Source organism: Diadema antillarum, unplaced genomic scaffold, assembly GCF_040938485.1.
Source record: "Diadema antillarum isolate AM-2024a unplaced genomic scaffold, OU_Dant_1.0 scf00000083, whole genome shotgun sequence".
NCBI lineage: Eukaryota > Metazoa > Echinodermata > Echinoidea > Diadematoida > Diadematidae > Diadema > Diadema antillarum.
This window is the reverse complement of record NW_027270972.1, coordinates 542,175-608,356: the sequence shown is the minus strand read 5'-3', so window position 1 is coordinate 608,356 and position 66,182 is coordinate 542,175. Positions and strand designations below refer to the sequence as shown.

At 38.7% G+C, this 66,182-nt stretch overlaps 3 protein-coding genes across 3 annotated transcripts; 1 reads left to right on the top strand and 2 right to left on the bottom strand.

The window, feature by feature from the left end:
• Window positions 1–12,094: 12,094 nt before the first annotated feature.
• LOC139717828 (DNA replication complex GINS protein SLD5-like) lies at window positions 12,095–19,717 on the bottom strand. The gene is made up of 7 exons (XM_071629324.1): window positions 19,590–19,717; window positions 17,319–17,465; window positions 16,542–16,595; window positions 15,568–15,665; window positions 14,277–14,365; window positions 12,927–13,020; window positions 12,095–12,263 (listed from the first exon to the last, which is right to left on the bottom strand). The coding sequence occupies exons 1-7, from the start codon at window positions 19,686–19,688 to the stop codon at window positions 12,167–12,169; spliced, it is 678 nt and encodes a 225-aa protein (XP_071485425.1). The 5' UTR covers window positions 19,689–19,717; the 3' UTR covers window positions 12,095–12,166.
• A 104-nt stretch (window positions 19,718–19,821) lies between these two features.
• Window positions 19,822–27,854, top strand: LOC139717809 (uncharacterized). The gene is made up of 5 exons (XM_071629307.1): window positions 19,822–19,876; window positions 23,123–23,453; window positions 24,192–24,326; window positions 26,788–26,853; window positions 27,508–27,854. Exons 1-5 carry the CDS (start codon window positions 19,822–19,824, stop codon window positions 27,710–27,712), a joined length of 792 nt encoding a protein of 263 aa, XP_071485408.1. The 3' UTR covers window positions 27,713–27,854.
• Window positions 27,855–32,679: 4,825 nt separating this feature from the next.
• LOC139717808 (somatostatin receptor type 2-like) lies at window positions 32,680–34,026 on the bottom strand. Its single transcript, XM_071629306.1, has 2 exons — window positions 33,561–34,026; window positions 32,680–33,077 (listed from the first exon to the last, which is right to left on the bottom strand). Exons 1-2 carry the CDS (start codon window positions 34,024–34,026, stop codon window positions 32,680–32,682), a joined length of 864 nt encoding a protein of 287 aa, XP_071485407.1.
• Between the last annotated feature and the right edge of the window lie 32,156 nt (window positions 34,027–66,182).

Sequence of the window (66,182 nt, the reverse complement as noted above, 5' to 3'; positions counted from 1 at the left end):
AAAATTTATTCAGTTGTTGACAGCATGCAGGCAGCAGAACCAGAGCAGAACCAGAGCCTTCCGTTGATTTGCGCCCTCTCTCGCTGCAATCAGATTATTATTTTCCCGCAAATTGCAGTCGTATTGGCATTGCCGAGATCGGATTCTGTAAAAGCGGCACACGTGAGCAATTCATGATCATCGACCTACAATACATGGATATTTTCTGCGGAAACTTATCGTAATGCAGAGGTAGCGTAAAAGGGGGAGGGAGGTCTCCACGCCAACATACACCCACATCTGGCTCTTTGAAGAAAAAATTAAAGATGAAAGAGAACCCATAACCTGTCGATACCAGTATACTACCAGGATAATAGTATGCCCATGCCTGTGCCAGCATGTATTCTGTAGTCAGTGTAGATCGACTCATTATGGACGGCCTTGGAGGCCGGGCGATCCACCGATCACGCGATTTTAGCATCAGTAGGCCTGCATTGTTGTTTGAGCAACACGCTTCGTTCATGAGTTTCAGCTGCAGCTACTACTACTTGCCATTAAAAAAAAAAAAAAAAAAAAATAGTGCGTTATTCGCGTTACGATTAGCCTCCAGAATATGTAATGTGGCAGAAACGCCGCATGTGCACTGTCCAATGGTCACTGGCACAGAAAGGGTTTAACAAAAGAGTAAAAACAATAATGTTAAGATATAACTCAGCAGTGTACACGCCAGAAATAATTACAAATTGTATATACGATCGCTGTTTGATTGCCCCCATCATAAAAAATTATTGTAGATCTTTATCAAGTAAGATAATTGTCAACCTCATTCATAATAATTCATTATGATCAGCAGCATCTAGCGAAAACAAGAAAATCATAATTATATAGACCTATTATAGAATAAATGTTTGTCACATGATTAAGTTCACTTTAAGTTTACAATCATCTCAACTGAAGGCCCTGTCATTTAACCATAAGAGCATTGCATCAAAATTTTACAAAAGTCCAAAATCTATTTATTATGCGTTCCTTATTCGTTATCTCGTTTCAAGTAATATACTGGTACACAATATCGCTTTTTCCCGTGATATCATTACATATTTGTTTACCTTGAACTTAATTGGATAGAATTGTTAGTTGTTAGAAATCTGTTCTGATGCCGGTATACATACTTCTCAACACGAACATTTTTCTCTGATGGCCCAAGACTAAAAAATTTTAATTTGAGATTGTGGTGGTCCACAATTAAAAGGAAATGTTCACCTTCATAATAACAACTTGATTTTGAATCTTACATGCCCCGATCGAGCCACAAACACAGAAAGAAAAAAAAACTTTTGGAAATTTGGTGGCTGGTCATCAATTTTAGTGGTCCCCGGGACACCGATATGTCGAGCCCTGTAATAGCACGGATTACCTTCTATCTTGGAAAAAAAAAACACCCACCAAACTATTCGGCAATTAAAGTTTGTTTCAGAGCATGCCGTGACTCATCAGTTACTGAATGGAAAAAGAAAATATCAGTCGAAATACAGCATTTGTCTTTTATGTTTCATAACATTGCATATTTTCCAAAAGGATAGAGTTTGATAAAGACAATACCGGACAAAGATCATAGAAAATTATTTCCTCCACACATATATCATAAAATCACAACATTGACTATGTGAATAATTTCAATATTAATAGGCCTATATGTAGAACAGTAATCTGGGGACACAAACACCTCAATGAGAGGTCAAATGCAGATCATAAGCATATTATTATTGCCAATTGCGCCTGCACTTGAGGGTCAGTCAGTGAATAAAGGATCGAACTTTATATGGCCGCATCAACATTTTGTCACATAGGGCCCCGAAACACGCAGGCCCAATATTGACCGGTCTTCGAAATCTTATCCATCGCATATACCTGGAATGTGCGTCAGCACTCTTTCAGCGTCCTGGCCACTGTAATACAAGTAGTATACAACCAGGGAGGTGGGGGGTATTCCACCTCCCTGGTACAATTACCCTGATATCACTGTCTACGTCAAGGGGTACTGTACCTCCTGACCAAGCAATACCACCATATTGATAATGACCAAGCCCGGCAATTAAGAAGTGTGCTTCCCTTATTGTCGTTTTCTCGTTTAAATCTACAGTATTTTGCAGCACAGACACAGGTAGAATACGATTTTGTCAAAAATGATTTTGCTATTCTCTGCTTGTCCATTATGCTTCGTTCAAATCTTAGCTAAACCGAACCAAATACCCCATGATCATAGTGTTTCGGGCGTGTATAACGTTTCCGGTGACATAAGAGGCCGCAGGCACCACAAATGGCTCTGTGTCACGTAATAGATAATATAAGCCTAATTTGTTTCACAAAAATGGTCTTCAAAATGGTACCTGCACATTCCTTACGTCGTATAATATATGTTACTAGTATAACAGATGTTCTATCCCCCCTCAAAAAAAAAAAGGGGGGGGGGGTCACTAATGCGATTGTCGTTGTTGTACGATATAGAATAAGAAATACTGCATGTTTGTAGATACAAGCATTATTGTGTATATAGGAATATGCCACGACACCAATGACTCTCAGCATGAAATTCGTTTCAAAAACCTATCAAATCCTTCTCAAGAAAATAATTCTGCTGCATATTATGATATGTATTTTGGAAGTCTTTATTTTACTCTGGCGCCCACCGTGCGTTCGTCGTACACCGTGCGAGAGAGTACAGCACGTGCGCTCTTTCTCACGTGCACGCAGTGTCACGTGCGACTCGATTCCAAAGCCAATATACCTTCAAATGCCAGAAGGGAAGGGCTTGTGTACATAGTCGGGCAAATAACGCTGGTAAGAGCTACGGGCAACATCCAAACTTATATAGGCCTCGGTATGTGAATGGACGTCTAGACGCCGAAGGACATCATCGTATATTGGTAATGGTCAAGCGATTTGTCCGTCGCGTGCTTCAAACGCCAATCTTTCTCACATATTATACGATAGTCATGTTTCTTGCTCTGTAATCATGAAATGTATAGTGCCTGCATGCCATATAAAATGTGGATGTAAAAATTCAGTTCGACTGCTGAATGAAAACACAATCAATCTGTCTAGCTCGCTTCTGGAACGTTCGTTGGCGGCATTTTTTTATTTTTATCTCACCATTTTATACTGTAGGCCTATATGTTTTGGTATAGGCCAATCCGCCGAACCGATGACAAAATCTAATAAATTTTGTAGCCGAAGATATAGAAATTTTGCGAAATAGACCGATTAGTTCTTTATCTTAAGGTCCAAAAGCTGTTTTGGTCTGTTTGTTACTTTGAACAGATCTGATGTAATCTTCGTGAGTTAGTAATCATCTTCGGGGGTTATGGGTTTTTCGACAGGGAAACAACGCAGTCGTTCTGAGTTAATTAGCTTGGAACGATTGATTCTAAAAAGAAAAAAAAATCTTAGTGATTATCATACTGTGACATTAATTTCATAATACATGTATGATAGACTCAAAGAGCTTGAAAATGAGGTTAATTATCTTTTTAATCAATCGACAATAATCTATTCATGAATTTATCAATTTATTCATCAACTGTTATGACAAATTTTCTAATCAAAATCTAACAATATTGGGATGCAACATACAATGAGGACCTGTTCAAGAGACACGGGACGGTATATTGCCTGCTTTGTATTATAGGCCAGTATAGAGGGAATTAATCAAGTATTTAATGATAAGAGGTTCTCACGTCAGGTCCGTCACGATATACGTGGAAAAGTGACAAGCCTCATATGCGGGAATAATTACTATATTCAACGATATAATGTTGTATATGAATCGCATAATATACAACATTATTGTTGCATATCATTTCCTATGTAATCTCGTAGCAGTCTCTCTGTGGTGCTATACTTATGACGATAACTCTGGAACGAACATTGACATACATTTTGGGGCTAGTGCAATAAGGAGTTATTCTTAATCGCATTTGATCCGTTCTTGCTATTCCACTCCGTCCCGCCCCCAACACACAGAAACTAAATGAAATGTATCACGCTTGATATTCATGAATAATGGGTGATTATGGGTGGTATAGATGCTTTATAGCTTGCCCTTATTCAAAGGTTAAAGAACATGCCCTTTAAGCAAACCGTGAAAAGTGTATAAAGTATAACCAGGATTAAAATGCCTTGATGTTTCTAGATACCGTCACCAAAATGTACATTATACAGATATCAGATACAAACGAAATAAAAAGATCCGTCATTCATCATTCTCAATGATATCCTTAATTGCAATAAAGAATAAATATCGTCAAGCCTTATTCTGTTATCAGTGCAAATATACAAACATAAAGAGATGTGCGTTACAATAGTTCAGCCCCCGAATCTTCAAAAGTTTCCCAATCGAAGCTGATTCGGTGGTCAATGCCAATATCATTAAAAAAATAGTCCTCAAAATAAACCTATTATGTTTGTTTGGATAGAAATCAAAGTAGAATACTGAGTACACAACTCTGCATAAAAAAAAACTGAAATAAAAACAAAAACTTGAATTGCCCTTAAAGGAAACCAAAACCAAAATATAAATTTAAAATGAGTGAAAGTAGAGTGATATTAGAAGAATAATATCATTTGAAGTTTGAGGAAAATCGGAGAGTTGATTCAAAAGTTATGAATTTTTAAAGTTTCATTGCAGTCACTGCTGGATAAGGATACTACTACACTTCACGACGTCATTGTGGACAACAATATCTATAAAGAAAATATATGGAGAATTCCACAACATTTCATTTTTCATGAAAAGTACACATTCCATCGACATGCTACAGTGACACAGTCATGTTATGGGTAACACTGTTCCCCCTGCTTTCTGAAATAGTTAAGCAAAGTGCTCTTTCATAACAAATGCTAGAATAGTGAAAATATGTGCTGAATATTCTTTATATTTTCTTTATATTATTATTGTCCATAATGACGTCATGAACTGTAGTAGTCTCTTTTTCCAGCGATGACGGCACAGAAACTTTAAAAACGCATAACTTTTGAATGGAATGTCTAATTTTCCTCATACTTTCACTGATTAGTTCAACTAATATTGCTGCTTTCACTCAATTCACATTTTTTTTTTTTGTATTTGGGTTTTGATTTCATTTAACGAAAATTTGATCAGCTTGCTTACATCATCATTTATATTTACTCATCTATTTATTTATTTTTTTTAAAATCTAATAATTGATCGATTCAATTGTTGATTTATTTGTATCATCAACTATTGCCGTTGTTGCCTATATTACAATGCATAAAAACTGTTTCGGACACGATACCATCTCAAGACCCAAAGAAGCCATTCCTCCTACACTAATTCATTTTTAATAGTGGGATTCCCACACTCATAGTATAGTATACAAGATAAGAGAGAAGGCTCCGTCACGAAGTTTGCTTTAAAATGTGACCAAGCAAAGGAAATCCACCACGTATCCATGAAGTAGAAATCGCTGACTGAATTAATTTAAGAATAAATTATAAAATAAATAGATGAATAAATCAATAAAGAATAAATAAATGAATACTCACACTCATAATATATAAATTGCGGCTATTCATTATTCAAAATTTTGCACATCTTTATACTTTAAATTCCGAATAATTTATATAGATTGCGGCAGTCGTTATGTTGGTATCTACGACGATGGCTCGATATTTACAATTATTCTAGATATCTTATAGGCATAATGCCATTTGCAGATGAAACAAAAACCCAGCTATAGTGCTTCAAAATAATTCTAAAATGTGAGTTAAGGATAGAAACAACGAATATAAAAATTTGAACGAGTAAAATCGATGTTAAGTATTGTTAAATCTACAAAATGTGAATAAAAGTTATAATAAAATGTTTCCAGACTAAACCGTGTACAGTTGTTCTTTAAATAAATGAGAAAAATAGCGATATCTCCTTATATTTTAGGCTTCATTGCAAAAAAGAAAAAAAAATTATATGGTGGGGTGTTTTGTGATACAACAGCATGCACTGACCTATATAATTATTCATGAAAAGTGATATCTTGAACATTTTTTAAATCACTGCTCCAAAAGGTAAACATGACTGTTAAAGTTAATCATAGAACCCTCAGCAATCATCCAATGATAAATGAAAACTGTTAATTTATTTGTTTCATCATCTCACTCGACCCCTCCCCCCCCCCAAAAAAAAAAACAACAACCAAACCCTATTTATACAAAAACAAAAGGCTCAAACAAACGCTGTAACAAGCATGTAACAGCCACGCTTGACACTCATGACTAATGCGTGATTATGCATGTTTAATTCAAAATGAGTTGTTGGTATTCAAAGGTTAAAAAACATGCCCTTACGAAACTAAGTGTAACCATGGCATGTTTCCCGTGTTCTGGAATTCACATTACAGAAATCGGAAATAAAAATTTCCTTCCCATATAGCATTGTCAATTATTTCCGTCTTACATTGAGTATAGTAGTGATCAGCCGACCATATGTGCATAGAGATAATAATACGTAAAAAAATTGAATAAAATAGATTGATCTGTATAACACACGCTATATTAGATGAAGCATATCTTATGTTAGGCTTCCAAGTATTAAATCTCGTTTGATATAATATGCACTTTAGCCTAGAAATTTGAAACATTTTTTTTCCTGCTCCAGCTGCCGTCAAATAGACATATTTTATCTTTACTATTGTTCATTCACATCTTTCTGTTTGTGCTTATTCCATCATTCGTTCATTTCAGTTCAAACTTATTTCGGGGTTTTTTTTCACAATGAAATAATATATAAACATAAATCTCACTTTCTTCAGTGACAAAAATGATGCATAAATTCATACAAAGAAAACAATTATTAAAAACTTACATTAAGAATAGATGGTAAAGTAATGAAATTGCATTGCGTGAAAAAAAAAAAACGCGGAGGGATCCACTAAAAACACAGAGCTTGTAGAATGTGGGCCCCTCTTAGATTAAAAGATTTGGTGCAAAGATTGATTGAAAACAGCAACTAAGCGGCACTGAAGGTTTAGGAGCCCATTGAGAGACAGACAGACAAACAGTTAGACACAAAACAACAGCAAGCAATCTAATTAACATGACACAAGACGGTGCCACTCATTCAGGACATGTGCCACTCAAGAAGAAAAAGAAAGTGTAGGCCTAGATATGTACATGTAATTTACATCAGTATTTTCCGTAAGAATTTGTCATTAGAATAAAAGAAGGTACATGTATATCGCAAAAAAAAAAAAAAAAAAAAAGCTACATGCAGTACGCCTACAATGTACAACGAATTCTACTGTGTACAATAATCCACCCAAGTCAAAATGCAACTGAAAGCAGCGAACAAAATGCTCAATAGATGGCGCTAGACTACTGTTATTCTCAGAGAACGTATCGGTTCGCGAAAAGGGGACACGCTCAGTGCACCCAGTGAAGAGATTTTGCTTTCTCTGGGATAATTATGCATTTGTACACACTACCTGTTGTCTTCCAGTACTTTTCTTTGAAAACCCTTCACTGTCACTGCATGTTTAAGAACTTGACTCAATTTATTCTTCACACATATTCACTTTCTCACTCCCTCTTTTTAGAGCAGTAGCAGCACCACAATGGCAAAACTTTTTACATTGTGTGTGTATGTGTGTGTGCGTGTATGTGTGTGTGTGTGGGGGGGGGGGAGTGTGTGCGTGTGTAATTAAGGCAACATTTGTACATACATGTACGTAAACACACTTTCTCTCATACTGTGTGTGAATATGAACACGTATTAACGCTTCTCTCACACCTCCATTTCCATTCATTTAGCCACACTAATACCTTTTTTAGTATGAAAGGCATTGCCTTTCAATTGATACTATGCACTTTTCCATTGTCTGTATTGTACAGAGTGTATTTTGTCTTTGTTTTCATGCATATTTTCATGAATGTCTGAATAAACAAAAAAATGACAATGAAAATTTCTAAGGCACTCACAAATACACACATGCGAATGAATTTTGATAATTTTCAAATACATGTATTTCTCTCTTCGAAGTACTGTAAAAGTGGATATTTTCGCGTGACTAATTTTTCGCGCTTGGCCAGGTCGGAAGAGTTTCGCGTGTTTTTAATTCCGCGCCCCGCGGAATCAAGACATCACGCACAGGCACATATGGCAAGCAAAAATGTTCGCGTGCTTCTATTTTCGCGCTAGTTTCTGGTTGCGCGAATTGCATGAAAATTTGAACACCGCGAAAATTTCCACTTTTACAGTAAGACATACAAAAACAGTGAGAATACTCTCTATTATGGCTCTTTATTTCTTTACAAAATATCACACTGCTCATACCTTTTAAGACATCAGGCACTACGCACTGTACATGTAAATACACAAGTGTTGTCTCTAATAAGAATACCTGCTTCACATGAAACTGAACACTGAGGAAAGATAACTGGATTTATCTACCACTTCATCCCTAAAAATCTAACAAGAAATGTGGTAACAGAATTGTAATTGTGTCTACTCGGGGAGGTGGGAACTCTTCCCACCTCCCTGATCTACTAGATTACCACACGCAACTCCTCGCCTTACGGCAAATTAATAACCACATGCTCTGTGTGGGTTGGGAGAACATACCTACAGAGTAGAGAAGTGCACAGTATGTTTTGTTCCAAAGATGAGCACAAAAAATATCTTGTGATTATGAAGTAAAGTACGGTCTGACCTCTCCTATCCGGCCTCCTTTAATCCAGATCTCTCTATTATCTGGATGCAATTTCTCTGTGATTCTTTTGTTTTAATATCTAATAATTACGGGGAAAATTGGCATTCCAAAATCAGACTAAATTCCTGCACAAACTCACATAAATCATATATTATTCCAAACATATTAAGATACATTCGCATCAAATTTTCATATGAATAACATGCATTCAGAGATTCGCTACCCCAAAATCAGGCGATCGTTCATGGAGCAAATTATCAGAAAATTCTGAACGCAGACCAGCTGACGAGCATGTGACACGTTCACGCAAAATTCATACATGTACATCACAGATTGAGTCTCCCATATCTGGCCAAATCCCTTACTGTAAAACGAGGAATGTTCACGTGCATTTTAATTTCGCGAATTTCGCGAGCGCCAACATTCGCGAAATTAAAATGCACGCGAAAGTTCTTGTCTACACTATATGCATTGAATGCCAGTGGCAGTTCGCGAAAATTTCATGCCGCAAAAAAGGCCGTCGGCTCCAATTCGTGAAAAATTCATGCCGCGAATATATCATGTTTTACAGTATCCGGATGAGCGTCACTCCTGACATGTCTGGATAGGAGAGGTCGGACTGTATGTGTTCTTTGAGAATCGCAACATGATAGAAAAGTGATGTTGGGGAAGACTTTCTGTAATAAATTTAGAAATTTAGAGGACTCATGTAATAATGCAATAGGAAACATGCACAGCCACGACATATCACCCCATCCAATTTGCACATACATGTATGTAATGTAAAAGTGATTATTTTTGCGCGTAATTTTTCGCACTCGACCAGGTACGATGAAGTTTGCATGTTTTTTGATTCCGCTCAATCAAGGCATTACACAGTGGTACATATAGCAAGCAAAAATATCTGAGCGTGCTTTCATTTTTGCACTAGTTTCTGGTTGCGTGAAATGCGCGAAAAAAAAATCCACACCAGAAAAAATTTCCACACCGGAAAAAATTTCCCAGTTTTAAAGTACATGTAATTGATACCGATATCACAGTTTTCTGTTAATGTGAAACAAATTTCCATAAGTTTCTTATTCATTGCTTCAATTTTGATGATCTTCCACCAATGTGTTACTTTGATATTACCCTATCTATTCCTCTATGCATTGTGCTGAACTTGCCAATCTTTTCATCAGCATTCAGTAACCCATCCAAACTTGACCAGGGGGTGTTTCATAAAGCCGTTCGTAAAGTTACAAACAACTTACGAGCGACTGGTGATCAGTTCTTGTGCTGAATTATGGAAATTCTGATAAGTATAGCACATCAGAACTGATCACCAGTTGCTCGTATAAAGCTGTTCGTAACTTTACGAACAGCTTTATGAAACAGGGCCCAGGCTGTGAAGTCAGCAAGCCCACTCAGGGGGGTGTTTCACAAAGCTGTTCTTAAAGTTAAAAGGACTTAAGTGCGACTGGTGATCAGTTCTTGTGTGCTATACTTGTCAGAATCTCGATAATTCAGCACAAGAACTGATCACCAGTCGCACTTAAAACCTTCTTAACTTTAAGAACAGTTTTGTGAAACACCCCCCTTGAGTATCAATGTGCTTTAGTCCAGCAGGAAGGCCATGGTGACACAATAGGGATTAGGGAGAGCAGGTAATCTTTTACTCATTGACAATTACTGTCTAGACATTAGTGCAAGAAGGCACTTCAATGTCCATGCCCATCGGTGATTACAGCATAAAGGGTTACAACTCTAGGTCACAATAGGCGTTTTCACATCAGCCCGATGTTTCGAAATAGCGCGCTATTTTCTGACTTGGGAAGTTAAAAAATATCTCGAGCTTGAATTTTTATCGGGCTGATGTGAAAACGCCTAATAAGTCTCGGTGTCTTAAGAGTAAAAACAGCAAGGAGGAGCTTTCTTTCAAAATCTCTACGAGTGAAAACTCAAGATGAATGCATTCCCTGCCCTCCATACACTTATTAGGTGATGCCTCACAACATTACATGGGCATTTGCACAAAATACCGAGGCAAAGAGTGTACAGTGCACTCCTGTTATAAAGAACACTGTTATAACGAAATTCAGGTTACAACAAAGTAAAAATTCAGGCCGCAACTGCAACATTATCCGTTCAATGTTTTTTCCTGTTTATTTGTTCGGTTGGAGTCAAAAGGGGCCTGAGCTTTTGATCCTAGCAGAATTTCCATCGGAGGCAAAATGACCATTTTAGACAGTTTGCATCTGACAAAGATTCTGCTAGGATCGAAAGCTCAGGCCCCCTTTGACTCCATTTTACTCCATAGGCTCGCCACTATTGGATAAGCAGTTTTCAGCAGCTTTTTTGCTACATGTAATTGTTTGCTAATAACAAAATTCCAATATAAAAAAACCCAAAAAACTGCTGGTCCAAAGGACTTCAGATTGTAACAGGAGTCCACTGTATTTCTCAGTCAGCCTGGTGCATCGTTTGCTCAAACGTAAGCTCATTGCCCACTGGCAACTCGTAAGTCTGTCATGCAGAAACGGTCCCACATACAATAGTTTGAGGGGACAGAGACGGAAGTGTGACTAGTCAGCCATGAAAGTATGAAATCTTCTCCCTACTGTCTTCGAGACCTGCAAACACATTTTAATGTACAAGTGATGATCATGGGGGGGGGGGGGGGGGGGGGAGAGAAATAGTCCCACGCTTCCATCACTGAACATGAATGACAGCTGCATCCTTTTGGCCTAGTCTCAAGTCACTTTCCTTGGCATGATAACCTGTATCCATATGCAGCACCACAAAGTTGTGTTTATTCTTCTCATAATAAAGTGTAACTGCCAACATTTGAATACAAGCAGCAAGAACGATTTTTGTGTGAAACCGATCACAGTACAGGTGTTGTTCACAGGGGTTTATACAAGCAGTAAGAACAATCTTTGCATGAAACAGATCACAGTACGGGTGTGGTTCACATGGGTACCTTCTAGTACCTCTGGTAAAGCATCTTGAAGGGACAGCATCTCAACCCCTTCACACCATCTTCCTCTGGATTTTAAAAGAATGATTTGAACAGGAAACATGCTGTTCGAATGATTTTGACAAATTTCTTCAACCACATGAAAAATATAATATATCCCATCTTGCATTTTATCCTACCACTGAAAAAAAAAAAGGAGGAGGAGAAAAAAGGCACATCACTGTGGGAAGGATGGGTCAGATCTACCAAGTATGTTCAGTGGGTCTTCTGGATAACTACTGTTGGTAGACAAAGCTGACTGCTCTGCTGTGTCGACCGCATCAACAAACATAGCATGAAGACATTTACCACATGTAATGTAACTCCCAGTTAGATGCGGTCAAGCTTGTTGCGAGTTGGGAAGACATTCTCAGTCACTTATCAGACGCTTTCTTCAAAGTCTATTCTTGTCCAGCAAGTCACGCTCTCGCCATCACTCATCATTTTCAGTTTCCATCCAGCAGCTTCATATGAGTGAGACGGCTCCGCTGGCAACAAGCGATCCTATTGGCCGATACCTCATGATGTACTGAGACCCTGCCTCCAAGTCTACAACATCAGCACTGTGAGAAGAAGAAGACGAGGGGAAAAAAGCCCCAAACAGTTAAACCTTACTGTGTGTTTATTTCATTGATCCACAACACAGCTCCAATGACAAAAGCACCCAAAACAGCAGCAAATTTCTACACAATGGCATGTAGCAGAATAAAACAAAGGTAAGTAGCCTCTTGCAAAGGATGAAGGTTGATCAACATCACATACAGGTTAAATAGTGATAACTTGTTGTAGTTTTTATTCATGGAATGCCCAGGGTACATACAGGCATAATCTAATTGGTAAAAGCAAGTACATGACTGAGCCTATCACAGATGTTAAGTATAAGTCTTGAAAATGCTAGGGCCTATACACTAATGGTAAAGATTTTAATACAAAGCCTACCAATAATATCACTAAAAGTTGGATATGTATTTTTTCCTTGATTTCAATTGATATAGGTATGATAACATTAACATAATAGAATCAGGGAGTTTCCAAGGAACAATATGGGAGAAACTATTATCATCATTAGCATAATCATCGTCATTATCATCACCATCATCATTGTTGTTCTTGTTTAGCTTGTACTATCATCATTATGATCATCATCATCACCATTACTATCTTTATCATTTCAACTATTCCTACCACTACTATGGTTACCTACAGATACATGATTTCAAACTTACTTCTGCTCATCTTCCAGCTCTGGCTCGATGAGAACATGTTCCTGTCTTTCATTGGCTCGCAGGAAGACATAGCTATCAAGGTTGGGCTTCGGAACTGTCAACAGGAAGGGTGAAACTTACACTCTCAGTAAAGGCTGACGTCATTTCCAAAAATCAAAATGCTGACAGGATGCTGTAATTGCCATATATTTCAGAGGAATAATATTTAACGACCCCCAAATTCCCAAGAGAATCACTGGCAAGCAGTACATGCAAATGTACCATATGTACCAAGTTCCATGAAGATACCTTGAACCATTTCCGAAGCATGGAGAAAAAGTGAAATTTTAGCATTTTCACTTGACCTTTGACCTCATGGCCCGAAACTGTCTCTAGAGAATCTTTGTCGGATAATACACGTATACACCAAGTTTCGAGAAAATACCTTAAAGGACAAGTTCACCTTCATAGACATGTGGGTTAAGTGAATGCAGCATTAATAGTAGAAGACAGCAGTGAGAGTGTGAGGAAAATCGGACAATCCGTTCAAAAGTTATGAATTTGTGAAGTTTCTGCTCAGTCACGGCTGGATGAAAAGACTACTTTAGCTTGTGATGTCACATGAGTACAACGATATAAAGAAAGAATTAAGAAAAATCAACATTTTTCCATTTTTCTCGCATAACAAAAGAGCACTCGACTTCTCTCTTTCAGAAGGCAGGGGGAATAATATTACCCTTAATTTACGTCAGTAACAAGTTGAAGAAGTGTGCACTTTAATAAAAAAGTAAAGTTTTGTGAAATTCTCTTTTTATTTTCCTTATATTGTTGTACGCATGTGACATCATACGCTGTAGTAGTCTTCTCATCCAGCAGTGACTGCACAGATACTTAAAAAATTCATAACTTTTGAACAGATTGTCTGATTTTCCTCAAACTTTTACTGATGTATTCTACTAATATTGCTGCATTCTCTCAATCCTTATGTGTATGAAGGTGGACTTGTCCTTTAAGGTATTGCATAGTTACAAGGGAAATAGTGAAATTTTGTGTTTGACCTTGACCTTTCACCTCGAGTATGTGAACCATAAAGTTGATAGACACAACTTTGTCCACTCTTACATAAATATGCCAAGCTTCATTAGGGTAACTCAAACGGTTCTTCAGGTAATACGCTGTCGACAAAATTGATTATGGACGCAAGGACAGATGGAAGGACGGAGGGATGGAGGGACGAAAGGACAGGACGGACGGACAACCCGAAAACATAAAGCCTCCCATGACACTTCATGGCGGAGGCATAAAAAGCAAGTTTTGCAATCATATAAGACATTACAAAGTCCATAAAATTCTGCACCCAGGCAGCCTTACCTAATTTTTGCTTGTCAAGATTCTGTAGGTTGGGTGGCATGTGACGAAGAATGACCTGCTGTGCATGAGATTCACTGCTTTCTGCAAACCTATTGGAACAATACAAGATCAAATAGACATCAAAGTGCAAAACTAACCACAGTTCAAAGTGGCTGAAATTAGTAGACTGAAATCAATTCATAGACAGAATGGTAGACATCTTTATCTCAAATGGATTCAAAATGGATCACAGACGCTTCAGTGAAAAAAAGTTTTGAAACATTGATATTGATTATAACAGAAATATTTGTATGCCATATACCTGGTAGAGAAAGCCACTACACTGACTTGTACACAATTTTTTTTTTTTTTTTGTTATTCTTATAAATCACACCAAATGAATAAATTATCTCCAGCATATCAAATTACTGTGCAGTTGTAATGACAGGGCTGCAAACTTCAACAGACTGAAAAGCATATAGTGAAAACATTCTGAATGTATAGAACACATTTTTGTTTAAAAACGGAGAAAGCAAAAATGCTAAGCAGTCTACATGAAATTTTATACAGCAGATAATTTGTGTTGAATTAAAAATGACGAACTCTACAACTATAAAAAGGTTACATGTTATCCAACAAAATACTTTCATTAAAACCTGTTGTACATAGACCAAATAATGAATGACAGTGTAACTAAAAAATGAACAAACAAATTAAAAAGAAATATATATGTTCTGATTATAGATATTTTCCAACACACTCAGTAAAAACACCCATAGCTTCAAAGACTATAATCAATGGCGTATTAAGAATACTTTGTATTTTCCTTGCCTTCATCAATGCAAGATATTTATTTTAATTATTTATTTATTCAAGATTTCATGCGTGTTCACAAAATAGGAGTGCATACAAAATGTATGCAAGTACATCTCATATAGCCAAGACAGAATATATACGATAATATATACGATAAGTATACATTGATAAGTAGCAGTTACAGAAATAGTATACAACTCTAAGAGAGCTACATTATTCAAGGTAACGAACACGCAAAGGAATTGTAACATAAGCTTAAAGCTTGAAAATCGTTGCAACCCTGTGCACACAATCTATATGCTTGCAAATAGTTCAAATGATGAGTTTGGGGGGGGGGGGTATTTACAAAGAGAGGAACATGAGGAGGGAAAGAAAAAATGCATGTGTGGTGCCTATTTGTCCTGTCGGAGTTTAAAGTGTCAAGTCATTATAAGCAAATTATACCGATTAAATTATGCAAAGGGATTGCAACAATAACGGTAGACATTCCACTCACTCTTTGGCAAATGCAAACTCTTCTGGCGACAGCATGTTTGGCTCATCAGGACCTCGTGTGGATTCCTTGTGGAGAATGTGGTGGACATACTTCTCAATCTATGCAAAAAAGAGGTAGTCTGAATTTGTAGCCTATCATGCTTAATGTGAAATGAATTGAAGAGATGTTTCATGCTTAGTGTGAAGTGCATTGAAGAGATACATTTGAAGAGATGTAAACATCTTACTCTACTGCACTTTATCCACAATTCATCGCATAATACTGTATCTCAAAGTTATCACGTGCTGTGTTAATTACAGAAACTGCCATCCATTCAAAACTGTTCACAAAATGTAATGAATAACCTGTTACCTGGGAATGATCATCCCCTACAAATTCAAAATATTTCACAAGTGGAATCTGACAAGAGCTTCCCGAAGGTGCACTCGTTCAATCTTGTTTTTGCATGTACATGTACCTGTTCATACTCTTAATGTGTGTGGCTCTTTATATTTTTCTTGAGGCCGACTGTGCAATTCACTTTCTCACTATGCTGTTAGCATATCGTGAGTTGGTTGGTGTACTACAAATTTCCACCATCACAACTATCATAAATCATAAATTAGAAAACAAGGACACCCTTATTAAGAGCAGTCTGTTCAGAAGTAAACACATCGTAAGATTAAACACATCATGATCTTCCAATATGATTGTATGATAAAGTTTTCTTTAAAATCAAATTTGAACCTTGTCAAAAAGTTCTCACTTCACTGGAAATGTATGAATACTTTCTTGTTGTTTTCACATCAAATGAGTAAGGTGACTCATGATTTCACAGGATTGGTGTTAATCCTTACTATTACAGACATACATGTATGTATATATTTTAGGCACATCACTTTCAACAACAGAAAAAATATCTTTGGATGAGCATCAGTCTATCAAATATATTAGATTAAACAAAATTATTACTAAAAATGTACTGTTTTACAAACCTTTTCCAGTCTTATTCTTAGGTAGCTGCTCAGGACGTACCTGATCCTATCAATCTGTGGTAGTGCACAAAACATATAAAGATACAAACATTACAGTCAATCTGTATATAGACCTGAAATCTCTTTTAAACATACAAGTACATTGTATAATACATATGAGCTCAATATTACTGCACCACTTGGTTGATAAAGTACATTGAGTAATGTGGGTAATTGCAATAGAATACTTTATGTAACATGGAAAGACTCCAGGTCAAGAATTCTTATTCATTTACTCAGACGACATCTATTAGAGTACAGTCATCAATTTCAGTCAAATTAACAGTATGCATTTGACCGTGATGGTGACCATCAACTCTGTGTAAATCAAAGCGTAGGGAAAATATCCCGCTCTAGCTTCTAACATGATAATCAATCACATAAATTTTCTCACGAAGAAAGACTGTGGCGAGAGATGAAATGCAGCTATAATGTTGTTGACCAACTGCACAAGCCCATCCCCCTTTTTTTAATGCCAAAAATAGGCTTCCCACAAAAAAAAAAGAAAAATAACAGGAAAGAAGGAAAGAATGAAAGACACTTGAGTTGTTAATAAGATGTCTTCTCGGGATACTTTCCTCTCTGCTGTGTTTTGAATATTTTCTTTGCACGAAATATAAAAGAATTTGGCCACATTTGTGTTATATCCCAAGAAATTGGTTTGCAAAGATCTGATCGATGAAATCACTGGCTTGGGTCACTGCCATTGCCTGGCACTAGGGAAGGGAATATTCTTACCTCCATTCGGTGAACGATGATCCTGAAGTCTCCCTTCTTGCACCTCTTCACGTTCTCCTCCATTTGTTCCATCTGCTCCAACATGCATTCTACAATCTCCACTTTGCTTTCCAACAGGTTGGGTGCAAACTTCTCATTCAACCATGCCTGAAAAGTTATTGCAGCAGACACAGAGAGAGATCGAGGGGGGGGGGGGGGGGGGGGGGGGAGTTGGTGGAGGGAGAGGGAGAGGGAGAGAGAAACAGATACACATAGAACATTTCATTTGGTTTAATATTCAGTAGGCCTACCGGTACTTTGCTTTGTTTTGTTTTGCAATTTATTTGAATGTGCCATACCGTTCCCTTCACCAACGTGAGATTTTGATTGCCACTTATTGGTCCAAGGCCAAGGGCAATTTCTTTAAATTTAGTTTCTTCAATTTTCTAGCATATTATATGGTTAGAATCTATATCTTACACAATGCAATTATTAAAATGATTCCATGCCAAGATATCATGATAGGGACTTGGAGTTGGAAAGTCATGGTCGACAATGTCAATAGAATATCATTATATCAGCGGACATTGCCAACTCCTGGCTACTGTTGGCGTAATACTACTGACATTACTGTATGACTAGTAGTGTACTAGAAGTAGAGTAAACAACCCTGTTTGCTGCGGGCTTTGTGTACAGCCAGGGTGCCTATTTGCGGCCTGATCCAACAGTCGGATCAGGCCGCTAGGTGCGGCAGTCTTGCATTGTGCGAACACGCTGGCGCCCGTGTTTTGATGGGCGCTCTGCATCGGTTGATTAAAACTCGATTTTTGAAAAAAAAAACAGACAGGATTTTTTTCTTCTTTTCCTCATGGATAGTGGACATGTGTGTATAACAAAAAATCACTGTGCAAAGTTGCGACAATTTATACGTCAGATGTGAGATGAATAAGAAGTGAATAACGTTTAGGGGGCCTCATGAGGCGTTCCCCCCAGGCCTCATGAGGCGTGGGGGCGGTCCTCATGAGGCGGGGCAGTCCTCGTACGCGGGAGCGGTCCTCATCAGTTCGGGAAACCCACTCACAAGGGGGGCCCCTCCTTATAAGTAACCCGTCCCCTTTATAAGTAACCCCGTCCCCCTTATAAGTAACCCCCGGGGCACCCCTTATAAGGAGTCTCCACGCTTTTTTGCAATGCAACGCGAAAATGACAGGACTGCGGCAATTCGCTTGATTATGTCCATAAAGCTTCACAAGTTTCCTAGTTACTCACGAAATTTGAGCAAAATCGGTTTGAGGCATCATATCTAAAATCATGGATTTAAATGCGATGTCAAACGACCCATGCGAATGCTGAAATGCGAGCGATTACTGGCGTGAGTGTCGCCAGGCGGGGCGGCGCGGCAATGCTTGAGTGCAGACGTGGCGACTGAGTACGGAGACTTTCGTACTCAGTCGCCACGTCTGCACTCAAGCATTGCCGCGCCGCCGCGCCTGGCGACACTCACGCCAGTAATCGCTCGCATTTCAGCATTCGCATGGGTCGTTTGACATCGCATTTAAATCCATGATTTTAGATATGATGCCTCGAACCGATTTTGCTCAAATTTCGTGAGTAACTAGGAAACTTGTGAAGCTTTATGGACATAATCAAGCGAATTGCCGCAGTCCTTTCATTTTCGCGTTGCATTGCAAAAAAGCGTGGAGACTCCTTATAAGGGGTGCCCCGGGGTTACTTATAAGGGGGACGGGGTTACTTATAAGGGGGACGGGTTACTTATAAGGAGGGGCCCCCCTTGTGAGTGGGTTTCCCGAACTGTCATGAGCGGGTTTCCCGGACTGGGAGGCCGGAGGAGGCGGCTAGATAGCACAGCACAGGACAGTCCTGTGTAAATACTCAATCGTGAGTGATACACGCCATTAATACCAAAACAACAACAATAGTCCCAGCCTAGCTAGCCCCGGTCTAACCGCAGCAGCGACCCCATACGGACAAATACGTACCGTAAAGGGTTACAGCGCCCCGCGACGGGGTTAGCCCCGGTCCAGCCAGCCCAGTACAGTGGAGGGTGTAACTATACACAGGGTCACAGCCCGAGTCGCTGTACAATGTCAAAAGTGTCGCGACGCCGTGCTTCGCAAGGCAGCGCGGCGTCTGGTCGGGTAGAGGTGGTCGTGCGTTGGCCGGCGGGCGACGGCAAGAAGCTGCAACTAAAGTGCACTAGTGATACTTCACAACCAAAACACATTGTAAACATGAAAAGAAACGCTTTAAATAATGCTACTATGTACTTACCTCTTCTAATTTTTGTAGCACATCTGCTGCAGTCATTTCGACCTCTTCTTCATCACTCGAGTATTCTCCTTCGACATTTTCGCTGAATTCTTCACTCATTTTGTAGCAGTCCGTTCTTCCTTCCCTCGTTTCAGTTTCGCGCGGTTTGTCACTTGCGCTTAATGTGAGATGTGGATGTACGTACGAATATGTGCTGTCTACCGAGCTCTGGCTCTGAGAGGGCGCTTTCAAAATGGCAGCTTCCAGAGTAGCAACAGTGTCTACCTTCGCTTGTGGTAGATGGAATGGTATTTACTAGATTTACTATCAGTTTTAACGTTACAGGATGTTTCGCCATTTGGTTGTTCTTACTCTGACCACGTCATTTATTTCAAGCATGTATGTGTATATGGCTCGTTGACTAACAAGCGAGCGCGAGCGCGAGCACCACGATGCAATGCACGAGGCCATTTGACTTGTACACATTTAATTCCCATTGACATGCATTGTAATCTAGTTGCTATAGAGTAGTGCTAAGCGCTAGTGGACCCAGTTTGCGGCAGGTTAAGGCCTTTTCAAGGGGATTTAGCAGTATTCTGGTAAAACGGGCAACAGAAATTAAATCCTAGGCTTAGGGCCTACTCATAATCATGAGTGATAATATTAATATATAAGCCTAGATAATCAATTTTATGCAGAAAAATTTGCGACCACCAGGAGGACCCGGTTTGCGGCAGGGGGTCCAGTTTGTAGCACCCCATACGAAAATGTCCCCTGATTTCTTCAAAACATTAAAATTTTGCAAAAACCAAATATTTTTTGATGGTCCAACTAGTTTTCAGCTTGTTAGAAGTTAGAACATGAACACCTTATTTGGATTCATTATCTCGATCCTTCACGATTTCAAAATCATAGTTTTTCAAGATCGCATGTAAACGTTAACCTAACAACGCTAGAGTTTAGACTGAAACCGTTATTTCACCAACTTCCACCCATTTTGACATGTAAAATAGCCATATGTGTGTTAATCCCATAGGGATGCCGCAAACCGGACCCATTCCCGACATTTTGGTCACTGTTGCAATCCTCAAAACTGACAAAGAAAATGTAACACAGTTACACCAGAAATCCTTACCATGCCAGGTCTCTTTTCATAATCATAGTAAGATTTTGTATAAAGATACAAACAAGGGATGATGGTGGTTGCCTAGCAACAGAACAACATCTTAACATTTTGTTAAAGAAAGTCATACTTTTTTTAAAATAGCGTGACACAGACGATTTGAATTAGAATTATGAAGGCCATCATCCGAGTTATTTCATGATTCTGGTATCAAAAGAAAGCTCTTCAGTTGCTCTTCAAATAAAACAATTTAGAAAAAAAATACCCTTCTGCTTTTGAAGATATGGTTAGATATTCCTAGGGGTGCCGCAAACTGGACCCCTGCAGCAAACTGGTGCCCCGACTCTAGTATAGGTCTAGCACTCGTCACATCGCATCACATTTAGCACGGCTGTGTAACGTTATACTATAGAGTCTTGACCAGAATCTTCTCATAATATGCTTATACATTAGTCGTGTCTATTATGTGTTTAGGCCTACATGTACAGGAGTAAATGCATGTCTGTCTGCACTGCTTGTCGTGTCTTGCCCTTGTGTGCGTTTGTGTTAATCTATAAAAGTCGGCTTCTTGCACTTTGCAGGGCAACCGAACTAGACCACTAGTCTTGTTAGATCTACTAATAACCCTGGGGCGCTCCTTGTACGCAGTTATACTGTCAGAACGCTTTGCGTTCGGCGTTCAGGCTGTGTTTCGCAGTTAGAGGTAGTGACATGTTAGACATTAGATCTACTGACTGATAAATCTGCCTCTTACGAGTCTTGTAAACTGGGTTTGTGTAGTGTACGGTAGCTGATACGGTCGACCCCTCACAACAGGCCAACCGTATCAACGACCATCGTCGTATACTTACAGTGAACAAGAGGCCGCCAAACGAGAGGCAGATTTATTGGTCTAGGCAACTATCTGGGAGAACGTAACATTGCCTGTCGTCAATGACTGTGGCTCTGGCTTGGCGCTTGGTGCTGTTTTGAGTCTATAGCTATAGACCATAGTCTGGAGCTGAATGCTGCTGACTCCAACATAATCGCAGCAGTGACCCCAACACGTACCGAGTGTTACTAGTTACAGCGCCCCGCGCCGGGGTCAACTTTAACAGTGCCAAGCACTGCAGTGCAGGGCAGTCAACAGGAGGCTAGGTACAAACGGGTGGTTGCAAGCATGGCATCTTGAGAAGCGAGTTGAGAAGGGATTTGCCTTTGTCTAATTACATTAGTTCGTTGTCTGTCCTGGCTGGCTCTTGACAGGTTCTGAGGTTGCTATGGACTAGTGTTGCACTAACCGCACCAGCGACCCCAACACCTTCGTGTCGGGTTACACATGTTTCATTTCACGTTTCAGTCCATTTATGGTCATTACAATCCAACTTTGGCTATAGATCAGGCCCCCACCTGCTATAGATAATGAAATTACCGTGTAGATATTGTGAAGTGCTTGTAAACAATAACAAATAGAGTCTATGAGCTACTGTACAAATAGAGTGAGTGATGATGCACTATCACCCCATCTTAATGTTAATACAAGTGTATGTGCTTGTAACAATTGTAACTTTTCCATGGCAAACCTTAGCTAGTATCCCATTATATCTGCAGTGTAAATAAATGTTTTATCAGATTTTCAGGAAACACGTACCCATCTATGGAGTGGTAGTGGTATACCTGACTTTTAAAAACTAGAATCGATTATCTAGTATTAGACATTTCTGTTGTATTGCTGCAACTTTGTGCAAGGGTGGTACTACTAGTATTCGCACTATTGTCACTGATAATATCATTGCAAACCAATGTTATTTTTCTTCAGTGTCCTTCATGTCCTGTTAGTGCTTTTGAATAATTAAATCCTGTGATTGTATTTATGTCAGCGTGTACAGTCTTAAAATTGTCTTTCTACCTGAAATTCAAATCATTTTCTATAGCTTAGGCTTTAATAGACCGTCCAGATGTCTAAAGAATATGTTAGCATCCTGATTGAGGGTGTTTTTTTTTCTCTCTGAATCTTTTTTTTTTTCTTTGTGTCTTTTTTTCTTTTCTTTTTCAATCAGAGTACCTTGATGCATGTGTCCTGAATAGTTCTCTGTGTACCACTTGGTTGTTTATAGAACTGCAGCAAAATCATAGCCTATCTCTGTCTGCGCTCACAAAATTCAAACACTTTTGCTGGTTGTTGGCCAAGAATCACATCAGGACAGTTGAATACCGATTGTTGTTTTTCACTATCTTCCCCAGATGTGAATTTGACTGCTACACATGTAGCACCACATGGAAATAAGCAACATAGGTGATGAGTCCTTTTGAGAGAAACAGTTTGCTCTCATTGAATTGCATTTAAGCATAACAACAATACATCTGCAATATTTTAAAGACAATGTGCACTCTTAAAAAGATTATGGTATAATACTCTTTTTTTTCTGAACAATTTGCATTTCACTTTCAGCCCAAAACATTCAGTCCATCCTGCTTTCATCATGGTGGTCATTAACGAGGGGAATACCAATACAGGCGAGTCAACGATGTCTACAAACCTCGGCTGCCAGCCAAAATGTCCCAGTAGCATCAGTGGGTGGATGCAGACTACGCAGTACATCAGGGCGGCCGGTTTGGACTTGTCAACCTCGTCACTCATCATTCCCAAAATCGGATGGTGCTCTGTCTGCAATATGCACCAGACTGAACTCCCTGAATCTTGAGAGCAGCCTGGGTTCTGCACGACCACTGACTAGCCTGGCATTGAGCAGACCTCTCACTGGCACACTGTATCCATTGAGGTGAGTGAATCAGTTAGAAAAACTCTGGGTTGTTGTTTTGTTTTGTTTTGATTTGACAGTAACTGTATCATCAAAGTTGAATTGCTCAGTAATGTTAAGATGAACCGAGTTTAGTTTGAACATATTTTGTTCGTGTGTTTTTGTTGTTTTTACATTGTTGAACAGGCATGATATTTCAGTAAGAATTGATTCAGAATAGGCATCATGTCAACCTGACATCCCACACTTTGCAGATTACAATTCACTCAAATATCCTACCTCTCCCTTTCTCTCAATATTTGTTCCTGGATCTGTTGATGATACTCATTCAGGAGTAGATATCTTTTCTTTAAAAAAATAAAAATAAAATAAATAGATTGAAAAAGCGTAATGATAATGATTATGATAGTAATCTGCACTCAGAGTGGATTGAAAGTACAGTGTATATTGTGTTATTTCTTTGATTTCTCATTATAATTTGGCCATGATATTCCAGATCACATGGTTCAGCAAAGCCATGACATCTGTGAACTTGGATGTATTAAGGGTACATCCTTTTGAGAGATGCTTTAATCTTACAGGGTAACTTTCACCATGCAGTTTAAACTTTTAAAGATATTTGCAAATTTATGTTCGGAGGACCTGTTATAATCATCTTAGGACTAATACATCTTGCCTCTCTTACCTATATCTAATTGATTTATGTGAGATACATATGTTCTAACTATTGTATACCCACTTTCGTGCATTGGCCTACAGCACAGCGCCGGCAGTTGTATCTACCAACCCAGTTCTCACCCAGCAACCTCACAGAACTGTGGTGCGGTTCAGCAGGGGGAAAGGGAAGAAGAAGACCACAAGAGCTGTGGTTGATCGATTCCTGAGACTGGCCAAGTATGTTAGGAACACAAGGGTGGAAAACATTCAATCAACTCAATGGAATAAAAAGGATAATGCATGTCATACTCATACATGTATCATGTAATGTCGTGGAAATGTGATCTTGATGATAATGACTTTTGTTTCATAATGGAAATTCATGAAAAACTCTCCTCCTGATCTGAAGAAGTTTAAGATGTGACCGAACAATGTGCTCAATAAGCAAAGCATGATGACATTGTTTTGTTTTAATGTTATAGCAGCAATATCTACACACACACACACACACACACGTTCAATTATATGACAAAGGCTTGTATAGATACCCCAGAATACTAGCAGCGCATATCAGATCTTGTCTTACAATAGTTGCATGCATTTTATGTTTGTGCATATGTGTGTATGTGAATATTAGATGTATCTATATGATTATCTATGTACATAGATTCTCTTCCAGTTGTCAGTAATGGCAAACTCCCAATCACCTGAGCCCTGTTTCATAAAGCTGTTCGTACAGTTACGCATGACTTTACGAACGGCTTAAAGAAGAAATCCGGGACTACATAAAGTCATGCTCAAATGAAAGACCAAAATATGAAACACTCAGATATGCTCTTAATTTCACAAATATTTGACGGAAAATATTTTTAATCATTTTGTTTAATATTTTCATTTTGCGAGACGCATTAAAAGTGAGGGAGACTGTTCTCTACCACAATGCAATTCCCAATGGCGTATGACCCGCACTTCCGTTTTCTACGATCGCTGCCTGCCCTTGCCACAGAAATTGTGTGTGTGTGCCACTTGTATAAAGTACTATGTGTGAGTGTGTGTGTATGTACATGTATTGTCGCAGCGTTCAGTGTTAAGCTCACGGCGTGCGTCGCGTCGGGTCCCACTACACCGTGAACCATATACATACGTACAGCATACAGTTCATACATCGCTTGTTCTTTCGTTTATAATTTTCTCTCCGCTCTAATTAGCGCCCATTTTGTTAATCTCCGTTTATTGCCGTACGTTCATTCTATGTAGTTTTACTGCAAGTGTCATGTCGGGTCCACCTGCATATGCTTTCCAACCAGAGTGGAATCAAGAAGATCTGACCGAGAGAGCTGCCACTGCTGGCAGCTGATACACATATCCCATCACACGCACACGAATGTCATCCTGGAACCAGTGCGACTCAAAATGGTCTTCGCATACGACTCGATTTGGATTACCATTCCCTTTCTATTTCTGGGTTGGGTATCTGAAAGAAGCTCTTTTTCTTGCCTTTCCCAGGCTTATTCGTACACCCGTATGCCTGACACATCGGCATCTTCACTCAATGTTATGATGCACGCACGATGTCGAACAGCATGCATATCATGCATGCAGCTCAGTGTATACAACGCAGTTGCGCAATGTACTATACGTGTATTGAGCTCCTCGTAAGCTCCTCCGCAAATAAACTTCGCTCGAGCAATGTGAGGGTGAAACGTCATCGGGTCACGTGATTGATTTCAATTCCGTACAGCAATTTGAGCTGTTTGGCTGAAAATATTCCCAAATGTAAAAATCTTGTTTGCTGCAACGGTTACGAAGTGAGGTATATCATTAAGCTCATCGGAATCCTGGATTTCTTAACTATATTATGAATAATCTTTGTATAGGTTGCGGATTTCTTCTTTAAATATGGCAAGCCTATTGGGTTTTGCAATCATTATTAATTTCAATAGCTAAACTTGAAATTTGCAGATAATAATAATTATTCTTACATTTTAACACATGTTTTTAGTTGAAAGTGTATTTCTGCCCCAATGTACACTGTAGATGAAACATTGACATTCAGTCGTACCTTGTTAAATGTAAGGAAAAAAATGGGCACACATATCTGCACTTCATATTCCAGTCATTCGTAAAGTCATGTGTAACTTTATGAACAGCTTTCTCAAACAGGGCCATGGTCAATCAATAAACTGGTGGGGGGAAAGTGGGTTTAAGTTGTGAAGTGACAACAGGGGACCGTTTCATGAAACTTTTTGTCGGTGATTTGCACTGACAACTGTTAAAAGCTACTGAAACCCTTGCGTCTGATTGGCTGATAGCAAATTTGTCGGTGAAAACCTCCGACGAACTCGTTGATGAAACGCCCCCCGGATCAGTCAACATAAAAATGTCCTCTGGTAGTCATATACTTTGAACATGGACAGTCTGTAATCTCTTTGCAAATGACACAAATCTTATACTTCTGGCTGTCTGAGATACAAATAGCAGAGTACTGATAAACATTGTGTCCACAGCAGTCTTTCCATGAGCTCAATTCATTTATTTTTGTCGGCCTGAAGCTGCAACGTAATTGAAAAATTCTAATGCTAGTCACTGTTGCTTTGTATATCACTAGGAGACTCATTGTCAGACATGGACACACCCCACCTCCCTCAAACTATTCCTTTATATCTGTTTTCCTTGATGTAATTAATTTCACAAACAGTGGCTTATGGGTGCGCACTCAGGCAGGGAGGGCCAAGAAACTGTGGAAGAAGTCAAGACGACGAAGGTATGTAGAGCGTTGTACTGACATAGTAGCATTCTTGATGTTTGTTTTAATAACCTACCCTAGTTCTTAACAATGCCTTGCATGTGCTCTCATAAAGACAATGGGTAATATATGTGTGTTTCAGTATCATTGTTTTTTTTTTAGTGGAGAATATTTTTAATCAAATAAAAAATTGTAGCATTCATGAAGAAATGAATCAGACCATTGAAATTCATAAACACGATTCATTCAGCAGTTTTATTTTGTATTGCTTATCCCAAGGTCAGTATGACTTGATTATTGGTAGACATAACACTAATGTCCAAAACATTTTTTTACAAAAGATCTAATGATAAATATTAGTGTGCATGCCAATATTAGAACTTGCACGGGTGAGAGCTTTGCTCAGTTAAGTAGCAATATTGCTTCCAGGAATCTTTGCATTCAGCTGATAAGATATCTAGGCTGAGGTGATAGGCCAAAGGGCCGGTGCTTCCAAGACCTAGTCTATCTACTTGTGGCAGAGGTATGTGGTTTTAGTCAGACTTTGTCATTTTAAAGCCCTATCAAACTTCTTCATGCCTGATTCTCCATATCAGGTTTAGCAAATGTTTGTACAGTGCAATTTGTCATACATATTTATATCTTGCGCATCTCAAAATGTTCATTCTCCAGGCAGCGTCTGAAGCAGCACGTCTTCTGCAACAAAACTCAATCCAAGATGCTGGATCGCATGGTGTGCGGCTACTGGAAGAAGAGGCGGTACTTTGTGGACGACCCCTACGAGAAGTACCAGGAGCGCAACTTTAATGGCTACAAGATGTACCTGCCTCAGGGCAAAACTAAGCCAGGACGACCACCTCCATCGGTGAAATTCTGAGGGCTTGTGAACCTATCTGATGGAGTTTTGAGGGAATATTTATCTGTCGCTGGGACTCTTTAACGATCAAGCAAATTAAATCATTGCTAATCCTGGAGAAGGAGAAAGCCTGAGAGAGAGAGAGAGAGAGAGAGAGAGAGAGAGAGAGAGAGAGTAAGGAAGAATGTGTGAATACTGTAAAACCAGAAAAGTTTGCAAATTGGAGATGACATCGTTTTTCACGGCATGAAACTTATGCAAATTCCACTGGCATTAAATGCATTATGTAAACAAAAACTAACATGCATTTTACTTTCGTTAGTCTTGGCTCTTTGTAAAATTGGTGAAAGTTTCATGCATGCAAAAATTTCTTGTTTAACAGTGACATGTTATAGTTAATGACTAATATTAAGGATTTCTGGATTGATTCCAGAACATGCAAAAGCTTATGTAGGGACAAACAGGTGCACATCTTTGTGACAGAAGCGTTAATGTTTTCTCTCAGATGAAACAAAATGGGATGGCTCATCCTTTGTAGAAGATGAAAGTGATGCATAGGTTATGCAGTGGCAGTTCTTCAAGCAGAAAAGGAATCAACTTGATTGTCACAGGTGCGGCTCATGCTTTGCAAACCAGTAGTGAACTTCCTAGTGGACCTCTTGGAGAGTGCTGAAAGCGATGTTTGCGAACAGTTTTATATACGGGAAGACACCAACAGTGGTTCTTTGTAATACATCCATACAAAAGTGTGTTTCCCACGACCAATGTTGGAGAGAAGAAAATACTTTGAGATTCATATGCTTGTTGATAAGTAGTTGATTAGGTCTAATCTATCTTGTGTTTTGGATGATGATTTTGTGTATTGATGCAAGCTTGCAATCTCATGCCCATTTATGTTTTCCCATCAAAGGTCCCATGAAAGGCATAAAATTTGTGTTTTCTGTCAAATCTGTATACAGTGACCCCTCGTGGGGAACCAGAAAGATGGCTTTTGTAAACAGGTTGCTGCTATTGAAGGATGGTGTTATTTGTTTTGTTTTGTTTTTTCATCACTTAACTGCCAGTCCCGAAGACTTGTGCAGAGTCTACCCTGCAGTATTGAAATTGTTGAGACAAGATAATAAGCTATTTCTTGGGCAATCAATATTGACTTACACGTTGCAATGAACACACACTTGGTTTGAGAAATTTGAGAAAACATTCTCTTTAAATTTGGTTTGAGAAATTTGACTCGAAGCAAAATTCAATTTTAGTGACTTTGACATATGCGGAGTTGACTGCATCTTTAATGTACAAGTACATCACATTCATGTAGAATGCAAATGGTTGTGATACATTATCCATTGTTATATCTCAAAAATAAATGAGTGCAAATACAGTGTATTGTTTTATTTGTTTTACTATCAGTTAACAGTTTGGTTGGCCCTGCAAATATGCCTGTTTTGTGAGATGCAGAAGCATTGGGAGAAAGATAATAATGAGTGTTGTCTGTGTGTATCAGTTCAAGTGTGTTATTTGCATCTGGATTGATGTGTGTGTGTGTGTGTGTGTGTGTGTTTCATAGTAAATTTGAGTACATTTGTATGGATATCAAAGATATCGTTGAAACTACATGTAATGCAACCTGGTATGTGTAAAGGTAATATTACAGCGTTGCATTTACATGTATTATGTGAAGGCGCATATGGCTGACAAATACAATAATCTACAGTTCAATATATGACATGAAAATATACTGTATTTTATGTATCTTATACATGAGGATTGCCCACCTCCGTTCTACTTTCCCTGATCTACATTCTCTTTAAGTCGGGGGAAAATGTCATGATTCAGTGAGTTCTAGGATGCAGTTTTGTCACAGTCCAATTAAGCTAGCACGAAGGTATGCTGTACTTGCATATCAGAACAACAGGGAGGAAATGTGTACAATAAATTACTCCCCTCCCCCCCCCCCAAAAAAAAAATAGCATGATACAACTATTGTCATCAAAAACTGAACGTAATGGATGTAAGAAGTTTTAGCTTCTATAAAGTGACATACACTTCAATTGCATGAGAGAAAATTTTGGAAAAGGCATGTATTGTGCAAGTAGTTTCTTTTTAAAGATACATATTTTTAAAAAGAAAATACTAGCACAATGCATACGTTTTCCCAAAAACATGAACCACTGATTAGAAATGTCTGCATCGAGGTCAGATATTAGGGTGCTATTCGTCATTCCGAAGGTTCGCTATTCCGAAGGTTCATTATTCCGAAGGGTCGTTAATCCGAAACACGCAAATTCCCTATACCTACAGGTTCGTTAATCCGAAAACGAAAAAGGGTTCGTTAATCCGAAAATTTGTGGCGTTATTCCGAAGGTTCGTTATTCCGAAGATTTGTTAATCCGGAAATGAAATTCGGAACAATGACCTTAGGAATAACGAATCTTAGGAATAAAGAGCCTTCGGAATAACGAACCTTCGGAATAACGAGCTGTAACCAGATATTAGATGGTATGGTATAATCCCATATAGTACATATAGGGCCTACCACGATGTTTTGCGTAAAGAGACTAAAATCGACGATATACAATACTGTACTGCCAGTAATATCATTTTTTGTTTAATTACAGCCGAGATAACAATTTCATGACGTAATCAACAAGATATTGACTTGAATACACAGTGTCCGGTTCGAAATGGATAACTTTCATCACAAGCCACACGAAACGTGGACACCAGCTCATCATAATCGTGCGCGCGCGTGCGCACAACACAAAACGGCACGAGCACACCACAGAGATTCACACACCCATTATATACACACACATACATTTGGGAGAGAGCAAAGATAGAGAGAGAGAGAGAGAGAGAGAGAGAGAGAGAGAGAGAGAGCTGCCACTTGCAATTCAAAGGTTTCGACTGTTCAATGAGAGACCAGTTACCAACATCAACCAATAATGTACGTGCCCATCACTTGTCTTCATATGTTTTTCTTCCCCTTCTTCTCTCTTTCCACTTTCGCTTTGTCCGATGGATGCACCCACACGCATCCTATTCATATATCCAAGTGTGCATTGCATGACGTTCAAATTTGTTTGATTTGTCCTCTTTTATTGATTTCCGAGGAACGTGTGGCATATTGTTAAATTGAAGTGAAAGGGACAGAACATGTCCAAGTTGAATAATGACATGAGAAAATCAATTTGTGACTCTTTTGCTCATAGTTATTTGCGTCACCCATCGATCTGGCATTTGAAAAAGTTTTAAAGAAGAACTTTGAAAAACATGAATCATGAGTCCATTCTAATTACAAAATTCTACAGATGCTGTTATATTTTGCAGTGAATGTCACGGAGATGGTAGAGCAAAATGATTTAATGTGAATACTGTGCGAACTAAAACGGTTACAGCTCGTTATTCCGAAGGTTCGTTATTCCGAAGGCTCTTTAGTCCGAAGATTCGTTATTCCGAAGGTTCGTTATTCCGAATTTCATTTTCTTATTAACGAATCTCCGGAATAACGAACCTTCGGAATAAAGCCACAAATGTTCGGATTAACGAACCCTTTTTCATTTTCGGATTAACGAACCTCTAGGTATAGGGAATTTGTGTGTTTCGGATTAACGAACCTTCGGAATAACGAACCTTCGGAATAGCGAATCTTCGGAATAACGAACAGCACCCACTAAAACACACATACAGACACACAGGTACAATGTAAACTCATTTATACTGTAGTGCCTCTGTGCTGAATAGTAGTACATGCGGTCTACATAATACATATAGGCACACATTCTTTGTACGTACTTGTGTATAGGTTTGTTCCCTTCAAGCGTTTAACCGCTGTAAATGAACGACGACCCACTTATCTTTCTTGTGTACATTTATTACGACTATGTTTGGGACTTATTTTACATGAAATACACATGACAATTTAATGGTCACATTGGTTTTTAGATGTTTAAAGGGATGGTATAGTATCGTTTGAGGTGAAGATTCAGCCTTTTTACCTTTTTGAAAGATAGGCCTACTTAGAAAGCACTTAATGAAAACACACCAATGTTAAAGCATATGATTTTAAGAGGAATTCAAAGTTCATTTGATGAAAATCGGTTTTGAAGTGGCTGAGATATCAAAAAACAAAGTAAAACAAAGCGATCCTAATAAAAGGTATATAAATAAAATGATATCTCAGCCATTTCAAAACCATTTTCATCAAATAAACTTTGAATTCCTCTTAGAATTATATGCTTTTTCATATTTCATAAAAAGTTTCTCGTTATCTCAAAAATTTATCATTAAAAAAATGTTGGAAACCTGAAATCCCATCCCAAACGAAACTGTACGACATCTTTAATAGTCATTAACAGAGTCCGTTCAAAATGCTCTTTGTTGAGGCACAGAGAACCGAGAGTTCGCAGGTCCGTGGACTCTAGCAGGCAGCAGCTAGGGCGGGTTCTGCTCGTTCGCAGCGTCTTTATGCTTATAAATACATAAAAACATAGAGGAAAGCGAGGAGCTGTACAAACACCATTGCCATCATTGGTGCCGCAATCGCTAGATGAGAAGTCTACTACAGTTATGTCATAGAATTTCGGAAGGCTATAAAGAAAATATCAAGACAATACAAGTTTTTGAGCATAATGAAAGAGTATATACCTGACTTGTCTCCTTCACCAACCAGGGTGAAAATCTTAGCCTTTGAACGATAGCGGCAACGAAACATGCATCTAAATCAAACCTATGAAACTCAAGGCTTTTGAAGTTATTGTCAGATTTCCTTAAACATTACTGATGTATTCTTACAATTGTACATTCACTGAATTCACAAACATAATGTTTAGGATAAATTTCCGGAAATTCTACCAATATCGGTCCGTAAACGACCCGAGAAGATGCTGTATGGTGTAGATAACTTGAACAGGCAAATACACACATAAAAAAAAAAACATGCTTGAGATAATTTAAGCAGCCATACTTCTCATGTGGATCATGTATTTTGTCTACTTCCAATTACATCGACATCGTAGCTCAATCAGAACCTCTTTCCGAAAGCTGGGATTCATCAAGACGTACACGAAAGGATTGATGGCGTTGCTGATGTAGATCGTCACCCCGAGAAAATACAAGAACAGATAGAGGGCTTTGTTGCGAGAGGCGATGAGGACGAGATTGCTCGCGGGTATGATGTAGACGACGATTGTCGGCAGCCACGTCAGAACGAAGACAGTGGTGATCACCAGCATCATGTTGGTCACTCGGCGTTCACAGGGCGAGATGGAATTCGAAGATTCCACTTTGGCGACAACGTCTTGGTTGGACATGCAGCAGCCATTCTCTCCGGTTGACAGTACACCTAGTTTCCTACTGATGGTAGACGGAGGACCAGATGAGGGTTTGACTGAAGTGGATGTGTGAAGTAAAAGATGCGGTGCGTCTATTGTTGCCAGGCTGGTTTGAGGGTTTTTCAAGGAGAACGATGTCACTTTCGCATCGTTATCGCCCGCTATTACGTGCCCACGCGGGGAAGGGACCGTCGATTGAGTATCTTTGCATTTCGCCTCATCGCTTTCTACAATTTCTGATACGGAACTAACGCGTGCAAGCGTTGATCTTTCGTGGTCGAATATCACAGCGTCAGACATCGGACTTGATGTCGTATGACATGTACCCAAAGTGCTTGTCGAAGCCTTTTCCGTGAACATGGACACTGAGCAACTCGAAGTGTTGTTTCTTGTCTTGCCTGTGTGTAGGATGGAGTCTCGAATTTGCCTTTGCCGACGTAGTGCACTGTAAACTCGCAGGTACAATACCGTAATTGACATAATGTTCAAGATCGTAATGGCGATTACCAAAAAATGAGCGTAATAAGCGACAGACCCACCTAGAATTTCGCAACGAAATACGCCGTGGTCAAAGGTCATCATTTTTGCAGCGGACATTGGTAACGAAAGGAGAATAGACGCTGCCAGACACGTGATGGACATCACGATCGCTCTCCTTCCCGTGATATACTTCGAGAAAGGACGACAGACCAGCAGGTAACGGTCCAAGGCAATCATCATCCCGATCAACAGCGACTGCATCAAGGAGACCGTAGATGATACGTTGAGGACGATGCAGAGGTTGTCGGTGTAGACTTTGCCGATGGCTGCAAAGATGAACCACGTTAGTGGCGCGATGATGCAGACAAACAGGTCCGTGATCGCTAGAACAAGCATGAAGATCTGCGTGCTCGTCTTGCGACGTCGTTTCGCGACCACGCGGATGGTGATGGCGTTACTTGGGATGCCAAGCAAGGCAAGAAGGGTGCAATAGACCAGCTGCAGGACAATACTTGACGACGTCATAATCATGTGCTTCCTTTTCTTTGTTACGAATTGAGATTCACGTCAGGCCGGGGTCCACAGAAAAATGCTGCTACATTTACCAAATTTCGAACCTATGACTGTCATTTGCCATATAACTCGTATTATATAGTGTTATGATGATGGCACTTGTTGACAAATTGCGAGGAGTGATAGTAATTTTTTTTAATGTCTTTGCATTCAGTGGCATATGGCACGATGTGACGAGAATGAAAATTTAAATCAAACCTGAAGGACACGCAACAAAATCACTGTGCATGGATAAGACAATTGATGCCGATGCCACTAGAGTTAGGGTCTATAATCGATACTTAAGTGAATGCTATAACGCAGCCTCTAGTTTGCAAAATCTCTCGCTCCTAAACGCTACATCCTCCGATAGCAAGAGTCATCGTCACAGTGACATTCTTCAAATATTGGCTGACGATCGAAACTGGTCTCCATGGCAATTTTCCCCATGATTTGCGATGTGCGACCTGCAGGAAATCAAGACGTCTTTCAATCGCAGAAATCGACAATTTGGCACGCTAAAGGAGGTGGCACAGGGTAACCAAACCCCAGGTCATGAAGTAAAGGACCTTGAATATAATGTATTCATAACATGGGGGGTACTAGCCAATCAGGCCCAAACTACTCATAGCGAGATGTTCTTATTAACATTATATTATCTATGTAAGAGGAAATCAGCAGCGCGAAACAGCTCGACGAATGTGTTATTTTCCGGACATCACAATCGTCTAATACACTCTGAATGGGCGTGTCAACACTATCAATAGAATATCCCTCCCAGCTCACATGATTACTAGCACCAAGAGGAAGAAACGGACGAATCTGACGGGTATTCAATTCGGCTTTCACGACACTACATCACGCATGTGTATTTTTTTTTTTTTTTTTAACCGGCGAAGAACTACTTGTCGTGTTAGCAGTTGAGCCTGTGACTCCCAAGTCGAAATCATAACAAATCGAACATGTTGTCGTAAACTTTTGATGTCCGACGAAAGTAGAATTTGGCCCTTGAAATTGATGTTGAATTCGTCCAAATGCGATCGTATCTATATACTGTTTATTTCGTACAGGTTCATGATAGTAGAAACTATTTTTGTAAGGGTTGTAGAATTAATAATGGGTGGCATGACTTTTTTATACATTTATGCATGCTATTATACTAAAAAACGATTGACACGAAGATACATCCCTCAGGCAGTATGTTTTATGCAAATTTAGTGTATCGATATGATTGGTGTTGATAAGTGTTTTATACAGGCGTATTCACGAAAAATTTCTTCTCTGTGTTTCCGTCAGTGAACCACAATCATGAGTCACACACACACACACACACACACACACACACATACACACACACACGCAGACATATAACACACCACATCGACGTTGAAATTTGAAGAGCGATGATTTGAACATCAACATAACGCAAGATGAAGTCTGTTTATACGAAAGCTATCTGAACAAAGCCAATGGGTGTGTCTGTAGAGTTAATGTATGAAAAGTGCATTAATATGGCTAAATCCCCAAAGTGTAGTTAAGGTCGTGCGAACAAAGGTACACTATTGTTCGCACGCTTCCAATTATCTCTCTATATCTCAGTAATATTTATTCTGTTCTGTCTCCTCTTTCCGATGGTAGTTATACTTAAAAAATACATTCGTCTTTGAATCAAACAAAGATAGAGAAAAATCCAATTACTGAAAACGTACTTCACTTTCCTTATCTAAAACAAAATATACAACCAAAACAATAATAACATGACTTCTTTCCGGTTTCTGATTAGCTATGCATGGGTTATTCCTTACCATCAATTTACGTAGTGTATTCATCAAGGAGAGAGAGAGAGAGAGAGAGAGAGAGAAAAGGGGGAATAATACAGCAGAGAAAACATCATAAAACTTTAAGCACACTAGTGCAGAAATCAACCGCTCCAAAATTATGCGAAATACTATTGCTTTCAATTACTTTCGCTAAACAGGTTAAGTGATTGGCTCTATACCCCGATAAGAATCAATAGTTTAATGTACTATTGATTCCGTTCCAAAAATGGAATCAATTCTCTTTCATTAATCATGCACTGTATATGAAGAGCTTGCTTCCAAAAGGCGCTAAATCATCATTGTCCATTGAAAAATGATGGATTTAGTGCCTTTTGGAAGCAAGCTCTTCATATGATGATAACCCATCGGCTGATGATGATGATGATGATGATGATAATGATGATAATAATGATAATAATAATGATAATAATAATATTGATATTATTATTATTATTATTATTATTATTATTTTTTTTTTATTATTATTATTATTATCATTATTATTATTACTCTCATTACTCTTCCTTAGTGTTGCCACTGCTCTACCACAGGGCCCTGCCATGCATTGCCAGGTAGGCCCTGACCCATTTAAACACCTGGGTCGAGATGGACATGGTATAGGTAAAGACATCTTGTCCAAGGACGCACGCACTGGGCGGGGTTTTTAATATGCCACAGCGCTCCAAGATTAATGATAATCATTAATCCTTAGGTTCGTCAATCCAAAAATGAAAAAAAAAGGTTCGTTACTCCGAAGTTCTTTATTCCGAAACGCACAAAGTCACTATAATGATAGATGCAGATGAGATATTCAGACCATTTCAGATAGGGAAGAATCAATCAGCAGAAATGTGTTACCCTAATTAAATTAACATGTATATCAAAAGATGTTTTAATAGATAGATATATTTACACTGTTTCCTTCGTGGTTCTTCCATTTAATTCAATGCATGATTGAATTGAGAGCATGCAGAGCCGGCAGAGTTGAGTGAGTGCAGGGGTGCATGTACACGGGGCACATATAGATAGAGTGCTCAGAGTCAGGAGGATTTAGATTTTGTGAGGGGTACATTAAAAAATATCAAGAATGGCTGACTACTGTACAGCGTACTTTATGAAATGGTGTAAACATGGATCCTAATAATGATTAGCCGTATATTTTGCGTGAATAGTCGTTTTATTTTTATTCTATCTTTTTTTCTTCTTCTTTTTTTGTCTAAAGACTCAACTCGACTTTTCACCGGTCGTCAACGTACTAATCATTGGGTAGCGAAAACAATCATGTTAACATTTTCATTATATAATTCTTGCTTTATGTCCGATCCGATCTCATAACATTTTGTGACAGTCTATAGTTATTCATGTGTATTCCTTGCAAAAAAGTAGGGATGTGTTAGAGAAGCAGTAACAACTCCTGCATGCTCTCCTTTGAAGTCATGCTCGGCATGCCGCCGAGACGTTATGCGCTTACACTATTCGTAGGCCTACATGGTGTTACCCATGCATGCTTTTTCAAAAGAAAGCATCAGTTAGTGCTCTCTCATCAGGAAAGACCCCCCCTGCTGCAGTTCGCTCCTCTCTTTCAATGTAGTGGCAACAATGAATTTGTGTGCCTCAAATTGACCGGTTATGTAATGTATTCAGATTTATGCACGCTTTGTTCGCAAATGTTGTCCTTGACAACCACAACGATTGCTGGAGGCTTGCCGTACCTAGCAACAACTAAGTGAATTCCTGCCTATGGAACTTAATGGGAGGGAGCAGGTGAATGAAATGCTACGTTTCTATAGGCTGTAGGAAAAAGAAGCAGCCATAAATTATAACATATTACAGAAACTTAATTGGAGCAGGGAGTGAAAATGCAGTGTAATTCTGGCAATTTTAACAGCAAACATTGAATTACCATTACCATACAGAACGGTCGCCAATAATAAGCTATAAGCTTGACCCTTTGGCAACCGATAATACAATACGTTAATGTAATAAAAGAAGGGGGTCCAACATGATGCTCGTGGGTTAGGGGGATAATAGGAGAGACAGAAAGAGCAGGAAAAAGAGGGTGATAGAAACCTTCCGATACCAGGCTTGCCAGATCAATCTCACAGTAAATACATACAGGTGTACATATATGATTATAGATTACAGTGATGTATTCACATTTCACGCACACATAGACATGATACAGTGTTGCTATTGTCGAATAAAAATTACATTGAATTAAGAATAGAAGAGCAGTAAAAACAACTACGAAGTATACACAGTTCAGCGCTCTACCAGGGCGTATAGAAGAGGATAACTTGCCCGATATAAAAAGAATAATAGATATCAGAGACAAAGACGTATATAATATGGGAGGAGTGCGGAATGGGCACAGGCAGGTGCGTCCCGTATGTGCAGAGTCTCAAGAACAAACTGTAAAAGCCAGGGATTAAGAAAGTCGAAAGTACGCTGGAATATAATTTATCGGAGTATAGACCTACATTACTTGAAAGATCAACACAATCCAGAGTAAAAAAAAAGAAAGAAAAAAAGACTAACATGAGCAAATGTGCGCATCGTGGTAAAATATTAGGTTTTTAAGATGACCTGCTTAGAAATATATGTTTATAACTGTGAATTTTTTCCTTAATTGTTCTAAACCAATTTGAGCATTATTGTCATTGAAAATATATCGGTGAGATATAGCTTGTAATTCAATGAAATGTGAAATGTGTTCATCATCTACAAACTTGCAGCTAGAGCGGTGTAGAGGGTGATTTTAAAGCGCAGAGGAATATTAAACATCCCATTGTAATGCTTTGAACTCAAACATGTTTTGGCATGAATCACGAAGAGTGCTCAATAAATACATGGACCTACTACACATGAACTAAGTTCACCTTCACAAACATAAGGATTGAGAGAATGTAGCAATATTAGTAGAACACATCATTGAAAGTTTGAGGAAAATCGGACGATCCGTTCAAAAGTTATGAATTTTTGAAGTTTTTGTGCAGTCACTGCTGGATGAGAAGACTACTGCAGTGTATGATGCCACATGCGTACAACAATAATTATAAGGAAAATATAAAGAGAATTTCACAAAATTTCATCTTTTGAAAAAAGTACACATTCCCTTGACTCGTTACTGACATAGTATGTTATGAGTAATATTATCCCTCCTGCCTTTAGAAAGAGGCAAGTCAAGTGCTCTTTTATTATGCAAAAATGTGAAAATATGTTGAATTTTCTTTATATTTTCTTCACACTGTTGTACGCATATGACATCACAAGATGTAGTAGTCTCCTCATCCAGCAGTTCCAACACAAACATTTTAAAAATCCATATAACATTTGCATTGATTGTCCAATTTTCCTCAAACTTTCAATGATGTGTTGTACTAATATTTCTGCACTCTCTCAATCCTTATGTTTATGAAGGTGTACTTGTTTCTGTCAAAAGCATCGCAAAACATTTTAAACATGCTTTCCTGCTTTGATCTCATCATGAACGCTGACAGCAAGTCTGGATAACAACAAGACGGCGCTTTGAGAAATCTAAAAAACTACATGCGCTTTTCAAGTTCAATTTCAATTTCGCACTTAGTGCACGCAAAAGTACAGATCGGTCATTCAGTTTTACATGTATAGATAGTGCATTAAAGAATATAAATACGTCATTTAGTTTTGTAGACAGAGCAGCCAAAATTGCCAATCGTCATTGAAATTCGTCATGGGCAGTTAGAGTCGCCATTCGGCATTCCATTTAGCTACCGGGCAACCAAACTCGCCAATAGGAGTACGAATTCACATATCGCTCTTGTCATGCACGCTTGCACCCGTTTCCGTCGAAAGCGTCGCAATAACATCAAACATAATTTCCTGCGTTGAACCTCCATGGTCGAACCAAGGAGGTTTAGGGGATGGAATTTCAGCTGGCTGTAAATGTTCAAAGAGTTGCCAGTTTTCTATTGATGTACAAAAGAATTCCACAGGTGCATTCTTGCCTCTGATGATCGGGTTTCTATGCCACCGTCTTGCCGAGCAATTTGAAGATTCATATTGAACACTAACATAATGTCGGCTACATTTTGCTTGTTTGTGTATTAAATAAAGTGAAATTTCACCTGATGATAAAACATATAAATGAGACAAAATTAAATCCCGTCCAGAGATATGTCCAAAAGTGTGAATATTAGTTACATGTTATGAAAGTGTTTGAAACTGTCCCCTCAATTCATTGTTTTTCCAGTCACTTCCGACAAATGAAACTGACAGACATTGTAATATAATCTTCATTACATGTATAGTTCTGCATTAAGAGAAATATCAGATTAGTGCCCGGGCATGCTTAGTCGAGTAAATTTCATTTTCATTTCATTGTTTTATACCTATTTCTATTCCCGCATCCCCGTGTGTTTAACAAGAATATCACCTATCTTTTATAGGTAGGGATTCATCGCAAAGAGCAGGGTGTTTCACCCGATCGTTTTAGTGAAGTATTATGCCCGAATTAAAACGTGCACGATGTCCTTTGTCGAAAAATTGATTTGAGGTTTACCATCGACTATACTATACTATGGCCATCTCCGTGCATGGTCGAAATCTCCTTGAAGGCTGTCGCAGTGGATGTTGTCTTGCAGATACTCACAAGGGTCACCGATGTCTTCTCCGTTGCCGATTAGCAAACCTGACTGTCATTGAGAAATTAAGATATCATGGATTCGACTCACAAGCATTGCATTGGTTCAGAGACTATTTCACTAACAGAGTTGTCACCGATGTCTTCTCCGTTGCCGATTAGCAAACCTGACTCTTGCTTCTGGAGTTGACAGCCTGGACTCTGAATTAGGCTGCCCCCCCCCCCCCCCCCTACTCATGTCTACTTGAAAGTGCCTTTGCCTTTCCAAGTAGTGTAGTATATGACAATCGTCATAATGCACTTGACCGCCGTATAATAGCAGTAACAAAATAGTTTGTCTTTATCATAGTTACCCATCGATCTTTGGGTTAGGGCAGTCGGCAGCGAGAAGACAGATTCACATGACTGGCGAAAAAAAAAAATTATGAAATGAATAAATGACATGTTTGAAAGTTTGGCATAACCGGAGGCATAAAAAGAAACATTAATATAATATGAACTGGCCTTGATCCAGATGAGGGGGATACGACATTTATTGCCCCAACTGGAATTGTATTGCCCCAATACCACCTACAATTGCCCGGAAAAACTATCTGATGCTTGTAGTTTGTTGCAAACTGACATTGATAATGGGGACGAAGAATGACAACCCATGGCAAATCATCGATATCGCGATCGCTCTCTTTCCCGTGATGTACTTCGAGTAAGGACGAAAGACCTACTGAAATTGACATGTGAAAGACATTAGAATATGTTTAAAATGCTGACATACTGAGTAAATTAATAAATTGATGAATTAATAAATAAATGAATAAATACCTAAATAAATGAATGAATAAATAAACGAATAAATACATGACAAATAAACAGAACATGCATACAGAAATAATATAGGAATACAGATATTAGGAGAGAATACGAAAGTTTGCTGATAACCAGATCGATTTGTGGAATTGATAATCGATATCTACAGCTGCAGCCAAAATATCATCGGTTTTCACTCAAGAGATTAAAGATGTCTTGATATGGGAGTGAGTTGAATTTCTTGCTCAACTGATGCTGTATTTCATGAATGAAGCATGTAATGAGAAAATGAATAATTTTTGATGGTTAAAATGACATCTATGGTTCAGGTACGTTTACAGCATGTGTAATGAGAATTTCTTGATTATAATGAAAAACATTTTGCACTGAATACGCACGGTAACATCTTGTCAGTGCGTCGTACTGTAATATCCTGTTACAGTCACTGGCAGTCCGAGAAACCAGGAAGAAACTGACCTTCGGTTCTGGAGAACAGTGAAGTGCTCTCATTCGGCACTGCTGGAGAATAGTGCCGTACGGCACTGCTGGAGAAATCCTTAGGGCGCCCTCAGTGTCTCACATGTAACTGTTTTCCTTTTGTTTGTGCCATTCACTGCAGGGACCGGGGATGATGATAAAACTCATTTGTAAAGAATGCGAATTAATAAATTTACCATGGCCGGCGGAACCGGGTGGGGGTCTCGCCCCCCCCCCCCCCCACTTTCTTTTTTGCACCATATAAAGGAATACATAAGGTGTCACCACTGAATTGGGCCCCCCACATTTTTTTCCCCCGGAAGTGCGTTAGGGACACTAGAAAGAAATAGATCGAAACCTTCAGTGTGAGCGCGGTATAGGCTTTGTTTTGCGGTGAAGACCTTTTTTTATTCTGTTTTGTTTTTGTTTGTCTTTTTTTTTTTTTTTTTGCTTGTCAGCTGAAGAAACCCGGACCGGAAGTGTAAAAGAAAGATGAGCTGAATGAGCTGAAGACCCCCCCCCCCCTTTTTTTTTTTTCTTCTTCTTTTTGCTATAAGTCAGCTGAAGAAACCCGGGAGTGGCACCAGAAGTTGCGCTGAAGGCCCCCCCCCCCCCCTTTTTTTTTTTTTAGCTTGTTAGCTCATGAAACCCGGAAGTGCCCCCAACGCGCACACTTTTGAAAACGTGGCGCCGGCGGTGTTTACGTGATTTGTATGACTGGCTATTCCTCTAATCTTTAACACTTGATGAGTAGAGTCATGATGATGAATATGATTTTGAAAGCAATAGAATAATAAAGCAGAGGGGTGAAGGTTGAGGTGTGATTTTTCTTCAAGTTGTTCTCCCTCTACAAATGAAATTAGTATGATCTCAACTCCTGATATGTGATTTAACAAACATGTCGGAAAAAGGAACCACGGGAAGCGAACCTGTCACATAATAGACGAGTCTTCCAGTCTTTAAATCAAGACTCAAATCACACTTTTCATTTAACTGTACATTATTGGCGAGCATACTTCGTATCATCAAAAGCTTTTGCACCGTATATTATAGCATGATCAGTAGACCTACATATAGGTTTTGCGCTTTATGATTTAGATTGATATCATCGTTATACCAGTTGCCAAGTAATATGACGGTGCTGACTGGTTGTGGATCTCATGATATGCCTTTGTTGTTTGTTGCTGTTTTGCACTTACTCGCTGACATTCATACAAGTTTCGCACAACTTCGCACAAACCAATAGCGGATCCATGGGGGGGGGGGAGGGGCTCCCGGGCGCCCCCCCCCTCGTATTTTCGCCGGGCTTTTTTTAAATTTTTTTACGTAGATATTTTCACAGGACTAATATTATGAAGGCCTAGCCAAGCGTTTTCCTTCTAAAAGTGCTCTCAAACTGTGACTTTCGAACATGATTTTTTGAAAAACCGCTCGGTCGCTTCGCTCCCTCGCCGCGCCCCCCCCCCCCATTTCAAAATCCTGGATCCGCCCATGAGCTGCACTTGACTAAACTGCGTGGTTAATAAACACGAGAATGTATCTACACGAGTTTCGCTTGAAGTTGAAAATAAGTGGATCGTATACTGTTTCTTTTTTTTGTTGTGGAAAATTATAGGACTATCTCACTTCGTGCGATCGTAAAATGATGTACTGCGTCGTCATGACAGCTCCGTTGACCTACATTTTGCTCAAAGGACGGTTGTGGTCCGGGGCTGATCCAGGAATTCCAGGAAGGGGGAAGACGCGCCCCATCCCCATTTTTCTCTTTTATTTTTCTTTTGTTTCAACAAAAAATAAAAATAAAGAGGTACGCGCCCGATGCGCCCTCCACCTCCTTGATCCGTCCGCCGTGGTGCATAGTGGTGTGTGTGTGTGTGTGTGTGGGGGGGGGGGGTGTACTGGTATGATTTTTATCCCACTTTTCCAGCCATCAATCTTCCTACCTCTAGTCGCTGAATCATATTATAGGGCCGACATACACACCAATCTTTGTCATCAGAAATTGAGGAAGAAATGCACGTGTAACTGACTTTACCTGTATAGGTGCCAGGGCAGTACTTACATCCGAAATCGCCTAGAATCACATTTCAGGAATGAAACAAAAGTACATGACGTAGTCAATTTCACCCCCCCCCCCCCCCCCCCAGCAGTCTGCTTGGCGCCTCAAGCCCTATGAGCACCCCTCCCTTCCCCCACCTCCATCCCCTAAACGGCGTTGTTGCAACTTCCTATTTTCTTTTGTGCGTTACCGAGGTTATGTACATTCTGTAGTCTGATTTGATAATAGGATTACGCACAAATTATTGATCATGTCTTTAGGGCCGGAGAATCATGCCCTGAGTGGTGATTGTATTTCCCGCTCCACGCTACCTTGCTCGCTTAAATTGCTCCTTTGTGACAAGCGTTTGAGGAAGGTTGATGCAGGGAGGTGGGTCACCTCCCTGGTTGATGCATTCGTGAATCTTTCCCCTCAACCCAAGCCCCGACGCAAAGAGAGCCTTTTATACCTGCTCTGGTAGGTGTGGGAGTGCCATGCCAGCGCGCCGCAGACAAACCTTCCCGAGCGAGCCACTCAACCGTGACAAGCAAAGCTCCCACGGACGTGACGGTGTTATTGTACACGTTACAATGGGAAGCGGAGCCTCTGATCTAATGAAGTCCGCAGAAAAGAAGCCCATCGAATCCTCCTTGGCAGAGGCACGCAGATAAAAGAGTCACTCGGCACTCTTCTTCTCGTGGAGTTTTTAAAATTCATCTTTTCTGGTCATCATATTGTAAGTTAGAAGGTTTGTTTGTTTGTTTTTCATTTGGCTGTTTGATTGGTGCGGAAAGGAATCGTTTGAACCGATGGACGGACAAATTGTTTTGAAGAAAGTAGAACACTTGCAAGTGGCCACGACGATACAGTATTGCATGCTCAAGTCAGTGCAGTGAGCTGAGAGCTCCAAAAACAGCAGGTGTTCATCACGCGTGTATGTCTGCATCAATGACATCCATTGCTCACATTTTGTCGGTTTCTTTGTCAGTGACATGGCAAATTTAGGATTTATACCAGGAATACCCCCATCCCAAGATGTTGTGGCCGACATCGATTGCAATTCGAAACGATCTCCTCTGATATGTTGATCGAGCAAACTAACCCGGTATGGCGGAAGCATCTCCTCTTGGCTCCGGATCTGGCGGGGACGAAGTGCCCGTGTCCCTGGCGAAGCTCGCGTCCACGGAGCACGGGAAGCGTCACTTCTCGGACGACGAGATCTGGGCTATTTGCAAAGAATGCTGTTCAGCTCTGCAGTCCCTCCCTATGTCGTCTTGGACGGGAATGAAACAAATGCGACTCTGTCCCGAAACCATGGTCTTCAATGCAAATGGAAACATATCCATTGTCAAATCAGGTAGACCCATGGTCATTTAATTGTCAAATTAACACAGGTCAGACTCAGAGAGATCTGTCCACACTCTATCTAACAGTATTAAATCTTGAATTAACTAACAAGTTGAAATTGAATCGTAGCACAGTATCGTCTCTCACAAGCTTTGTAATATACCACTGTTGGTGTGCCATATAGTCTAGTTAGTCCAAGAAAGGTAGGCCTACTGTAGAAGATTTGATTTGATTTTGATTTTCTTTTTCCATGCATGAATCATACACGTACATGCTATAGCTACACATAAATAAAAGACAGATCTACTTCAGCACTTGGACTCATGAAAAGAGAAAATAAATTTAGTAGTTATAAAACTAGTAACAAAATATAACGAGGATCAAAGAAACACTAGGTATGGTCCTTCATTAATTAAAAACATCGGAAATGCTCATCTGTTATATGGAAAAAATAGAAGAAAGAAATTGGTGACATTTAATAGTGAACAGACAGACTAGTAGTTATCATCTTTGCTTATTGAACACCAGAAGTGTATGGTCACAGCTTTGTGTACTGTTGCAAAGCATATTGCGCATAAACTTTCAACAAGAAGGTGACTTCAGTTAGTATTTTAGAGAATCTTTCCAGTGATGTCTAAATGATATTATTTCAAAGATGAGTATATTAGATCTGTTTAAAGGGATACTGATGACATTGAGAATTCATGATTACACAGGAAATGTGTAAGCTGACAATGTACATTTTGTAATCTACAATGGGGTATATATTTCGTTGAGTACTGAAGTGTTGATGTAATTGCAAGTCTTTTGTTAGATACCTTTGGGTTGGAACCAGGTGCGAGCATGCTTAGCAAGTAGGGTTCATGGACCGGACCAGATGATGAGGTTGCTCAGATTCTCCTTCTTCTTCTTCTGTATATTCTGCCTCCTTCAATCTGGAAGATTCTTGCAGATTTAGTTTCTATTGTGATGAATGGCTATGACATTTGTCACTACATTTTGGTACTCTTTTTGGCTTGCTGCTTGTATAAATCCAATGTCCACCATAGTGTTGGTGGCATATCAGAGTTCACTGTTGACATGGTTTATTGATGTTTTCTTAACATCTATTTTTTTCCGAAAGGTAGGGGCCTACAATTGTTGACCGTTTCTTAGCAATTTTTAGACAGGTTCCATTCTTCATTTAAAAACCATTTCAATCTTCAGACCATTCCAACCAAGTATCAGAATTAAGTCAGTCTGGGCCCCGTCTTATAAAGCCTTCAAATCAATCACAAGTCCCCAAATCAATCGCAACTTGCATTGCAGCACACAAAAAAACTTGTGATTGATTTCTATCACAAGTCTTTATAAGACAGGCTCCTGGTCCAGGGCCCCGTTGCAAGAAAGTTGCAATCAATTGCAAATAATTGCTAATTTTGAAACAACCATTCTGATTGGCTCAGGGTCTGCCCTATTAAGAAGACATGGATGCAACAATGATTTTGATTGGCCAGTGACAATCAGTTGCAAGTTGCGTTTAAACGCAAAGTTTCTAGCAACAGGGCCCAGTTCTCTGGAACCAACATCCTCCATTAAAGGGGTGGTATATTATTGGTTGAGGTGAGGACTCGGTTTGAACGTTTTGCGAGTTACTTAGAAACCACTCTATGAAGTGTTAAAGAGCATACCATTCTAGGGGAATTGAGAGCTTATTTGATGAAAATCAGTTTTGAAATGACTGAATATCCAAAAAACAAGGTAAAACAAAGAGATCCTGATAAGGTCTTGGCCTGTCACATTTCATTAGGATCGCTTTTTGGATGTCTCACCCATTTCAAGACCAATTTTCATGCAAATAAATTGTGAATTCATATCTAAGAATTAAATGTTCTTTCATATTTCATAAGAGGTTTATCATTACCTCACAAACATACACACATACTATACACAGTTGGAAACCTGCAGCCGGTCTAAACCAAAACTGTACCATCCCTATAAGAATTGAGGTGGCAGCCATTATGTTATAGTCAGGAAGCAGTAAAGATTTCTATTCCAAAAGATATCTGTCGTTTACTTAGGTATTGATCGGTATTTAAAAATCTTCTCTGAAGGTCAATCCCTCTTATTTGGAAATCTTTGGCAAAATTGATCACATGGCTTAATGCCGTGTGAGAGTGAAAGGGAATCCCAATTGACTTTTCTTTAAGGTCATTCTTCCATCAGCAGTCTCGAGAGTGTCTGTCAGGCTCGTTTTATGCATTGTAGTGCCAAGACTTCGTGGGTATTCAACAAGGAAGAATTACTTAAATGTGTTCAACAAAAGCTTGTGCTGCTTAGTACTGGGATTACTTGTTCAGAGCAAATGTGAATGTAACAATTAAGTTGAATCTAGTGTGCTGTTTTTTGACGGAAATCATTTGACATTTGACATAGCCTGTCGAAGTAGTATTTTAATGTACAGACAAATAAACTCTTTTTAAAATACTCTAGCCCTCATAAGTCAAGACAGGAATGAATATTTTGTCTCAAAATATCTGCCTGATCTGTGCAGTATTAGGAAAATACCTGCACAGCTGTCATTGTAAGAAAGTAGAATAATGTGAAACCAATTGATAATGTCAAAGGGGACTACTTTAATAGTAGGTTTCCTTGTGCCCTAGGTATGATATAACCCAATGCATTGTTGCTTTCCTGCACCTATGCATAAAAGTATTGTCTTCATTTATTGAAACAATAGGCGTTTTCACATCAGCCCGATGTTACGAAATAGCGCGCTATTTTCTGACTTGGGGAAATTAACCCGATCGCGAAATAGCGCACTATTTCATAATGTGAACACAAATTAGCGCGCTAATTGTATCGCTCTGATCGAGAAAATTTCTCGAGTCCAACTCGGGAAATTTCTGAAATAGCGGGATAATTGGCGAACTAGCGCGCTATTTGATCATGTGAAAATGCCTCAAGAAATTAGCGCGATGCATCCCATCATGCATAGCGTGTGTGACCCGATCGATCGAGGGAAACTGCACACAACTCATGAGGAATTTTTGAAAGTGCACACATTGCTGATGCTGTTTGCACATGCTCAGCTGTCGAATTAGCTCGAAAAAAGTTCGTGCTAATTCTCTTTGGGCTGATGTGAATAGGTGATGAAATAGCGCACTAATGCGCAATCGCGAAAAATATCTCGAGCTTGGATTTTTATCGGGCTGATGTAAAAACGCCTAATATGATTCCTACAAGCATGGCTGGCGGAACTGGGGGGGGGGGGGGGGGGGGGTCAGCCCCGGCCACTTTTTGTGCACCATACAAAGGAATACATAAGATGTCATCACTTTGGGCCCCCCCCCCCCACTTTTTTTAACCCGGAAGTACAATGTACATACATGTAAGTGGACCAAAAATAAATAGATTGAGATTTTAAAGTGTGAGCCTAATAAGGTGATGTTTTTGCGCTGAAGACCTTTTTTTTTTTTTTTTTTTTTTTTTTTTGCTTATCAGCTGAAGAAACATGGAAGTTGAAGGGGAGAGATGAGCTGAGGACCTTTTTTTTTTTTTACTTGTTACTGACAAGTACATCATTTTGTAGTGATCTACTGGGATTGTATAAAATGAGAGCAAGGAAAGTTGAGATATTTATTTTCTCACCTTCTTCAAATTTACCTTCATTCAAACTGCTTTAACCCTCATAATGCCATTATTTTGTAATGATAATTGAAATTATGCCACTTGTAGGAATGAATTAAATATCACTTCCCATAGTTCATTTCACTATACAAGACTATACAAGACTCCAGCTTTAGAAAGCAAAAAACAAAAACAAAAACAGACACACACACACACACAAATAACAGGAATGAAAGAGAGAGAGAGAGAGTTAATGATTTAATGTTTTCTAGTCACTGTATATTCTGATATAATATTATAAGCATCATTTCAGTAGTTTGTTGTCACTCTGCCCAAATAAAGCCCCTGTCATCACTTTATAAATGACCATTTAACCGTAGCCCATTGATTTTTTTGGGTTCAATAGAATCAGATGCAGTTATTCTTATTCACAATCGCAAACATGATCCATGCATAAGCCACAGTTTTAGATAGATATAGAATCACTCAAAACTCAGAGACTACAACCAAGCATTGTAAGAAAAAGGTATGCTTCAGCTGTTTATAGCAGAATCTCCTTGCACTGAGGATAACTGGCTGTGGTGGGAGTTTGTACCGGTAAATGTTTGCATTCTCAAAGCTGTGTGAGAATGTTCTGTACATGTGTGAAGATGAGCAAACACACCATGCCATTATTCCCAGGTCTTGTGACAGTTAGGACACCCTTCTATTATGCTCATCACAATCACAAGACATTGGTACCCACTCCAATCAAAGTGTAGCTGAGTGGTTTCAAACATGTCATAATTCTGTCAGCCAGCCAGCCAGCCAGCATGTCATGGATGAAGAGCTTCCGTTGATTGACACTCAACAAGGAAGGAACCATGGAAAATACCCTTCTATGTGTACTGAAACAAATACAGGCAAAAAACAACAACAACAACAACATCATTGAACTGTGATTAAACACTCAGAAGATGTAGTGTGATTTTAAATGACATCGTTCATTCACTTCAAAGATTATTTGAAGTCCTGTAAAAAGGATACAGCTCTTGTGAGCCTGTTTTGCTTTGTGTCATTTTGCATCTGAGATGATGTTTGGATAGCCCATGAATCAGCCACACGAGTTGGTCTTCCATAGGATCCAGTTGGATGTGAGGCAGGACCACTTCACTGGGTTAAACACCCTACTCTGGGGTCTAGCTCAGGTTTATATGCTCTCTGGTGCTCTCTTAATAGCCTTATTGGGGAACATGTACCTGTATGACAAAACTAAACTTGGGTGGAAGAAAGCTATACTTTAAGCAGGAGACATACAAGCTCTACATTGGTATTAGGGCTGGCAAAATTCAAATTCAAGCAGGAGAGTGGGAAATTTTGTGAACAATTTTGTGAAAATTGCAGTTCTAAGCAGAAGAGCTGGAGTCTCTGCTTGTCAGAAAGATGATTCTATTGTAATCATCTTGTCATAGTTCTGATTGTGAATACCATGGCGGGGTGCTGCAAACCACCTTGCTCAGGGCAACTAACAAACATGTGCTGTAAACCAATGCAAAATATATGGGACCTTTGTCCAAATGCTCGTCATAGCCTAATAGGAGAAGTGTTACAATGTATTAGTGGAATTCACACTGATGCGAATTACTGAAGAGGGACACACATCTCAAGATTTTTATCATGATCCAAATCTGTAGATTTTTGCCTTTGAGATGTGAACGCAAAAATCCCACTATTAACTAGTATGATCCAAATTTCAAGAAATCTTGCGATTATTTTGGAATTACCATGATAGTTGAAGAAACAGTACAATAATTCACACTGCGAGGAGTGTTTGAAGGCTGAAGTAAAAAAATCGCGAGATTTGTTATCCCTTCATTTAAAACACACATAATTGAACAGTGTACAAAAACAAGGCTCTTCTACAAAATGTCACCACTTGGGTAGATTTTTTGGACATGCACAGTTTGGTTGACAAATTACAGTTGTATCGTGATTGGCAAATAAGCGAAATATTTCTGTCTGTCTGTAGTAATGGGTGCAGTAAATCCTGAGATTTGGATTGCAAAATTGTTATCCCACTAATTTTGTCTGTGATGTGAATGCAGCTTTGTATACTGCCCCTACATGATAGTGTATATTTCACACTCTTAGCTTTTGCCTTCTGAGAAATGCTTATAATGAAACTTCTGTAGCTCTCTGTAGATAAATCTGTATTGAATATATAAATAAATGACCAAATTACTCCATTGACAGAAGTGAAGGTTTTTTTTTTTTTTTAAATTTTCACATAGAACCTTGAGTTTTCTACATGGAATACTACAGTTTGTATGGTTGTGTACACATGTTGTGTTCATTGAGTACATATTCTGCAAATGTTTCTGACCATAAAGTGTATGATCCAAACACCTGAGTTGAACAGTTCTCCAATAAGTTGGCAGTAAACCTTGAACGTCGTTCATAGAGCTATCCAGAAAGCACAAAAATCAAAGTGATCATGGCCAAGATATTGTAAATCATTGTCAAGGGGGTCATATCTTTCCCCTGACACTGAACCAAAATGCAGGACTGCATGCAGCGTCCCTACTGTGTGATCTGTGTATCTTGTCCAGACCACACAGTGGCGCTGTATTGTGCTGCAGGCCATGCACTCACACAATTCTGAAACCGAGGTTGGAAAGGGGAGAATGATGTTCCTATGGCAACCATTGTAAACAAAACTGGGAGTTTGTACCCACAGGCACATTTGGAATTGGAAGCCCCAATAGTGAATACCTTTGAATAGAAAGTAACCTACTATTTTGATAATAATGGATGAACTTGATGAATATTATCAGTCCAGGACAATAATGTGCACGGCATTTAAATGCTATAATACAGGGCTCAGCAAAGTTTTTGTAAAGTGTTTGGTAAGTGCACCTGGTGTAACCGATGTGGATCATTGGTAGAGAGGAGAGAGTCTAATAAACCAGACCCTGTACTCAGAGAGTATTTTGTAATCTCTTTGACACACAACCCAAATGAATGAGGATTATACGTCCCATGAGGTCCCTCCCACCAGACATAGACCGGTGTTTGTCCACCCAACGTACAAATCACAGGGAAGTTTCCAATCAAAGTGGGGAACTGACATTTTGTTCCTGCATATTTGGAAAACTCAGAACCTATGCTTTTTCAGGAGTGAGGGAACAAGAGGTTAAATCCCTTCACAATGGCATCACTAAAAAGGCCTGCCGTTTATTGAAGATAGTCGCTTCTTCCACTCTTCCAGTCTATTTGTGCTTCAGTGTGTGTTGGATTGTGTGAGCCTGTTATAAGGAATGACAATTTGTGTACCTCTTTTTTTTTTTGGGGGGGGGGGGGAGGCAATACATTGTGTTAGTCACTAGCTATGTGATCTGAATTGTTGGTGAAAAAGAAAGGCACTGCATTTTAAATGCAATGCTGCTTTCATGTTTGGATTGACTGTACTAGTAAATGATTAAAGATCAGACCAATGGAATAGTACAAGTTGATCGTAAAAGTGAGATGTGAAAATATGACAAAAAAGTTTAGAAATTTGCAGATTAGTGTCTACATACATTTCTTGCACAATAATGTTGGTTTCACAATTGTAATTTCAACATTTCAATCCTCTTTTCTTGGTTTGCACACACACACACACACACACACACAAATGCTTCAGAATTAGTACTACAGAAAACAGAAAACTACTAAAAATCCTTATTGAAAGATTTTTGCACACAGTGATTCAATGACACAATGACTTTATTTTGTTTCATTTTTCAAAAGAAAGACCACTATCATGGTTAAAGGACAAGTTCACCTTCATAAACATAAGGATTGAGAGGATGCAGCAATATTAGTAGAACACATCAGTGAAAGTTTGAGGAGAATGAGACAATCGATGCAAAAGTTATGAATTTTTGAAATGTTTGTGTTGGAACTGCTGGTTGAGGAGACTACTACAGCTTGTGATGTCCATGCGTACAACAGTATAAAGAAAATGTAAAGAAAATTCGACATATTTTCACTTTTTTCGCATAATAAAAGAGCACTTGACTTGCCTCTAATATTACCCATAACATGTCAGTAACGAGTCAAGGGAATGTGTACTTTTTTCAAAAGATGAAATTTTGTGAAATTCTCTTTATATTTTCCTTATATTGTTGTACTCATGTGACGTGATACGCTGCAGTAGTCTTCTCATCCAGCAGTGACTGCACAAAAACTTCAAAAATTCATAATTTTTGAACGGATTGTCTGATTTTCCTCAAACTTTCAATGATGTGTTCTACTAATATTGCTACATTCTCTCAATCCTTATGTTTATGAAGGTGAACTTGTCCTTTAAAGAAGATTTTTGTGCAGGTTAGGAGAAGACTTGTGAGGTGATTACATGTCATCAAATTTGCATTTTTTTCTACAACTAACTTATCTGTCTCATAAAAAATATGAAACTTCAAATTCTGTTAATTTTTTATTTTTGTATTATGTTTTGATGAAACCTTCCCCAATTTTTAATTTTACTTTTGATATCAAAACTAACTGTAGTATGGAGTGGATTTGTGTCTCAGAGGGGGTTTCATAATAGAAATTTGTTGTGTTTTTTATGAAGCAATTTACTCAGGATTCCGTGCTAAAGATTGTGGTTTACCAAAATTGTCAGACTGGTGTGTATTAGAATGCTCCAAATTGGTGCATACTGGTGAATAATAATAATAAAAAAGAATCTCAACCTAACATACTGTAATATTGGCAGTGCTGGTTAATCAGCTGTTAAGACAGCAACAAAAATGGTTTTGACTCATACAATTGAACATTAAACTTATGACTTTTTTATGGCCATTTTCTTTACAGTGAGAATTCACATGGGTGAAATAATTTGGGAAGGTACACATGGATGATTGATTTCATGTGGAAGCTTGACTCCTGAATAATAGATTTAAATGGATTTATGAAATCCATTTTCAGTACCTTGTAGATGTTTTATTACTTAGCTGTTATTTGTACTTAAATCACAAACATGTGTACGTGACTAGTAGCTGGTAGGAGAAAGTTGGTGGGGGGGGGGGGGAGCATTCTGAGGAGGGCAAGCGATTATAGTCATCGTTGGATTTTCGTAATTTGGTGGATTGGCGACTCAGCAAGAGTCTATTTCTCATATTACTATTCACGAGGTTACGTGACAAAGTGGTTGTCATTGCTTCAAATGAAATTTTCACAAATTTTTCATCTAAAAAGCTATCTTAAAGGCATTACCAATTGCAGATGAATCTAAAACCCATCTTTAGTGCTTCAAAATAGTTCTTACGTAAATGTGAGTTACATTTTACATTGTAGGGATAGAAACAACCAATGTAAAAATGTTGATCAGTAAGTCTATAATCAGTGTTAGATAGTGGTTAATAAACAAAATGTGAAAAATGATTAATAGAATTGATTCTTGACTAAACCGTTTATGTTATGGTTTATTGAGAAAAATATTGATAATCTTAATATATTTTAGGGTTTATTGCAAAATGTTTGTATGTTAGGATGTTTTGTGATACAAATGACCTACACATATATAATGCATCAAATGTGATAACTCACACATTTCTTTAATCACTGCTCCCAGTGGTAAACAATGCCTTTAAATCATCGTTTCTACACTGAGCAATGCATGAGCAGGAGGCCCAAGTTTGGAATGTTATACCTTATGCCTATATACACAAGTAGTGGAGAGTAATCATAAGGCAGGGCTGCACACTAACCCATTTTTTCTACTGGTCCGACCTGTCTGTCGGACCAGTGGGTACCCAGTTTTCACTTGTTTTTCTGGTCCATTCCTGAAAAAAGTTACTGGTCAGCGACCATCAGACCAGTGCCAGTGTGCAGCGTTGCATAAGGCTTGCCCGAATCTGGTAGATTTTGGTAAGAAACTTGTAATGTGTGCATGAAGGAAATTTACCAGCCCAAACCGCAAGTACATGTATACTAATTATCCCATCTTAACAAGTAAATTTCTAGAGTGAAAAATCTCAAGGTAAAAGCAGTTTGAAATGGTCATTGTCTGTTGTATAGTAAGGAATAATGCACATTTCTCTTTGAAGGGAAAGGGGAATTTTATGAGTCTACATGCTCTCTAGAAATAAGTTTTTTTTTTTTTTTTTTTTGTTTGATTTAAAACTTTGTAGACTTTTGTGTAATATAACAGTGTTGTTTTTTTTTCATTCCGAAGTTTATTTATTACAATTGATCTGCTAGCATATGTAGAGTTAATGTATCTTTTCAGGCATGATATGGTTGCCTGCTTTTTGTTGTGAGTTTCACCATCGAGATCACAAAATCTTGCCAGCTAGGCTCTAATTACAGTGTATGTTCATAGAGTCCTAGATTACAGTATTCAAAGTGATTGAAAGATGTCCTAGTGTGGAAATACCTGAACATTGATGCATTTACACATAGGTGCTATAAATCCCCACTAACAAAGAGATCCCAGAAAAACTATATTTTCTGTTATAATTTGTAGTTTTCAAGTGCCAAAACATATTTTGATGTCTCTCTGTATTGTCTTTTAATTTAAAAAAAAAAAAGGTGAATTTGCAAAATTATGCAGATGTTTAACATTAAGGTTAAAGAATGATTCCAAAGCTGTCAGAGTGTGCAAATGATTCATTCATGTATTTACAGTACTTGGTAAATTTTTTCCTCCAAGGGGACGCAATGCTAATATTGATACAAACTTTTCAATACAAGCCAAAGATTAGAAACAGCTTGGACAGAAATACTTAATGTAAAATGGATTGTCATTGCCCTCTATACTATACTAGAAAAAAAAAAAGTTTACTAAATTAGAGCCATATCTCAAAACAACTGGAAATTTGCCTGTCTCCATGGAATTTTTGCAAATATCTATATTTCGTGACCTGACCGACCCCCAGCACGCTAGCTATTCAGCACTAAACCTCCATTGGGATATCAACACACCTTACATTGATAACTTCCAAGTTGACAGTGAACGTGATGCTATGCGTGTTGCCTCATGACCTTTGACTCCGTATGTCAGACGCAATCAAATTTCTCACTCATATTGAATATAGGATTTCCTTCTCTTGGCGATATGCAGAAATTATATGTCGAGCTTGCGTAAAATGCAGCACTGCATTGGTCAACATTTAGAATTGATATCACATTTCTCATCGAGAAAGGCAATTTTATGAAATTATTTCTGATTTTCTTGTGATGAAATATCAATTTAAATTCCATATTTAATGATATTGCTTTGAATTGAAAATTACCCATTCATAGGAAATGTAGTGAATTCACAGACATCGTAAAGCAAAAGGTGACTTTTAGCTCACCCCTCCCATATAAAAAGCCCCCCCCCAAAAAAAAAAAAAAAAAAAAAAAAAAAGAGAAGAAAAGGAAATAGGCTCGTGTAAAATAATGCTGGAATAACATGATTTCAGTGGATTAACCCATTGAGGACGAGGCCCGAGTATACACGGGCAGGATTTGTGGTAGACCCTACGATGTATTGCAGGCAAATTCCAAATGGTGGAAGATGACTTTTGAGGCCTCTGAAAACCAATGTTACCTCTGTGCAGTTTTATAATGTGTAATATTCAAATTGAATGCAGACTAAAGTAGATCAAACAGCAGAATGGAAAGGAAGGAGAACAAAGCTCTGCAAAACAAAACAAGTTGTAAAGATTAAAACTTTGTAAAAGGAGAGCAGGGGATACTTGTTTACTGATACTGGGTATGTGGAAATTGTAGGATAGGAATAGTTTCATATCTCCCATTGCAAAGGTGAAATGTGTAACAAACCTGTGCAAAAAATGTTTATTCATTTGTGTGTACAGTACATAATGTTCAATTTACCAATGAAAATGAAAATGAAACAGTGTTGAATAGATCGACAAAGTGTAGTATTCTTCGTAAATGAAGCATGTTTTCAGTAATAGCTCAAACGGTTATTTCAAAGTTCCTTGCAAAAATCATGTTTGTTGTGAAATACATGCGGGCATATCTATAAACAAGTTCTGACAATGCTACCAAATATCCTGAGGTCTCCATGTGGTACAATAACCACAGCCTTGCATTTAATCCAGACTTGGCCAGTGTTCACGACAAAGGAAATCAATATCTGACCAGTCAATCTTCAGTCGCCTTTCAGGCATGTAGGAGAACATTTTGTTCGTCTTTTAGGAGCTGTAAAGGCAGAGCAGACCCAATCCCTCCGGGCGTCTTTGTTCCCAGTTAATGCCTTGTTCAGTGAAAGGAGGAGATTACAGTTAGCATTAGTAGCAGACACAGAATGCCAGCTCTCCCGTCTTAAATGATTGTCAAATTGATTTGAAATGTAAAGAAATCAATGAGCATGAGTTCTAACCTCTCCCAGTATGAGTAAGGATCGGGAAGGTTGGGGATGGGGGGAGTGAGTTAAGACAATAGGAGGAGAAGGACCTTGAATGCCTTTGTTAACCACTTGAATGTGAAACGGAACTCTCTTTTAAGTCCCCCCTCCCCCCCCCCCCCAAAAAAAAAAAGAAAGAAAAAAAGAAAAAAAAAGGAAGATTAGGAACCCAGAGACTAAGTTTTAGAGGAAAGGGATTTAGGATGGTAGCAAGGTTGTTTGGAATTACTGTATGTATAAGCCCCATATTTTCCAGTTTTGTACTTAGGATTTTTTTTTTTTCAAAAGAGAAAGTTGATTTGTTCTTCATTCATGTAAATAAGGGAAGACAACTTAGGCTATACCTTTAAGTCAACTTCAGTGAAAGGGATGAAACTCCAACAGCAGTAATGGAAATGAAACAGAAATGGGATAAAGTCTTAATATGGTGTAAGTTCCACATGTTTTCATGATAGTCTTATTGGTGATGATCAAATGTGCAAATTAAGATTTAGGTTATGCAGGGTTGCACACTATTAAACCCATTTTTTCTACTGGTCCAACCTGTCTGTCAGACCTGTAGGACTCAGTTTTTCCATTTTTTGTGCTAGTCCATTTCTGAAAAAGTTTCTGGTCTGACAAGTGATTTTTACTGGTCAGGGACCATCGGACCACTACCGGTGTGCAGCATTGGGTTATTTTGATGTAGCTCTCTTCTGAGGTGGCGATGCTGAGAAAGATAGCATTCACAGCTGAATGGCTAAAAAACAAAACAAAACAAAAAGGCTTTTTTTTATCATTATCTTAAAAGTATACTCATGTATTTTTGTAATAATATCACATCTTTTGTTATAATGGTACTTACAGTAAACGAAGAATACATGGCAAAAAAACCCCCACTTTTATGATCAGCCTGATTCAAATGGGAATGCTTGCTGCTGTGTCACCCCAAGAGTTATGTTTAATAGCCCATGAGAATTTTGCAGTATTGGCACCCACGAAAGAAGAATACTCTAGAAATGAACTTGCTAAAAATGCTATCCTCTCATCACAACAGTCTCAGCATCTGCTCCTGAAGACAAGAATTGTCTCAATCTTGCACTGAAGAACAACATAGGTACCTACATCATGGAATATCATTGTGAAGTCGTATTTTTTTTTAATTTGATACCATATGAAATATGTTGTTTTAAGAGAAAACAGAATACCTTGTCCTGTAAACATTATATCACCTCAATTGATTTTAAAAGTACATCTTCTATGAGTGCTTAGAAATGATAGCTGATTTAATAATCATTCAGAACTTCTCTGCATATGAGTAGAAAAAAAAATCTTGTGCATTTTGTACACTAAATTGATGCGCTATCCAACAAAACATCAATAAACATAAATCACTATATAGCTACAACATTTGAATAGAAAAATAACTAGCCTAGCGAGTGAAGTGGGGGGGGGGGGGGGGGGGGAGAAGGAACATGAACAGTAGAGCAAACCATAGCTCTTGACTGCATTTCTCTATGATGCTTATCTCAACACATGAAAACACATTTTCATTACACTGTCTATGCCCGGCTGCCCTGCCAAAAAAGATCCTCATTACCGCATGAGTGAAGCAACCAGTCTATCAATTGGAATGTTACACCATGGCTGCTTCGATAATTGAGGGACAAAGTGAATCTTTTGCCTCCCACTGAGGTATCCAGGGGCTGCAAATTACAAGAAAATGTGGAGTTATTGATCCAGGAACCAAGTGTACACATCTGATGAATAGAACCAGTTTGTGCATAGTCAACATGGGTATAGTATACTTGTGAGCATACACAAAGTATACCCACACTCTCACACATATAATGCAAAATTCAGCATTCACTGATTCAAATCAGACAAGCAACATCAGATGTAGTGAATAAAACTTTGAGCTGAGGATTGACTGTGAGACTCATGAAAGAATGACTGTAACATGAATTGCAATTTCCAGCATGTGTTTATTTTTTTGAGTAAATCAAATCCACACATTGCAGCAACATTTTATGCATGAATGGAAATGTCTTGATGTGATTGACAGCTAGGCCTAAGACAAACTACATCCTGAAGTCTTCATGAATCATGGGTTTTTATTTCAAAGGAGAGGTATAATTAGTTTGAATAGATACCCCAAGTTTCAAAATACCACCTGATACCCTCGAAGGTATTAGTGTAACCATGGACCTAATAGGGTCCATGGTGTAACCTAACATGGTTGGGTGACAGAAAGAGAGCTGGGAGGGCCAAAGATGAGATTTATGGAAGTGGTTAGAGAAGACCAGAAGGTGATTAAGGGTGACATTAAATATCTCTAGGAGGGTGCACATGAGCGATTAAAGTAGAAAACAGTGGTCTGTATTGGACCACTCGAGGAAAGCATCTGAAAGAGATATCTGAAGACAGTAGAAGTAGTATTAGAAATGGTACTGAGTAATAGTAGAAGTGATGCAAGTAGAAGTGGTGGTAGAGCAATTAACCAAGGGTGGTATTTCTAAATACTGTCAGCTACAAAGGATATATTGTTTCTTCTTTGTGTGTATATGTGTCTGTGAGTGCTAAACTGTCTTGTTTTTACTTGATACGATTTTGCAGACACCCACATTGGGGCTCAGTACCAAGCACCTGAAGTAGCAGCCCAGGGCATATCAGAAAAGGTGAGAACATTTACTCTTTGGCTTGATACTGTGGTACAAATGATGTAAAGTGACTGGAAAGTAAAGTAGAACTCACTCTTAAGATATGGTAGAGCAATGAGTTCTTTCAGTTTGTATTACAATTGGCCAAATGTGGGTCTTGCTGTGCACTGCACAGTTCAGCAAGAATGTATAGCAACTAGGTTGTATGATCATTTATATTCTGACTAGTTTGATGCATGATATATCTCATGACTTGTCTCATTCGTTGATTACAAACTTTCCCAGTTTGTATTTTCATTAAAGAAAGAGAGGAAAGCATGTAACAAACATGGGCTAAATCAGATGAGGGACCTTTGACTTCTGATAGTCTTTATGGTTAATTGTGTGGCAAGCTGTGAGCATATTTTTATGAATTTAATATCATCAAGTTTAGTAGCAAAAGGGCATTGAACAGCATTGAGTCTGCATAATGGTTGTTTTTAGTGCCCTTCTGCCTCTGAAACTGGCAATGTATGTTGGCCACGTTTTCAGTTTACATTATCTTGGATAGTGGTAGATTAGAGGATGAGCTTACATCTGTCATGGCACTCAATAATTGGTGGAATTAAAAACTGCTGTAGCGCCCTCTTGCTGTGCTGTTGACACACGCACACACACACCCACACAATGATTATATATAGCAACGGAGTTGGCACGGGCCGTCATCTCACCTGGAACTGGGCATCGATCCACGTTAAGGGAAACCTTATGATCACTCGGCTATGTCCCCGATTCATCCCGGGCACAATACCAGCGAGTTTTGCCACTGCCATCCAGCGCTGCGCTATTGATCTGCAAGGACCCGCGTCACTTCGTCTTGTCCATTGTATTGCGCCCAGCCACACAAATGGATGAAAACACAACAAAGTTCTGCTGTGCTATAAAGTCTAATCCCTTTGCATCTTTCCCTTGTTTTCCCACTCTTTTCACCCAGGAATTGGTAGATGTTTTGACCATCGACCCAAAATGACTCTCCCATCAATTAGTAATGAGGTAGAAAGTTATGTGAAGAAACATTTTCTTTCTGCAAGCTGGCTCACATTCTTGCTTCAGACATGCAGTATATAATAAGATCTTAAAAGTGATACTTCAGACTGTGAATTATTAGTGTGCATTGCACAAGACAGTTCTTGAATGTCTTGTAAGCAAATATCACTTCTGAAATGCAGCCAAAAATGACGGCTACGTTACCATTTCAAAACATGACACTGATCTGCTATTCATAGTGTTATTTTTCCAAGTCTATTCTAATATTTCAGAATGTAAAAGTGAAAGACGTTCAAGGACTTTGCTGGATATAATCTGTGTGATCATCTTTGACTAGTCTATTGTGTGATATCAAAAGATATTTAAGTATAAAGTGTATTATTAAAAAAGAACACCTGAATTAATGAAGTGAAAATTGATTTTTTTTTTTTAAGTTGTGATTCTCTCATATAATATTGCACTTTGTTTACATAACATTCGTAATGTATAGAAATTAGAAGTGTATAAATAACTGTATCCAGAGTGTACTGTTCAGTGCAGCATTCATACCTATGTGTACCTTCACCAAAATGTAAGATGCCATAAGTGGAAGATTGTAAAGAATCACTTATAATTTCTATCATTTATTAGTGAACCAAGTGTCCAAAAAGTACTTTAACCCCTCCCTTCTCTTCCCAGAATGCATACATTCATGCTGGCTGTGGTTGTGATGAAATCTGAGAAGAATGCATTGTACAGTCAGCGTGCCATCACAAGGCCAAATATATTTACTATTCTTTACACTGGTACTTCAAGTGCGGGAGTAGACAGTCGGTCAACAGAGCCGTGTCTTGATATATGTGCTCTTGCTGCTCTTTGTCACGTAATTGATTTTTTATGTTCTGCTCAGTTTAATCCCGGGAGTTGTGTTAAGAAGGAGAAGTGTTCAGGTGTATCCATGAAATCTATAGCTCGATGATGCCTGACCCCACAGACTATTCTGTCACTCGTTCATGTGTAGTCAGCACGTTTTACAGAGTAGAGAGTCATTGCCACAAAGGCAAATTTTATGAAGTTAAACAGCTAAAATGGTTCATGCTGCTCCTATAGAGATTTATTAGCTGAACATGGCCCACCTATACATAGTATGATGATTGTATGATAGCACACTGCATCACATACAATTGTTGCAGTATTTGTGAAAAAAGAAATAAACAAAAAGCCACATTTTATAAGCAAATTACCAAGATCTTATATTGTCACTTAACTTATGACTAGAGCACAGTCATGTCTTCAAATGAAGCATTACAGTGTATGTCAGTTCAGATTTTTTTTTTCTCTCTCTCTGCTTATCTTGTATAATATAGCCTGTCTACATCAGTGACAGTCATGATTTGAATAGTTGTGACTCTAGCTCACCCTTAATTCTTGTGCTGGAGACTTTGAACACTCACAAACTTTAGGATACATTTGGTCAAAAATGTCTACACGTGTTTAGTCACTTCACACTTGTGGACCTGTGTTAGTCGTAAGGGAGCATTGACAATTCACTACTTTTTTGGCAGTTTGTATTTGACACTTGCCAACTTTGCCAAGCTTCAAGCCCAGTTTCAGAAACATTCAATTTTGGAGCTGTTGCTATTTAAAGCAAGCTTTCAAGTGGTCCTGGTTTAGCCCTCTTTTTTTTTTTTTTTTTTTGCTGTGCATCAGTGTGTTTCATCTCCTTTGCACCAATTTGCAGATAAGCCCAAGGGGATAATCCATCAAGATCCACTAAATCCACTCAAGAAATGTTTCTTACTGTAGATACTTAAATAGATTCATTGTGAGAGGATTGGAAGGGTTAGTGACTTGATCTTGGACTTGTTTTGCAAATGTTGCCCTCTCACAAGTAATCCACATGCAAAGGAACAGTTAGTTCATTCTATCCTGTAGACTGCAAAATCAGATTATGATTACCTATTTATACTTTTTCCCATCTCCAGTGTTTGGGCAGCACAAAGTTAAAGGACAAGTCCACCTTCATACACATTAGGATTGAGAGAATGCAGCAATATTAGTAGAACACATCAGTGAAAGTTTGAGGAAAATCGGACAATCCGTTCAAAAGTTATGAATATTTTAAGTATCTGCGCTGTCACTGCTGGATGAGAAGACTACTACAGTGTATGATGTCACATGCGTACAACTAAAGGAAAATATAAAGAGAATTTCACAAAACTTGTACTTTTTGAATAAAGTGCACATTTCTTCGACTTGATACTGACGTATGTTAAGGGTAATATTATTCCCCCTACCTTCTGAAAGAGAGAAGTCAAGCGTTCTTTTGTTGTGCGAGAAAAATGGAAATATGTTGAATTTTCTTTATTCTTTCTTTATATCGTTGTACTCATGTGACATCACAAGCTTACTTAGTCTTTTCATCCAGCCGTGACTGAGCAGAAACTTCAAAAATTCATAACTTTTGAACAGATTGTCTGATTTTCCTCAAACTCTCACTGATGTGTTAGAACTATTAATATTGCTGCATTCACTCAACCCACATGTCTATGAAGGTGAACTTGTCCTTTAATGTGATAAATGACATGAATTATTACCGACAGAGTGAAATGAAATGAACCTGTGTTCTTTTCTGCTCTATTGTAGATATCGGTATGACAAGCCATTTTCTACCATTGATAATGATATCCAGAAGTTGTATCCATGTTTCACTTTTTCTTTTTGTTTTGTTTTTAAAAATCTGTATTGTACTTGTTTGTTTGTTTTTGTTTGTTCGTATGGATCCATTTCCCTGTGACTGTCATCTTGATGCATGAGTCAAATGATTTATACTATGAGCTCTCTATACTATGAGAAAAGTACCTGGTACTGCGTATCACGCATTTGTACATGTTTCTGTCTGAACTAGTGTAAATCTGCTTAGAACTGTAATAGTAACTGTGTAGCTTCTAATCTTACTATTCAACATTTGCAGGAAGGGGGGGGGGGGCGGTGGTGTTTGTATTTACCATGTAAGATGTTGCAGGCTAAATGAGAAATCAAGTTTGTATTTAAGAAGGTTGTAGGGGATAATCTTTAAGCATTTCATTGTCTCAGGTCTCTGTTCTTTTTTTTTTCTTTTTTTTTTAGAAATGAATTGTCAGAAATGATACAAATCATCCGGACTGTCCCAAGCATTATACCAAAGTACAGTGTACTACTTGTTTATTTGTTTGTTTTTGTTTTATTTCAATGTTGGTAATTTCAACTTTGGTAAAAATCAAAACTAATGAAATTGACTGGCAATGAGTGATTATTTTTTCATTGTTTCAATTTCAATGAAATATCATTTGATCCTCCATGTATCATATTACAATTCTTTTAACTTCTCTTTTTGTATTCCGTGTGTATGTGGGTTTGGAAATTGCAAAGCACGATGTAAGATTTTGACATAGGAGTTGCATTTTCTTCCTCAGTGACCTGATTTTACATATAAATGAATTTTTTTTTTTTGCTACACTGTAGTTTACACTGAGGAGCTGTACTTAACCATGCGACTAAATGTGTACTGTACTTCAGTTTGAGCTTATACTTTCAGAATGTTAGCTATAGAACTGAAAGTTATCATTACCTCTATACCAGTCCGTAAACCTGTACCTATTAAATTCTGTGGCATGCTCTAAGGAGTACATCAGTATCAAGGCTGCACTATTTGTTACAACCTTTTATCCACCTGTTGTGCACAACAATCTCCATTATTGTTGGTATTAGTGGCCAGGGGATGAAATACTCCCAGCATGGTTATGCAGATGAGCTTCTTTCGTTTTACTAGTCTCTTCTGTCCTAGTCCTTAGTCGCATATTTTTGGTTTAGTCGTCTCAATAGGTATTGTTTTGTTTCGTTGTTCTCTGGTCATGCTGTGCATGATACTGTTCTCTCATGACTTTCCCATCAATCTTTTGCAATATCCCATTCAGCAGTCTGTTGGATAGTGTTGTGCAAAGAAAAAGTTGCCTGAAAATCAGAGTGGAGCATCAGATAGTATATGACAGATTAGAATCACTGTCATCTAATGTGGAACAGATAGCACAAAAGGTAAGCATTTGCATTGTGATTTGAAGTTATTTGACCTGAAATCATATGACAACGAAAGCTGTTAAAAGATCAAAAGACTCTTGTGAGATTTGAAGAGGCCCCCTCACTCAAGCTCAGAAAATATGCTGGTGACTGTTCAGCCTCCGCCTATCTGTTGTCTCCCTTTTTTGGTATCTTGGCTGGTATCCAAAGAACACAGTCTAGAAGTCAAGACTATTTGAATCCACAACTTGTCTCATCCTTTCTCATCAGATGTATTCACCTCTATGCTTGGGTGATTCCACTATTCAACCTCCCCCAATGGGCTCACATCACACAAAATCCCATTCCCCCTTTCCCTGTCACCCCCCCCCCCCCCCCCCTCCACTTTGAATGTCTGCCTGTCAGTAGGTAGGCTGGTTCAGTCAACAAGTGGTAGTTAGTCAACCGTCCTCGTTTCACAGAGAGATGGGTAATGAGACAGGGGAAGGTACAACGAGAATAAAGGAAGAGGAGTCCCCCACTCACGCCACTGAATAGGCTTTCTGCTGACGATGGGGGTGCGTTGCGTGGGCATTCACTCGCAGAATTAGGAATGAAGGATGTGACGCTGGTAGTGGAACTGAGTTGCGGGCTCGGGATGTTTTCTGCCCCAAATCGCGGCCATCATGGCTGCTTTGTAGAGTTTGGAAGTTGATGAGTGATTTGCGAGCAGTGACATGCACTATCAAAGTCCAACTTCATAAAGCAGAGAAAGTTGGAGAACATCACAACTGCTGTGGCAGGAAGTGGCCAAGTGTGGACAAGCACCGTGGAAAGATTACTGTAAACATTGTTCAAGAATATCAGTGATCATGAGAAGATATAGCGTGGATTCATAGCAAATGGAATAACAAGTGATCTTTAAATTTTTTTCTGAGGTGAGTAGTAGGCCTACAAGTGTATGTAACAGAACTAACACTGTCACCTACTGTCGCACACCCATCTCAGTTTAGCTTCATGGATAAGCTGCTATTGGGATTATAATTTTCTTCAAGGTTCTAGGTTCAATATATACTGCATAGGTTTATGTTGCATGGTTTGTCAGAAAGTTCCTACTAACTTGTCAGAAAGCAAAAACTTTTGTGTATATTTTTCCTGTATCATGAAATTCTGTCACCTGGTAGCTTTGAAAAAAAAAATATACATGAAACAAAGATTTGATCACTTTTGTTATTTTAGTGATGATTCAATAGAGTTTTGTATCGGTTGTAAAACTTTGAATGCTTGTGCCAAGTTGGGGATTGCATTCCCACCCGCTGCTCTTTGCGTGTTCAGCTGTATTGCCTACATGTCA

Bases quoted from the DNA above. Each gene is read 5' to 3' on its own strand.
- LOC139717828 (XM_071629324.1), bottom strand. From the start codon at position 19,688: ATGAGTGAAGAATTCAGCGAAAATGTCGAAGGAGAATACTCGAGTGAT. The intron at 14,366-15,567 runs GTGAGTGGAATG...TTGTTCCAATAG, and splicing joins GAGTTTGCATTTGCCAAAGA to GTTTGCAGAAAGCAGTGAAT. The intron at 12,264-12,926 runs GTAAGTTTGAAA...TTCTTCTCACAG, and splicing joins GAGCTGGAAGATGAGCAGAA to TGCTGATGTTGTAGACTTGG.
- LOC139717809 (XM_071629307.1), top strand. From the start codon at position 19,822: ATGGCAGCTTCCAGAGTAGCAACAGTGTCTACCTTCGCTTGTGGTAGA. The intron at 19,877-23,122 runs GTATTTACTAGA...TTTCACTTTCAG, and splicing joins CGCTTGTGGTAGATGGAATG to CCCAAAACATTCAGTCCATC. The intron at 24,327-26,787 runs GTATGTTAGGAA...TTTCACAAACAG, and splicing joins CGATTCCTGAGACTGGCCAA to TGGCTTATGGGTGCGCACTC.
- LOC139717808 (XM_071629306.1), bottom strand. From the start codon at position 34,026: ATGACGTCGTCAAGTATTGTCCTGCAGCTGGTCTATTGCACCCTTCTT. The intron at 33,078-33,560 runs GTGGGTCTGTCG...CATCCACTTCAG, and splicing joins ATTTCGTTGCGAAATTCTAG to TCAAACCCTCATCTGGTCCT.